Source organism: Pteronotus mesoamericanus, unplaced genomic scaffold (genome assembly GCF_021234165.1).
Source record: "Pteronotus mesoamericanus isolate MK-2021 breed Mesoamerican mustached bat unplaced genomic scaffold, CSHL_Meso_final contig_192, whole genome shotgun sequence".
Taxonomy (NCBI): domain Eukaryota; kingdom Metazoa; phylum Chordata; class Mammalia; order Chiroptera; family Mormoopidae; genus Pteronotus; species Pteronotus mesoamericanus.
This window is the reverse complement of record NW_026555082.1, coordinates 492,597-546,258: the sequence shown is the minus strand read 5'-3', so window position 1 is coordinate 546,258 and position 53,662 is coordinate 492,597. Positions and strand designations below refer to the sequence as shown.

General features: G+C 51.9%; 1 protein-coding gene and 1 non-coding gene across 3 annotated transcripts; one reads left to right on the top strand and one right to left on the bottom strand.

The window, feature by feature from the left end:
• Positions 1-3,696: 3,696 nt before the first annotated feature.
• Positions 3,697-33,345, bottom strand: YY1 (YY1 transcription factor). 2 transcript variants are annotated; one of them, XM_054567716.1, is made up of 5 exons: positions 32,572-33,345; positions 15,112-15,274; positions 7,198-7,258; positions 5,398-5,556; positions 3,697-4,767 (listed from the first exon to the last, which is right to left on the bottom strand). In XM_054567716.1, exons 1-5 carry the CDS (start codon positions 33,236-33,238, stop codon positions 4,585-4,587), a joined length of 1,233 nt encoding a protein of 410 aa, XP_054423691.1. In that variant the 5' UTR covers positions 33,239-33,345; the 3' UTR covers positions 3,697-4,584. The 2 variants fall into 2 exon arrangements, with proteins under 2 accessions (XP_054423691.1, XP_054423692.1); XM_054567717.1 differs by lacking the exon at positions 5,398-5,556.
• A 4,528-nt stretch (positions 33,346-37,873) lies between these two features.
• On the top strand, positions 37,874-38,009 carry LOC129066258 (U11 spliceosomal RNA). The gene has a single exon (XR_008528686.1). It is a non-coding gene; the product is annotated as a U11 spliceosomal RNA (small nuclear RNA).
• Positions 38,010-53,662: the final 15,653 nt, after the last annotated feature.

Below are 53,662 nucleotides of genomic sequence, written 5' to 3'. Positions count from 1 at the left end.
AACATTATGCGTTTATTATATTTTATAGAACCATGTTACACATGCTTGGTGCTTCAACTGAGTTATCATTAAATGTTTTTCTGGATGCAAAGACATCTTGCTTGATGCGGATGCCTTAAATGCGATAATACTTCTGCATCTATGACCTATGAGCTAAGGAAAAACCAAGGACAATTCCAGAAATGGCAAAGAACATGTAAGAAAAAGATGTACATGAGACGCAATGCTGAGTCCTTGAGCCAGGGCCTACAGAGGTTACCAGAGTGTAAAAACATAATTGTTCTATGAAAACCATCTGACCAACCACCACCTGTAGATAATAAGAGCCTCATGCGTCACGGATGCGGTAGGACAAGGTTTGGTATCGTCGCCGGTTCCCCTCCAGTGTATGCAGACACCCTGCAGCACCCCCCCCACCCCCCGCGGAGGTGGAGCAGCCAACAGAACACAGCACAGCAGCGGGTCCCTCCCCGCGGCACCCCAGTGTTGTTTCTTATGGCGTCTGAGTGTCTTTAATGAAAAGCAGTCAATTTTATAAAACCTGCCACTTTGTGGAAAATCAATCATTGTGCCTGAAGATGAATGTGATAGTGCCACCCACCCTCTGCTGCCTCCCACACTGCTGGCCGGCAATGTGGGGCTGGGACACCAGCCCGCGGGGAGTTCGATTCGCCCGCTGACCTAATGCCAGTGTTCCACGTTCCCTTCCGGTTTTTAAAAGGGGAGTGGAGTAAGTGTGCACTCCGTCCTGCCCAGCAAGCCTCGACCCCGCCCCAGCTTCAGCCTCCTCTCTGCGCTCTGCAGACTCAGGCCTGCAGGGGACCTGCACGCGCGCGGGGCCCTGCCTCTCCTGTCTGAGGCCGCTGCTCTGAAGGGCCTGCACGGCACCCTGTTCAAGCAGCCAGGACCCGAACACAGCCTAAGCAGGAACAGTCCAATCAATCAAGGGCCTGTTCGGGTGCAGGAGACTAACCAGCCACTCAAGCAAAGCCTCCGCACAAGCAAGCAGTGCGTCCTGCAATGCTGGGGGGCAGGCTGCGGGTACCCTGTTGAGCTGCGAGGGGCAGGGCCGGGAGTGCTGGCTCCCTCTGCCCCTACGTTAGATAGTTCAGATGCAGCGAATGCACCTGCTAGGACCTGCTGGGCCTCACCCCCGACAGGGTGCCCGCATGAGTGCAGTGCGGGTCCAGGGCCATCCAGCAACAGGCGGTGGGGCAGCTCCAGCGGCCAGCGGGGTGGGGGTAGGGGGGATGGGGCCTTGCAGCCAGATCACGGCATTAAGTGTGTGCCTGTCGGCAGCTGCTGCTCTCACTGCCGTTCTGCCCTCTGGGATCCTTGTTCTTGCTGGCGGTCAGATGCAGAGAAAAAAGGAGCTCAGCGAGTTCAAGGTTAACACCATGGCCTTCCAAACCATGCTGATCCCAGGCGAGAGTCAGACACAAGTGACCAATTCTCTCTACCTGTAATGGGCGTCGGATGATCAGATTTCCAACTGAAAAACTTTTAGAGGGCCAGGTTTCCCTGTGCCACAGATTCTGAGATAAGTTACAACAGGTGAGTTCACTGAGCCGGCTGGGCGGGGGCAGCAGCAAAGCCCTCCGTCCGCCCTCCCCAGCGCCCTCCCCAGCGGCCGATCTGAGTGTCTCTGTGGGCTGCACGCTGGGGGGACTGGGCCCATCTGTTTGTGAAGAAACAAACTAGGCCTCTTGGAAACACTGGCAGGCATGGGGCTTCCTATTCTGCCAAACGGTTTTACTTGACTCAAATTTAGCAAATTAAGTGACATTTAAAAGAACTGCACGTGAAAACCAGATAGAAAAAAAATCTTTTGATTTTCCCCAAATCCTCAGGCCTTGAATATGGGCACAGCACACAAACACCATATGAAACCAACAGCGTGAGTTCAATGTCACCTTGGAAAATAAATGTCACTCTGTGGTGACAGTTCTTTATACAAATATTATGCTTCCCCCCCCAACCCCACTACCAAAAGGGGAAAATAATAAATTCAAAAATAGAAAACAACATCTTATTAAATGTAAACTTATCCTCTGGGCTTTTATATTACATATCCTAGAAACATGCATGTATTTCAGCTCCGATATAAGAAAATAAGTCTATCAGTATTATTTATAAATCAGATTAACCCTCAAGACCACTGACTCACTGTTAGAACACCATTTTAAAGTTTTGTAAATTACACCTTTAGCAAAATTATGAGCTTCAGCCACAAGCACACTGGGTCTAGGCCACGCCCAGCGAGGACCACCTCTGCTCTCTGAACTGCCGCTCACGTTCCCGTTCCCTCACTGTTGTAAATCGAGAGTGCTGTCAACAAGGAACGTGGACGTTCCATTTTCTTCAAACCCCCCAATTCAACTCCTTTCAGAAATTAACTCTGCAGACTGAGAGAAGACACAAGAACAGAGACAGACTCTCGGGAAACGATGACTGTTCCATTCAGACAGAAAAAGGGAGAGAAGAAATGACCCAAGCCATCCCCCTAAGGGGTGAAGGCACGGCAAGGGGGACCTCCCTCCGCACAGGGGCCTGGCTCCTGCAGGCCGCGGACCACAGCGTGGCTCCCGGGTGGCCACAGCATGAGGCTGCCCTGCCGGATGCCGTGGGCAGGAGCCCCGAGGACAGTGCGTGGCCGGCTCTGGGCCGCTCACGCGACGCGGGGAGGGGAGGGCAAGTACAGGCGCCCGGGGGGCTCGGCCCCAGGTCCAGCCAGGGAAGCGCCCCCTCACGCGGGGCGCTGGGCTCCGAAGGGGACCTCGGCCAGGGCTTACCTCGCTCCTCACTGCCGGACACAGCAAAGCCTGGCTTACCCGGGGCAGCGGGCTCTTCTGATTAACTCAGTCCCACCAGACTACTCAATGGAAAACAGACTCTGAACGAATAAAAAAGTGTCTCAAGTTAAATGTTTCATCTATGATTCAGAAGGCACTTCAAAATTCCAGAGAGCCGCAGGGTCACTGTGACTGGGCCACCAGCCCTGCACAGGACCGATGGAGAAGCCGTAGAGACAGGGCTACGTTTTTGACCTGGTGGTGTCCTGGGCATCTTGTAAGGAGTTCTCTGGTATTAGCTAGTTTTTCAATTACCTGGCAGAGTCGAGCAAACAGCACAAAGACACACAGTAGGTTTGACTTCTGAACAAATGAGACTTTGCTTATTGGGGCAGTTTATAAAATACTCTCATGGGCCTGATCTCTGACTCAAAGTAAAATTCAAAAATTATAATCGTACATTTAAGAGGTCACCATGTGAGAGGTAAAGTACTCACTGAGTACAATTCTCTTACTCTAATCGCCCTGCCCGTGGGCACTCGGTATCCGTTTAGAAGCATGAAACTAAGCCGCGGGCGCCCAAGGGCCGCGGGCGCCGGCATTCCAGGGCCCCTGCCAGCTGACACCTTACCTTGAGAGCGCAGGCCAGGGCACGCCTGCCAGTCACACCTCTGCCGGGGTACTCTGAGGTAGTTCCTAACTTGGGACGCCTGTTACCTACTCTTTCAGAACTCAGTCCACGCGGGAAGTATTAGAATACCCATGAATCGCTTTATTCACAAGTCACTGGAATTGAGTGCAAAATAAAGGAGACTTGAGTTGCTTTATTTAGCTTCCAATTTCTGGGAGGCTCAAGAATTATTATTCTGGACAACAAAAAGAAATAAGACTGTGCTTACAGATCTTTTTCTGCCGTACTCTTTCCGTAGGATTGCTATTTTATTGTCGCCCTTCTGTTACACGGATGTACACACCGGGTGTTCAAAGGTACAATACATTCTACAACTGAGCACCACTTTCTGTAACTGAACAGGCAAAGAAATTACACTGAACATCGGCATCTGGCAGTATTTTTCGGGAAAAAAAAAAAGGTGACTAAAATGGGTTTAAATTGATTAACACTATTAAATCACATCTAATATTTGATACTACATGATTCAATACAGCTATACGATACAATTATACAAAATGTGTTAACATCAAAGAATACAACCAAAATTAAGATAGCAAACAAAACCTATATAACTTTTTTTTTTACAGGAAAATACTTTTGAAGTATGCATGTAACTGCCCATTCTTTTAAAGAAAATCTACTGCAAGCAAAGTTATCAACCTCCAGAAAAATCACACATAGCATTACTAAGCATATCCCCAAAAAGTGTACAATATGCACACTTGGAAAATACAAAATTAAAAAAATTGTAAGCAACAGGTGAGCTTCGTATTTATAAGAATGTGAAAAGAAGTCCCATTTTTAGCACTGTTGTATAAAGAATCGTCTTTTGATGCGAAGTTCATGAGTTGTCCTCCTGGCGGGACCACACTTTACAAAAACACCGTGTTTTCGAAACGAGATTACAGAGCAAGATAGAGCGTATCTTAGCAATGTCATCTTATTAAAGTTTTTTTTTTAAATTTTTACTACTTTATCAAAACATGTCCCTTAGTTGTGTAGGATTCATTTTTAAAATTCTTTCCTAGAAACAATATACAAAGGAGAGGTGTATTTATTTCCAATCATACTCCTGGAAGATGCTTCCCGAGGCCGAGAAGGTTCTTCTCTCTCGTCTTCTCACTGGTTGTTTTTGGCCTTAGCATGTGTTAAGATGTGAGATTTCAGGTTAGTCGACTGAGCAAACTTCTTATTACAACCATCGAAGGGGCACACATAGGGCCTGTCTCCGGTATGGATTCGCACGTGTGTGCGCAAATTGAAGTCCAGTGAAAAGCGTTTCCCGCAGCCTTCGAACGTGCACTGTCGGGAAAAGACCAGAGAGAACCCGCTCAGCGCCGAAGGCCAGGAGGACAAACTGCGTCTCTGACCCAGCGTCCTCCCTGCCCCGGGGAAACTTCCGAGCTGGGACCTAGAATTAGTGGGCACGGGCTCTAACTCCGTGTGAACGACTCCTAAGCCCCATGGCTCAGCTACCCCAAACTGTTTAAATACAATGAAAGAGAAACACCTCGCAAAATAGCAAGGCTCTCCCCAAGTACCATGTTAAGGTCATAGTACTTGTGCTCAAATGAACGGGAAGGTTCCCAGTGCCAAGTGTCAAGAGAACCAGGTCATAGGTACTGATTGCACTGAGAGTTTGTCCCCCTGCTCATGGGCTTCTAAAACGAGAGAAAATGTCAACTCTACTTACTCTGACAGGATAAAGCTCTAGAAGTTATCTGCCAATTGGCGAGTCAATGCTCTACTAACTGCTGAACTAAATTGAAATTAGTTTTAGGCTGGCTCTTGAGCAACGCTGTTTCTCCCGGGTGATGGGTATTACATCCGGTCTCTCCAGCACGTCACAGGCCACCCCGGGCAGGGCCAGAGCCTGGGCGCCAGGCACTGCCCGCCTGCGCTTGTGGGGGGTGGGGGAGGGGCCGGCTCTACCTGAAAGGGCTTCTCTCCAGTATGAACCAGCTGGTGCCGTTTGAGCTTTGAGCTCTCAACGAAAGCTTTGCCACACTCTGCACAGACGTGGACGCGGGGGCCGTGGGTGTGCAGGTGCTTTCTCATGGCGGAGTTATCCCTGAACATCTTTGTGCAGCCCTTCAAACAGAGAGAGAAGCTTAGTGGTTCTCACTGCAAATGGGACAAAGGAGTCAACCACTGAACAGCCTCCACTGACTTATTACAACAAAACCACCCCCGGCCCCCCATTTTATTTTTACTTAGTATTACAGTACAATTATTACATTACTTAAGACAAAAAAAACAGCTGAAAAAGGCCCTGTCATTTAATGTAACCCCCGTTTTACAGATGAGGAAACTGAGGCTTAGAGATGTCTTTAAGTAGACTTGCCCAAGGTCACACGACTAAGAGTGGGAAGCGGGGAGTAGACCCCAGCACCCTGGCTTCCAGCTGCGCCACAGCGGCCTCGCCGGGCTCCGGCCCCCCACGAAGTAACAGAAGCCCCGAGGAGGGAGCGGAGTTAAAACGACGGCAGCCCACCACTACCTTTGGTGGGCCCCACATTCTGTGCTGCGAGAATGGGCTCTCATTCTCCATCGCCTACTGTTCCCTCTTCTCTCTCTGCCTCTTTCCCCTTCTTGACAGAGAAAGAAGCAAGAGGGCCTCCAAGGATTGGCAACTACAGAAGAAATTGATCGTGTGAGACACTAGAAAAGCAGCAGGCCGTCGGTCCAGGGGCGGGGCGGGGCGGGGCGGGGCGCTCAGAGAAGCGTGTCCTGCAGTGTCTTCTGCAGCGGTTGCCCAGGGATGGCGTGGATGGGGGAACGACAGACAGCGCGACAGAGGACAGCACAAGCCAACCGGCGGACAGCGTCACAGGCAGAAGGGCGGGCAGGAAAAGCCACAGTCTGTCACCTTGACCCCTAAGGCTGAGTTTCCACTCAGAAAATGGAATTTTTAAGAAGTAGACAGAAAAGCCAGAGAGATGGCAGGCAGCTGAAGGCAGAACTGTTTTCAAACGCTTATCTATTTTTTGGCCCCAATGAATATCACTTTACGGTTCAAACTCTCCACATGAAGAGCATTAAAAAGAACAAAGAACTTGTGAGTGCACAGTCATTAGAGGTGACAAGACGAAGCTACATTTGTCCTTTTCCAATCCTTTAAAAAAAAATCTTTATTCCATTCAAGAACCCTCCCCTTTGTTTCTTCGCACCTGTGTGTAATAGTTTTATAGTCATACATCCAGCTAAGTTTGAAACTGACCCAACCCGATACCTCCAAGTATCTTTTAGGCTATCCTTTTATTTCAAAGGCTAAATCACATTTGAAAACAATTAAGGATCCCTCTAGCAACACACAATTAACAGAGTAAATTAAGAAAATTGTGAAGGAAATAATGAAGTCTTATTAGGCTTACTTTAGCAACATCCAAAATAATCTCCAAATTCCCATAATGAGTCTACGTTCCCACAAAGGTCCATGGGTGAGACACAGCCCAATGTCTTAAGATAGACTTGTTAATGATCCAAAAAGAAGAAATAAATCCCGGGCACAGTACATTCAATACATAGTAAATAACGGAAACACTGGCGCCCCGCAGCGGCCCCACTTAACAGCGTGTGAGTTTAAGTGGCCTTTACTGAGCGGCATTCACATCACAAGAGGGCGGTTCCTCACTTAATCTCAGCTGTGCAGGCAGAAATAAAAGTGCAAATTTCTCATGCTCTCTCTAGCACCTCACCAACAATCCAACACCTTCCCCTAGCGTTACTTACTTTATGAGGGCAAGCTATTGTTCTTGGAGCATCATCTTCTTTAATTTTTCTTGGCTTCATTCTTACCAAAAGAAAAAAGAGAGAGAGAGAGAGAGATTTGTAGGAGCGGGTAGACTCAACTGGCATCAATCATACAGTCCCTACAACGTTTTCCTTATGGCACAACAGCTAATACCATAAGCTTCCACGGAGGGGGAGGGGTGAGACGGCTCCCAAGCCTGAGCACCGGGGTGTGCGAAGCTCTCCTCCCACTCTCCCGGTACGAGTGCCGAGCTCCCGGCTGCCTCGGGTCAGGCAGCTAAGAGCTAGTTGGTGGGGCAGCGTAAGACAGCACTGTGATCAGTCTGTGTGACCGGAGCATCCGCTCTTTCCTGACAGCCCCCAAACCACTGAGGACCCTCCTAGTGGGGACCCTCCTAGTGGGGGTGAAGCAATGTATCCAAGAGCAGCTGCTGTGATAAAAGAGATGCAGTACAAAGAGGAGCAATGAATAGGGGAGGGTCTGAAAAACACACAACCCGATACAACCGCTAGAGTGGGGGACGCCCTGGGGCAGAACACGGGGGGGGGCTATGATACATACTGACAGAGATGATTTTTTAGGCACCGAACAGTCATTTTAAACAGAGAACCACTTATACACATGGAGGTGTAACAGCTCTGGAAGGGAACCGCTGGCGTTGGCTGCTTTGTGGAGGAGCCCCTAGGGACCAGTGGGCAGCTGGGGACACCCCATGCTCTGCACCCTGTTGAATTTTTAGCACACAACTGGTTTTTCAAATAGTAAGAGCCTTTCTTATAAAGAACACAGGTGCCTGGCTCTGCCCCAGGAGGGGGGCAGCGGGAGCCCTGGCCCACGAGCAGCCCAGCAAGCCCTGCGCGGAGCCCTGCCCGGGCCGCCTGGCGAGGGGGTTGCTTACCTACCTGCCATTGCCACTGAGCCAACATTTGGGCTTTCCGAAAACTTTCCCTACAAGTGCTCCCTACAGGTCTGTGTGTAGTGGAGGGCTGAGAAATGAAAAGTTGCTAGAAAAACTGGAAAAAAAGACTTAAATCTCTGCACAGATGTTCTCTTCGTTACTAGTTTTGCCATTTCATGCTCCCACAGGAGGGTGCGTATTTAATAAACAACCAAGCCCATGATTCCTCACAAGAGCTACTTTACCACCACTCCTTTATTACAGGTTTCTATGGGCATCTTTGTTACTAGGCCCCAACATCCTTCTTCCCCCTGAGCTGGGGACAAGGACTGCCTGGCGTTTCTTACCTTAAAAACCTGAACTCATGAAGTCACCTAGCCAAACGTCCGTGCCCTGGAGGAGCACGGGCAAGACGATGTATCTGGCAACTGTAACGTATCTCTAAGGAACGGGTTCAAAACTGTACAAACGCCCCATCTCACAGGACAGCATTTGCAGTGCGCCGTCCTGCCTCACGCCCACCCTGCGGGCCCTGCACTTCCGAGGGTCACCACGTGAGGTAGCAAATACGAGGTGCCTGCTGTGTGCAGGGCTCTGAAGGGGCAGCCTCTGTTACCTTAACCACCACTCAATCCTGGGGTTTGGGTTTGAGTTCACAAAACTGGGTAGGACAAAAATTTGGTGCCACTGTGCCGCCTGGACATTGCATCACAGATTGAAAAGCTACACTAATTCCTACGAAAGGGTTCTACTCCAAATGTTAATTAGAAAGAGTGTATTAACAACTAAGCTCCAGTCTTCCCAGTTGAGAGTGTTTGCTCTTTGCCGACCCCACTGACACGCCCTTTGTCTCTGCTGTGGAGGCGGCCACAGGCCTGCGCTGCGCACCTGAGCTCAAGAATGGTACTCACCTAAAAGAGTCCATCGCAGGGCATGCAAATCCTCTCGATGGGCCCATGTCTAAGAACGCCCACTGGCCTGGCACAGAAGTCGTACAGACCGCCGCTGCCCCGCCCACCCAGCTCGGTGCGGTGCCGAGGCGGGGACGGGGGCCCTGTGCGGCGGGGCCACGGCAGCCCAGCTGCGTTCCCACGCCCATCTGCTTTCTCACAGCATTCCCAGGGATTTCATTTTTAAAAAACGTGTTTTTTATCATGGAAAACTTCAAATATACACAAAAGAGAATAGTGCCTTACCACATATCAGTTACCCAACTCCCCAACTCTTAATTTTTTTAAAATGTTGTTATTGAGCGCTATTTTTCTTAAACGTCGTTTTCCAAACATGTGCTAGCATTTAGCTATGTAACTAATTTTAGAACGGCGTTTAGAATGCATTTGGACAGCGAGGGAGCGGAAGGGACTGCGGCCGCACTGAAGCCCCTTGGCAGATGGGCCCGGCTCCCTGCGGGGCGGCACCTTTTACACTGTATCCCAGGGCAAACCCTGGGCAAGGATCACTTCCCAAAGAAGAATACTTCTGTTTTGTGAATAAAGACTAAAATCTTCGTGGCACCAACTGACACGTAACTTGCAAAAAAAAAAAAAGTATACGTCTGAAATCCAGAAATTGTGACACAGATCGCGACCGCATGCTGCTACTCTGAATGTCCCCCTGACCTGCCCGAACCGGCTGGGAGCGCCCAAGGCAGGAACGCCCAGGGACTGCGAAGCTTCACAAAGATCTTCTCACCCGGAGACGACAAGGACGACAGCAGAGCCACTACGAATGAGACAGAATGGGATGTGGGACGTGATGCTGACCGACTGACCAGCTGCAGGACCTTGAGCAAATTACTTAACGTCTCAGCCTCAGTTTCTTACTCTGTAAAAAGGTATAACACTACCTGCTTTGGAGCCTGAACATTAAAAGGGGCGGCACACATTCAACTCCGGAAACGAGAGCCATCATTACCCCCAGCTGTGCGTTAAATGGGCCAAGCTAAAAATGAGTTCATTCCTTTAAAAAAAAAAAAAAAAAAAAGCCAGTTACACTTAACACCCAGGAGGTCCTGGTGCTCCGAACCACCCTGTTCAACTACAGGTGGTGAGGCTGGAGACAGACACAGGCAAAGCAAAAGGCCTCCCTGACGCGTCAGGGATTACAGAGGAGCCAGGCCCCAACACGAGAAGTTCCCCGACCACCTAAAAATGGAAAGCCTGCTGCCTGGGGCATGGCTGGTGTCGCACCGCCTCGGCCTGTGTCTGTGCAGGAAGGCGGGGCCTCAGCTGGACCCCAGGCTGAACGCTGCAGGAAGCTCCTAGCACAACCCCCTGCAGGCACTGTGGAAACCAGAAGTTCCAGCCAAGTGAGATCTGCAACCTTCCAGAACCTGAGGCGAAACATTTCTGAAGCAAGTGATTGTTGAATGAAAACAAGACTCTTCCCAGCAAAAGCTTAGTGGCACTCAGACTGAAACCACCAAGGGGGACCTGTGCTGATGGGACAGAAGCCCCTGTGTCACACAGCTGGCATTTGCAATCGGGGCAGAGAACTGTGCAAAGAATAAGGCTGCCTTAGGCCAGCAAACGAGGCCACGCTGGGTAGGGGAGCTGTCTCCCCAGCAGCAGTGCAAGGTCACAGGAAGGGGCTTCCGACGCCAGGTCACCTCCCATCTTTGTGTTAACCCTGTGGTTAAGGCCTCCGGGTGGGCGGTGAACAATTGGGAGTCACCTTCGGACTGACTCAAACACTTGTCATACTTTAGTTAATGAAAAATGCTCAAAAGCTGTCAACTTAGTCAGGAAGTGGCATTTACCAGCTCCGCTCACCCTTTTTGAAATCTTTACTAAAAAGGCATTTCAGGAAAAAACACCCCCCCCCCCCCCCCCCGCCCCGTCCCACCTCCTAAACACCACGACTTTCAAATCTAAGTCATTATCTCTCCTACTTGCCCGCTCACTAACGGGTTTCCTGGGCAGTCAGAGCCAGAGTGCAGGGGCCTGGAACACCCTGGAGGCCGCTGCAGTCCAGCCCGGAACCCCAAAAACCCGGCACGAGGAGAGGGAAGAGCAGCTCCCACACCCGCTGAGGCAGACTGCCGACTTCCTAGAGGGGCCGCGGGAGGGCGGAGGCCAGCAGAGAAGTTCTGCGGGCCTTTGCAAGCAGAGCGGTGGGCTCTGGCCCCCGGCAGTGTGAGAGTCGGTGCCTTCAGCTCTCAGAGCCTCAGCCACCCACCCACTCTGAGGCCTCTGGGAAATCCTGGTCAGCTGTTGCTCCACACATTCTCAAAGCGTGAGGACCTAGCAAAGCAGGGTGCTCCAGGCTCTACCACTCACCGCCACTCCGTCCAGTTAAGAGCTTTTTGGTTAGTTTTTACATGATCTTTTCAGGGTGCCTTGGGAAACAGGACGAGAATGGGCTCACCCTCTACCTTTCCTTTGTGCACTGTCAGGATGAGTTAAGAGCTCACTCCATTCTCTGCACAAATGCGTTCTCCACCAGGTTGATCGTAATTAACGGAAAACAAGCACACACCAGATTCCGGTGATATAGGAACATTCCTTACGGTAAAATGTACTGCGTAACTGCGTGCCAGGGTTGCAGCTCTTGCTCCCCAAGTCCAGCAGGGCAGCTGCAATGCCCGCAGTGCCCTCCCTACAGCCAGTCAAGGGGGCTCGCTCACCAGGCACTGTCAACACTGTGTCCCTTGTCCTGCCCCTAGGGGACGTTCTGACGATCTGTGTTTGTGGAAGACTCTTTCCCGTCCCACCAAGGTCTTCCTCCCCCATTCTGTCCACCACTGAATGGAGGGGATGTTCCTGGCAGACACTCTCACAACCCACTGAGACTTCCTTTACTAACCGGAACAAGTTTTCCAGACTCTTGCACAGCTGTCGTCTTGGTTTTCTTTTCACTGTATTTTTTTTTTAATTTATTGATTTTACACTGGATCTTAACCAAAAGGCCAAGAAGCGAGTTTAATTTATTGATTTTAGAGAGAGAGGAAAGGAGAGAGGGGGGAGGGAAAGAAACACTGACTTGCTGTTTTACGCATTCATGCATTCACTGGTCGATTCTTGTGTGCACCCTCACCAGGGACCAAACCTGCAGCCCTGGCGTACTGGAGCAAAGCTCCAACGAACTGAGCTAAAGTCCAGGGCTTCACTGTGTTCTTTAAAAAGCCTTCCTTTGAGATTCACTCTCATTTTACTGAAATATATCCTCAAGGAATCTCCTCAGAAAGCATGCATTCAACGTTAAGACAAATCTTGTATTTGATTGATAGCTTTGCTGGATTAAGAATTCAATGTTTGGCCCTGACTGGTGTGGCTCAGTAGGCTGGGCATCGTCCCACAAACCTAAAGGTCGCTGGTTCAATTCTCAGCCAGGGAACATGCCCAGGTTGGGGGCCAGGTCCCCAAACGGGGCAGGTGGGAGGCAACGGTTCTCACACATTGATATTTCTGCCCCTCCTTTCCCTCTCTCTAAAAATAAATAAATAAAAATCTTTAAAAAAAATAAAGAAAGACAGAAAGACAGAAAAAGAGAAAGAATTCCATGACTGGCCCTGACCTATGTGACTCAGTTGGCTGGGCGTCATCCTGCAGAGTGAAAGGTCGTCAGCTGCATTCCCGGTCAGGGCACATTCCTGGGCTGTGGGTTCTGTCCCTGGTCAGTGTATGTGCAAGAAGCAACAAATCAATGTTCTCTCTTTCTCCCCTCTCCCTTCCCTTCTCTCTTTAAAGAAAAAATTATTTATAATTTTTACTCAGAAACCTTAAAACACTGCTCCACTGTCTGATTATCATTGCTGTTGAAAAAGTCTCTTTTCAGGTCTACAAACCTTCTTTTGCGGGTGACCTATTCTTTCTCCCTTGTACCTGAATGACCCCCCTGGCTCTGTCGCTGGTCCCTCTTACCCTCTGAATACAAGGGCTTCCCCAGAACTTTCAGCAGGTCTCCCCTCCAAAACCGCCCCCGGGAGCAGATCCCCCTAACGCGGCTGAGCTCTCAGCCTGTCACCAGATGACTCTAGCCCTGACTTCCCGAAACCCCCGTGAGACCGGAGCGGTGCTTCATTAGCATCTGAAGCCACCTGCTGCCTCCCCGAAGCCCAGGCCAGCACCCTCTCCCCACTTCCATCACCCGAGGAGCACGGCTCTGAACCACCCTTCCGCCACCTGCGGTGCCACCGACTGCTCTGCGTGTGGTGGATGGGGCTGTGCGCGGCGCGCTCCGGCCCTTCCAGCGTGCGGCCCGCCATGGACACCACCTCCCGTCAGAGCCCAGAGCACGGCGCTCAGCGCTGCACGGCCCAACAGCTTCCCCTGGCCCCTGTGTCCCATCACGTTTACCCCTGGGGTCCAGCCCCGGTCACATCCTCACTACAGTCTGGAGACACAGGAGGAGGTGGCTGACTTGAAGAATACATGACAACAGTGAGCTCTAGGCAGGATATACGGCCCGTTTTGCCCCCAATCCCCAATCTCCTTGATGGCTAAGGAGCCTACAGATCCCACCTGCATTTGTACTGGGGGAGGCAGTGGTGCTAATATTTGATACCTAGGCCTGTATTTAAATTATGAACAGCAGTAACACTGAAACGCACTGTATTCAACAAAAGGGTCGTGAGTATTTTCGAACTAGCTTCACCTGAAAGGAGGACAGGGCTGGAGCCCCGCCTTTGATAAAACACAGTGGATTCATAAACTCATCTGACATGTGGGAAACGGAGGCTCCAGACGGCAAGGGTTTGCCCACCTGGTTCTCAGCAGGGCTGGGAGGGCACACCAGGACGCCCCAGGACCCCCGGCTCTTTCTTACTCCACTCTGCTCTCAGGAGCAAGGAAAAGGTGCCCCGCTCTGTTCTTGGACGACAGTGTAAGATCACACAGCTTCCTCCCCGCCCGGCCCTCACCTAAACCTCCTGGGCCGTTACAGGCCCCAGCCAACCACGGACTGGGAGGAGGAGGCCTCTCCCCCAGGGCTTGCTAGTTCATTTCATTTTAGTTTACTCATGGGTTTTCTCACACCCTCATAAAACTGCCAAACAGGCCCTGGCGGGGGGCTTGGTTGGTTGGCATGTTGATCCCTACACCCAAAGGTGCAGGTTCGATGTCCAACTCAAGGCACATACGGGGGCGGGGGGGGGGGCGCATATGGGAGGTAACCAATTAATGCTTCTCTCTCACATCGATGGTTCTGTCTGTCCTCCTCTCTCTCTAAAATCGGTAATCCTATCCACGGTGAGGATTAAAGAGAATTTTTTTTTGCCAAACACTACTGGAAAATAAATAACGTAAAAGGGACAGATGCCCTGGATGGTGTGGTTCTCCTGGTGGGAACACCATCCCATAAACAGAAAGGTAGCGGTTCGATCCCTGGTTGGAGTGCGCAGAGTGGGGAAGAGGGAGGGGCAACCGAGCAATGTTTCTCTCCCCTTCTCCCTTCCCCTCCTCTCTAGAATCAACATACCTTCTGATGAGAATCAAAAAGGGGGGGGGGGGGCAGAGGGCAGAGTGGGCTCAGACTGTCCTGATCGCTCCCTTGGGACAGTCACTGGGGTCCTCACCGTGACTCTTTCTTTCCCTGTCACGCGAGCTTAAATTAACAAGGTGCTGGGGTGTCTTCGGTACCACACCACCGTGTGAGCGGGCGACCCCCCCCCGCCCGTGGCCGGCCCCACAAACAGCACACAGCGCCAGGCCCCCTGCGGCGCGGCCCAGGCCGGCTCTTCGCGTCACGCCTGCACCAGCAGGCCAGGGGCGGTGCCAAGATAGCCACTTCCAAACAAGTCACATGCGATTTATTTATTCCCAAGCAATGTCATTTATGGAATTAAAGAGTATTTACAAATTTACTTCATCTTACTGTCTTCAAGAATCTAAGATGGTGATACAGTAATAGCACAGTTACTACTAAAAAGAAAACCACCTACTTTTCTTTTCAAAAATTTCCCTAGAGCAGGAACACAAACCACCACTGACTCAGGCACACAAATACGCAGCTGGCAACACTCAAGGACGGTTAAGAGAGAGTTCTTGTAACTTACCTAGCAAATTCTGCCAGCTGCTTGGGGTCTGAGAGGTCAATGCCAGGTATCCCTCCAGGAGGAAGTTTCTTCCCTGTCATATACTCTGAATAATCAGGAGGTGAGTTCTCGCCAATGATCTGTTCTTCAACCACCGTCTCATGGTCAATATCTTTCTTTTCATCTGAAGCACATCAAAAGATGATCTTAGCTGAGTAAAATGTCCATGTGGATAAATACATTTTAAAACCTTTAAAAAGTGGTTTCAATTAGCAGCTTCTTAAACGGGCAGTCGAGCTGCACGTCAGTTTCTGAAGCACCCGTCTTTCTCCTCGACCTTTCCGAGTCCTGCTCCTGCGGGAAGGCCAGCGGCCTCTCGGACGCCAAGCCCAGCGGGTCTCTCCCCGAGAGCGCCTCCCCAGGCCACGGGCGGCTCCCCGCTCCTGTCCCCGCCTGGTCCCACCAGCTTCTGCGTCCGGCTTCTCCTCAGCTTCCCGCTCCTCCTCCGACCACCTCCCCGAGTGCTGCTTTTTGTCCGCCGCGCACACTTCCTGTTAACTGCCAACCCCTGAGCCGCTGACTCCAGTCTCGCTCACAGCCTTTGCCTTAGGCAGGCGCCTGCCTCCCCTCCAGCCTCCTCACTCTGCCCTCGCTCTGCTCCAGCCTCGGCTCGTGGCCCTAACCTCCCGGCTCTACTCACGCACCTCGCGCACCTCGCGTCGACGTGTAACTGCAGCTGGGGGATACCTGTTGGCCTCTCCCACCGGACTGCCCGCACCACAAGGAGGGGGTGCCAAGCAGTCCTGATCCCCATGGATCCCCAGGGCCCCGGTCCAAGTCTGCACACAGCTGGCCCTCAGCAGGTCCGTGTGTGAGGAGCGCAGGACAGCTCTTCGATCAAGAGGGCAGCACAGGTAAACACGGACCGCCTCCTCTCACAGCCACATCCAAATCACAGCCGAGATACAGAACCACCATCACTCAGAACAGACAGAAATCGAGTTGAATGAAGTCTGACGACTGCGGAAGTAAAGAATACACATCCACTCACACAGGTAGGAGGGGCTGAGATGAGGAACAGGCTGGTCTCCAACCCATGTGAGGCGGATAAAAATTCAGGAGGGATATTTCAGGAGTGAGGGGTCCCAGCCCCACACCAGGCCCCCCGGCCCAGGGTTCCAGTGCCAGGAAGTTAAGTTCCACAATTCCTGGCTGCAAAAACCAGCGGAGGTTGAGTCAGCGGAAAAAACTGCTGGGACCCCAAGCGGTTTCCTTAAAGAACCCACACATGGACTCACCTACTCAGACTCACTCCCTCTGAGCTCCAGCACTAGAGTAGCAGCTTGAAAGCCACCAGTGGCACACGGGGAGGAACTGAAGTGTCCGGCATCAAGGCGAGAGCTGGGGGACAGTTTCTCCCAGACAGAAAGGCAGGCAGCCACTCTCCCTTTTCCGACCCTCCCCACACAGAGCCACGGGGTCGGGGGTAGGGACAGGGGTGCCATATCTGAGACTCCATCAACCTGGCTAACACTGTTTGGCCCTCCCTGGAGACCCTAAGACTCCAGTCCCACCCAACTTGGACCCACCCAATTTACAGGCCCACCCAAGCTATTAACCATGACTTTTCCACACGAATGGCTGGCCTTGGCTCTTGCTTCAGAACTTCCCACGTCCTATCAAACAATCAACAGCTGGCCTCAGTGAGCCCTGGCACTAATAGCAGGCAGCCTACATTCAGTTTGGCTTCGCTGGGAATCTCTGAGCCCAGCACAAGCAGCAGCCATCCCGACTGCTTATAGCTCAGGTGGGGTGGCCCCAGGCAGAACACAGGTGGCGGATGACCCTGGCTGCACCACCCGAGACGCCCTAGAGCCAGCACACCCAGCGGACAGCTACAGACCACGCCGGAGCACCACCACCCTGCCCCGCACAGCTGGTCCTCCAGGGAGGGCGGAGGTTGGTGCTTGGCGGTCACAGCCAGTCCTTGCAGCTGACTGGCCTGGGTGAGTCCCTCCCATTCACCTGCCAACAGCCACCAAGGCTCAATTACAAGAGGTGGGGGTACTCAGCTCACACAAGGGGTGTACCTCAAGTACCCAGCTTGGGTGACAGAGAGGCTGTGCCACTAGACCCTAAAGGACACCTACTACATTAGGCTACACTACCAAGACATGGAGTCAAAGCAGCTCTACCTAATACATAGAAACAAACACAGAGCCCTGGCCCGTGTTGCTCAGTGGGTTGATCACTGACCTGTGAACTGCAGGGGGCTGTTGGTTCGGTTCCCAGTAGGGGCACATGCCTGGGTTTCAGGCCAGGTCCCCAGATGAGGACATGCAGGAGGCAAGGGATCAAGGTTTTTTTCACACAATGATGTTTCTCTCCTTCTTTCTTCCTTCCTTCCTCTCTAAAAATAGTATTAAAGTCTTCTTAAGAAAGAAAAAAAGAAACAGAGAGGCTGCCAAAATAAGGATATGAAAATTGCCCAAATGAGAGAACAGATCAAAACTCCAGAAAAAGAACTAAACAAAATGGAGATAAGCTAACAGGTGCAGAGTTCAAAACACTGGTTATAAGGATGCTCAAGGAACTTGGTGAGGACCTCAGCACCATAAAAAAGACCCGGTCAGAAAAAGGATGCACGAATTGAAATAAAGAACAATTTACAGTGAAACAACAGTAAAGTGAATGAAGCCAAGAATCAAATCAATGATTTGGAACATAAAAAAGCAATCAGAACAAGAAGAAGAAAAAAGAATCCAAAAAAATCCAAGGATAGTGTAAGGAGGCTCTGGGACAACTTCAAGAGGTCCAACATTCGCATCACAGGGGCGCCAAAAGGAGGAGAGACAGAGCAAGAAACTGGAAATCTAATTGAAAAAATAGTGAAAGCAGGAGCTCCAGTGGCGCAATTGGTTAGCGTGCGGTACTTATACAAAAAAATAGTGAAAGAAAACTTCCCTACTTTGGGGAAGGAAATAGACATGCAAGTCCAGGAAGCACAGAGAATCCCAAACAAGACAGATGCAAAGAGGCCCACTCCAAGTCACATCGTAATTAAAGATTAAAGGTTAAAGATAAAGAGAGAATCTTAAAAGCAAGAGCAAAGAAGTTAGTTACCTACAGAGGAGTTCCCATAAGACTGTCAGGTGATTTCTGAAAAGAAACTGTGCAGGCCAGAAGGGATTGGTAAGGAAAAGTCAAAGTGATGAAAAGCAAGGACCTACTCTACGCAACTCTACTGCTGTACACAACAAAGCTGCCATTTAGAATCTGGGACAGGAAAAAGGTAAAGGAGTTAGTTCATCATCACCAAACCATTATTATATGAAATGTTAAAGGGACTTATTAAAAAAAAGATCATCAAAACTATGAACTATAAAACATATCTATCAACAACTGAATCTAAAAAAAAAACAACTAAAATAAGAACAGAGACAGAATCATGGATACAGAGCGTTTGAAGGAGAGTAGGGTGCAGGGTAAAGGGAAGCAAAGCAGGAAAACCTGGGATAACTAATAGCATAATCAATAAAATATAGTGTAAAAAAAGAGTGTAGGACACCCCTAACTCTTGTTTTACCATCATTTCAAACCCAACAGGTCACTGAAAAGGAACACCGACCCCATAACTAATCTCCAGTAGTGCGGACACCAAGCTCTACTGACCATTCAGGGTCTCTCTGCCCACTGCCATCAGCTGAGTGCTGACTATCATTTCAAGCCTAAAATGGCTGCGGGAAGGGAAAGTTCTTCACTAATCTTTACCATTGCATTCTCTAGTGATGTTATAAAGCAGTCGTCCCCAACCTTTTTGGCACTAGGGACCGGTTTCCTGGAAGACAATTTTTCCAGAGACCAGGGTGGGGTTGGGGGGATGGCTTTATAGCCTGCCGCCCAATGCAGCTTCATTGTCACTTGCCACTTACTGATAAGGTGTTGCTATGAGTATGCAAGCAATTGATGTATTACGGTTTCCGTGCAGTCAAACCTCTCTGCTGATGAGAATCTGCATTTGCAGCCGCCCCCAGGGCCAGCATCACCACCCCAGCTCCACCTCCTATCGCCAGGCGTTGGATTCTCATGAGGAGCAGCAACCCAGCGTCCTATGAGAGCCCAATGCCACCACTGGTCTGACGGGAGGCGGAGCTCAGGAGGTGATGTGAGTGATGCGGAGCTGTAAATACAGATGAAGCTTTACCCACCTGCCCACTGCTCACGTCCTGCTGTGTCACTCAGTACCCATACGTACCCATACCGGTCCGTAGCACAGGCACTGGGGATTGGGGACCCCTGCTATAGAGGATAAACTGACACAGAAAATACAGCTGACAGACTCTCAGCACACGTTCCGCGGTGGCACCCAGCCTTAACAGAGGTGTAAATCACTCCAACTGGGCGCTCTGGGCCCTGTGCTGTTCGGTCCCATCTGAACACATCCAGTCTCCCCCGTGTTTCTCCTGTGCGCGTGCCCTCCGCACCTCAACCAGCCATTTTTCTCTTAGGTGAATCCACAAACGTCTAGCAAGAGACAGTCCACACGCACAAGCTGCCCCCGTACCCAAGTCCAGCCTGCCCCCAGAGCCTTGCTCAGATTCCCCAACAGCTTGGTGGGCCTATCGCTCTCGCCTCCAGTTCTTACCTCTTCTTTCAACTCCTAGGTTGCTTACCGCTAATTGCTAAGTCTAGGAGTTTGGCTTTCTGCCAAACTCTGAATCCTGCTGCTGTGAATTTTTGTTCATCTCGCCTCTTAAACTGGATGGAAGGGCCCAGAGGCCAAAACCAGCCTTTACAACTCTGGTGCCCAAAGAAGAAAACAAACACTCCTAAAGTTCAATGCTAACTGAAATGTTCTCCTTCTCCATCAAATTGTTTCACAAAGCGCAGGAACACTAGGACTTTCAGAAATGAAAGCTGGCTTGCTCAACTCTCACCTTGCATTATTACCTTGTCCAGTGTTAAAGCCCATAGCCAAAAACCAAACCACACCAAACCCTGAAATTAAGTCACTAACAAAAATACTGCACAAAGCTGCCCTGGAGAACGTGGCCCAGTGGATTAAAGATCGACCTGCAAACTGAAGGTCACTGGTTTGACTCCCAGTTGGGACATGTGCCTGGGTTGCAGGCCAGGTCCCCAACTAGGGACATGCGAGAGCCAACTGATCAATGTTTCTTTCCCTCTTTCTCCCTTCCCCATCTGTGAAAGTAAATAAATAAAATCTTAAAAAAAAAAACCCACAAAGCAACCTCCCCCGCCAAAAACTGCACAAAGCTGTATAGTACCCGCTCTATGACACCAGAAGTTTGAGGGCAAGATATAGACAGAACATAGGTTCATTGGATTCAAGTTCAATCCGTCTCAGCAATGAAAAGCACAGAATATAGCGTTTTTAAACTTTAAATGCCTCTCTTCTCCCACAATTCTCCATTCTGGAACTCCTGCAGGTCATCGCAAGGAATCCTAGAATACAGCAGTAGCTGACGTTTCACTGACTGTTTGCATGCAAGCTCTATTTTAATCGCTACATGTATCACCCTCTGAAATGGGAACATTAGCAACTGCATCTCACAGAGGAGGACACAGAGCAGGTAAGAAACTTGCTCGGAGTTAACTAGTTGGAGGCAGATGTGAACTCACGAAGTCTAAGACCTGTGTGCTTAACAGTTAACCTCAGCTGCTGCTTGTTTGGAACTAGAAAGAACTAGATACTATCTCCCAGGTTCCGTTTACTGATAAAGAATATCCACACATGGATGAAAGGGCCTAAGGAAAAAACAGCTGGGTGTATTAATAGGAAAGTCCAGGGAACGTCACTGATAGTACGTCACAAGGCTGGGACTCTGCACTACGACCAGACTCTTCCCTTTCTTTTCTCAGGCCACGGCAACCCTCTCACTTCCTCTCCCCGCAGTGCAGCGCCACTGCTCCTGGGCACCAACTTCCAAGCGGCACAGGAGAACGCCGTGCGCAGGGAAGTTGCTTTCCTCCATGGATGCTTCCTGTTTCTGACAGGGGAATGACACCGAGGCTGAGAAGCACTGCTGCTCCGGCCGAGCCCTATGAGAGCATGTCGCGAGCGTGCCGGGGCAGAGCACTGCTGGCCTCCAGGCATGGAGGGACCGCAGACCTAATCATCCCTCATGTTAGTCCAGCACAGGAGTAATAAGCAAGGGCCCCCTGTGCGGCGGGCAGTGCCCGAGGCCCCAGCAACAGCTGGGAGTGACGTCTCTGCCTCAGTTCTCAAGGTCAGCGCGCCAGCCTATTCCGTTCCATGTGAGGGCCCTCTTCCTGCTTTGTAGACAGATGCCCACTTGCTGTGCCACATACACTGAATCTGCCTCTTACAAAGGTACGAATCCCACTCACCAGGGCCCCCCAGGACCCCCTCTGAAACCACTGCACTGGGGTAAGGGCTTTGCTATATGACTTTTGGGGTGACACAAACAGAAGTCAGGTGAGGAAATACTTTAAGGCTCAGTTCTTAGTTTCAAAATTCAAGATCGAGCACCCAGGGGGACAGTCATTATGATTAAAAAATTAGAATATAAAACAGGAAAGACATAAGCCTAAAGTAGAGGCTGGCAAGATTTATACTCTGCGAGTGCGGCCAGGAGGTCAAACTCAGCCTGTTCCACCGCCCTCCATTCTCATTGTTTCCTTTTCATTCTTTTTTACCTTAATTTTGGTAAATAACATTAACATAATATTTATCATTTTAACCTTCTGTAAATGTGTAATTCAGTGGCATTAAGTACATTCACAACATTGTGTAACTATCACCACTATCTATACCCAAAACTTCATTACCCCAGCAGAAACTTGGTCCCCCTTAAAAATAACCCCTCACCCCCCTACACCCCTCCTCCAGAGACCAGCGAAGGGGCCTGGGCAGCGCCTCAAATGTGAGGACGGGGCAGAAAAAACCACCATGGCCCCCTTAGTGTCAGAAGCAGTAAACAGAGTCCCTTACTGGGGTGGCCCTTATTCAAGAACTTTCAGATAGATCCTGAGAATGAGACCTTTAGAATATTAAAAGTGGTAAACACAATAAATCAATCTAATATGCTGAGGAGCGGGGGGGGACACCTTCCTTCTCCAGTCTCAGGTAAGTTCTGTTCTACTGTTTGTTTCCATTAATTTGCCTACTCTAGGTACCTTTTTATAGGAGGAATCATACGGTATTTGTCTTTTTGTGCCTGGCTTGTTTCACCGAGCATAATGTTTTCAAGGTCTATCCGTGTTGCAGCACATACGAAAATTGCATTCTTTTTCATGCCTACTTAATATTCCCGTACGGGCACACCACAATTCATGTATTCATTCATCTACTGATGGGCATTTGGGTTGTTTCCATTTTTTAGCTGTGAATGATGTTGCTATGAATAATGGTAAGCAGATATGCCAATATTTTTACAAATGAAGTTTTATTGGGCCCTGGTTGGGGTGGCTCAGTGGATTGAGTGTGGCCCACAAACCAAAGAGTCACTCGTTCAAAACCGTGTCTGGGGCACCGGCCTGGGTTGTGGGCCAGGTCCCTGGTAGGGGGTGCTCGAGAGGCAACCACACATTGATGTTTCTCTCCCTGTCTTTCTCCCTCCCTTCCCCTAAAAACTTAAAAAAAAAAAAAGGTTATTGGAACAGAGCCATGCTCATTTGTTTACATACCATCTATGGCTGCTTTCCAGCTACAATGACACACTGAATTGACAGATTGCAGGACTTTCAAAGCCTAAAATGTCACTACCAAGCCCTTTTACAGAAAGTTTTGCTGACCTTTGATCTATATGATGAGATTTCAATTTGAGAAAATGGGATCATAGTGGAAAGTCTTCTATTTGAAACAAGGAACAGTTTTTGACAGTGAGATTACTATACAACAGGGTTTACTACCAAAACAGACATTTATCAGCAAGTCTTCAAAACAGGTGAGACTCAGGCTTTATTCTGCAGGAGGAATAGACACAGCTGGGTAAGAAGTGAGATTTTGCCGGGGGGGGGGGGGGGGGGCCAACGGCGGTGACACAGGGTGTCTGAGTTTCTGGCTTCCAGTGCTTGGAGGCCGGTGCTGTCACTGCTGATGTGGAAGATATTGGGGGAAGAGACGCTGTGCAGGAGCTAGCGTGGAGTTGCAGAGGGATCTGTGTGACATCTAGTGGACAGATCTCAAGGAGGTTCTTGGAGATTACAAGTGTGGGAGACAAAAAGAATTCTAGGTTGGAGCAACATACAGAAATCACTGGCACACAGACTGCCTTTAAAGCCACCAAAATATAGAATAGCACCCTACTGAAAAAAACACAGGAGAGAACTCAGCACCAAAACCTGGGTAATTCCAATACTGAGAGAATGAGGAACACTTTGCAGAAGAGACTGACAAGATATGTTCGGCTGTGGGGAGAAAACTAGCTTTGCCTAGCGAGGCGGTCCCTCGGTGCCATACCAAGTGCAATGGTCCCCAGGGAAGGCAGTCTCTCCTGAGCACAGCCAGCAAGTGCGTGATCTGGACGGAATTGTAAAACCATAATAAAACTGATTAAAAGTCAGCCTTGCTTTTGATGCTCACTGTACATTTCTAAACAATGCCTTAAAAAAAAAAACCTTTTGTGGGTCTAAGTTCTAAATAATTGTTGTGGTTACTGCACACTTTCATAACACACATACATTTCACATTCTCAGGTGTGTTTTACATATTGCTCAATAAACAATGTTACCTGGAATTTGGGACTCCTTAAAAACCAGTGCACAAAAATTGTAAGGAAGGTCGTTAACTATTCAACAATAAAATGCAAGGAAATAAACTATTTACACAGGAAAAAAATCACATTTTGAAGGAGACTGACAGAAAGAAGATAGACGATGCTAGGTTCTTTGGCCAGAAAAAAATCAAAGACAATGTTGGCCTCCTTCTCACCAAGAACTGGACACATATTAAAGCAACAGATCAAATAATGTCAATGTTTATTATTATTTGGCCACTTTTACTGATTCTTTGCAAAAGACAATCTGAACGTGTCTTTGCCAAGTGACATTTGTGATGCTCTACCAACGCACTGCGCCAGCCCAAGCACCGCTTCCCTTGCTCAGCCCTCCTGCCTCATCTTTGCTGGAAGAGGACCCCACATGGCGGCTCCCGCACCTGCTACAGAGGCACCTCCTGCAGGAAGGGCTGCTACTCGTGCTGCCCGGGAGCAGGGCGCGCGCTGTGCCCAGGGCTGTGTCTGCACAGGAGCCAGGACAAATGCAGCTGCTGTGCATGACCCCGGGGAGCCTATTCCCTGATGTAAACAGCACAACAAGGTCAAACCTGCATTTGTTTTTCATTCTACCCTGACCTAAAGTTGCCGACTTAAAAAAAAAAATTATGATGGTCTGAGAGAGAAACTAACATTTTTACTACATTTAGAGACCATATGTACATAAGGTTTCCCTTTTGTTAAAAAAATATACTAATGAAAAGTTATTAATTCATATTTTTACAATTTTAAGTTTTACTGCTATGCATTCAAATACAGCTGACTTTCACTGTCTGCACTTGTCATTATTTTATTCCTTTCATTTCTAGAAATAGATTTGCTATATGGAGGAAAAGGTGCTAACGGACCCACTCTCAATATCAGAATGATATGTACGCTACCGAGCTGGATGGCAATGGTATGACACCAACACACATCTAGATGAAGCGTGGTAATGAAGCAAAGTATCTAAATCCACTTTACAATTGTAGTATACAGTTTACCCTTAAAATGAAAGGTGGAAAAGCAAAAGCTAGCCCATGCCATCTGTATGTGGGGCAGGCATTTTGAATTATTTCATCAGGACAATCAATTCATTCACATTTTAAAGACATTCTCTATTTTTTGCATATGTAACTATTCACAAGGTAAAAAAAGGTATATAATAAAGTTCATTTCTCAGCCATTCCATTTCCTTGCATGTTACCAAAGCTATAATCACTGGAAGTCTAGTTTGAGAGGCAAAGCAGAGACTCAAAATAATTCACTGTCAAAAAGACATGACTGCCCTGGCTGGTGTGGCTCAGTGGATTGAGCGCTGGCCTGCAAACCAAAAAGTCGCAGGTTCGATTCTCAGTCAAGGCACACGCCTGGTTGTGGGCCAGGTCCTGGGGTGCGGGTGTGTGAGAGGCAACTGATCAGGTTATCTCTCACACCGCTTGCACATCAGTGTCTCTTTCTCCCTCCCCCCCGCCATAAAAATAAATAAATAAAACCTTTTTTATTTTTTTTAAAGGACATGTTTAAGACACTAGATGGAAAGGCTGGGAGCTTTTTACAGACCCAGAGAAGACATTGGAAGTGGAGCCTCACATCCTCTCTGTGCTGCAACCAAACTGGTTTTCTCAAGTGATTAAATGTCTGATAAAAAGGTACATGATCAATGCACCTGTCTCTTCCTGCCCGCCTCTCAACCCCTCACCTAAGCCCAGGCCGCTCTCCAAAGCCCAGCTCTTTCCTTAGAGAGGCCTTTCCTTCCTGTCCCTGGTCCTTGCTTGGTATCCTTGGGTAAGGAGTAGAGAGAGTGGCACCTACCTTGTAAGGCTAAGACAAGACAACCCATGAATGCCACCCACTGCGTCTGGAGGCGAGGAGTGCGCGAAACTCCCGCAGTCCACTTTCTCCACCCTCCTGGGCTTATGGAAAACAGGAGAACATTTGCTTAATGGTTTTTAAAGAATACTGAGCTTTTCAAAAAAACTACAGTAAGCAGGTAAGGAACATGGAAAATCATGAATCATCGTTGGTTAGGTTATACTTTAAGTCTTTGGCAACCCTAAGATGCGAGAGAAATGTGGCACTGGACTGACAGGGTCGGTGGCTCACTGCCAGTCAGGGGCCCCCTTCACATGTAAAGCGGCTTATTGTAGAATTCAGTCCTCAGAAAAGCTTGATTTGCCTCACAAGCCTTTCCCATCTTAGAATCATTTCATGGTGGTACGGTTTCCTTTTTTACCTCAATTGCCAGGAAGCTCATCAGGGCTGAGACCCTAATGCTTCCTTTTTCCCCCATCATTCTGATTTCCTATTTTTACCAATTCACATTTACTTACTTACTTGTTTATTTATGGGCTGGCTAAATTGTTTCTCCACGCCTGCCGTTTTAGGCCAGTAGCTTCGGTCTAACCATCCTGGGTGGCTTTTAGCAAAAATGGCGTTACTTCCTCACCACTGCTGCCCCCCAGCCTCTGCTGAAATGGGAGAGCTAAATATCTGAGATTCACTGTTAAGCAACAGGCAAGAGACATGGGTTGTTCCCATGCTTCCCCCTACTAGAGATCTTAAATAGGGAGATTATCACTTACTAAGTACCTGTTTTATGCCAACAACTAAAACACTCCTCAATTCACACAAAAACCTTTAAGATATCAACGCCGTGTTTTTTTTGGTTGAAGAAATCAAGCCTCAGAAATGCCAATAATGCATCTAAGGAAGCGCAGTAAGTGGCAGATCCAGGATCTGAACCTAGCCCATGCCTTTTCTAAGGGAAGGTGGCTCCACACTCTCCTCACCCTCAACCTGGCCTTTCCAGCTCCGCAGTAACAGATGAGAAAGGTAATACTTTGGTCTACAGGCCACATTCTGTCTTAGGCACAACTTCCATGCCCTCAGTGAATTACTGAGAATCTTCTAAGCGACCAGTGCCATTCTAAAGTTGCAGGGTTATAGCCCAGGGCTTACACTCTGGAGGAAGTAGGCAGACAAGCAGCAAGTTAAAAGAAAAAGAGCAAGACATTCTCAGACAATGCTACAAGGAAAATAAAAGTGATGCAGCAGAGTGGAATGTGCGTGTGCACTAATGTGAGTGGAGAGAGGAGGCCTCTTAGCTGAGATCTGAGTATCAAGGTGGCACTAAGAACGCAAGCACCGGGGGTCACCGCACTGGAAGCAGAGGTGGCAGCCAGTGCTAGGAAACAAGTTGAAGGAACTGAAAGAAGGCAGGGAGATTGGAGTGGAAATGGGAGCGGGGCTGCGGGAAGCAGGGGCCAAGTCATGTGGCCTCGCCGGTTATGACAATGGGTTTGGATTTTAATGAATATAACGAGATGTCTGTGCTTGTGTGGGTGTGTTAAAACATACAAGACATAAAGTTTACCATTTTAACCACTTTTAAGTCTACAGCTTAGTGACATTAAGCATATTCACATTATTGTGTTTGAGGAGTTTTTAAGCCAGGGAGTGAAGTCATCTGATTTCAAAGTCTTAGAAAATTCAGAAAGGAATAGGTGTACGTATGTGAAATCCAGAGGTCTATATTCAGTCCTTGTTAAGAATCTATAAAAACTTATATTTAACATAGAAACCACATGTATTTACACAAGGAAAAAGTCTGTCACAACCATTTAGACTGTTTTAACATTTAATCATATCTGAAACTACTGTACAAGACTAAAATAACTGAATGATTATTAAGAATTTTACTCAAGAGAGTTCCCAATATTCAGCAGATCACATTAAAATTAAAGAGCTTTGTTTTAAGAAATGGAATATATTGTTTTCTATTGTCACGGCAGGATTTTGAAAGGAGAATTGCTTTGCTATAAAGGCACTGAAAATGCTTTTAAGGACCCCCTATTCCAAACAAGTCATTTTATAAAGATCCTAAGGTCAGAAGTTAAGATACACCAAAGTCAGATACTTTAGTCAGTGCCCTCTAAAGAGAAATTTGATGATGCTCCTAATATGATTACCAGAAACCACTGGGCTTGCTGTTATTGATAATTAACCACAAAGTTAAACAGAATGGGACCTACTACCACAAGAAACAGCGCTAGGAAACGGTTCCTCCCTGCACTGTCATTAAAGCCCACCATACACAGAAGGCATGAATTTATACGAGAGTCAACTAACTTCCAGGATCTCCCACATCTTGCTGACAGTTTGCTAACAAAAGTGAAATGTGTGTTATTTTCAACATCCAAGTCACGTTTAAGACACCAAATTTTAGAAATACAAGATTTGAGAGTTTATTCCCTAACAGTATAGAACACAACTCACTGGTAAATAGCTAGATCCTAAAATTGTAACAAATTTTCCCTTTTCCCCACCTGGTGCGGCCCAGTTGGTTGGACTGTCATACCTGGAACGGAAGGGCCCCAGGTTTGATGCCCAGTCAGTGGGCACGCCTAGGTTGTGAGTTTGGTCCCCGGCTGTGGCGCGTACAAGAGGCAACCAAAAGATGTTTCTTGCGCCCTCTCTGAAGTCAACAGGTGCGTCCTCGGGTGAAGATTTAAAGAACGACCTTAATAAGTAGACTTCAGAAACAAAACAAATAGGCCTTCTGTAAATATCTACCCAGGAGTCTGGCATACTTTCAAAATATTATTTTATTTATTCTCTTCCAAAAGCCTAAAATGCTACGAACCCTGACCTTTACCTGATAGGGATTCTTCTTCCCCCATTAGGGAGAGCCACCTGTTGATAGCGGGAGGGAAAAAGAAAAGGTTGACAACCAGGACTGATGGTCCGCGACGGCGGGGGCTCCGTCAGGAAGCCAGGCGGGCAGCACAGCCAGGGCCCGGAATCAGGGGCTGCGGCTGCCCCAAGGGGGGCTGGCGTGGGTGCTCTGGAGAGGGGCCTCCTTGGGTGGGCTCCATGGGGATTTATGGTCACGGGCATTCCTACCTAGCGATAAACCACTCGGTGAAAAAGGAGCCAGCGGAAATCCACAAAGGATGGCACATGGTCACGACTGGTGACTGCTGGCATACCTGAACTTTCTGAATACGTAAAACTGTGAAAAAATGTAATGCCTTTTGCCTTTTTTTCAATTTACTGATTCCAGTATCAAAGGCTTTTTGGTCTTAGATGTTTTACTCAATCTACACTTGGTCTAACAGAAGATAATTAAAATATCAACAGCCTTGAGTGAAGGCCAAAATCCCTAACTACCTGAGACGTCAAGATTTTAAAGCCTTATTAGGTTTCTCTCAAACCTCAATATTTCAAATACTCAGTTTTTATCATTAGCTTCCCCACTCTACCTAGCAGTTTAGTTGAGTAGCTTAGTTTATAATAAACTCTGTAAAATAGTATGTCACTCCTATATAGTAGTGATGAATAATATTGTGCTCTAAATCTGGCAACATTGAAATATTCATTAGTTACATGCCAGGGGAAAAAAATCAAACACAGGCCTTGAGGCAGTAGATTAAGAATATTGAAAACCCAGTTGAACTATGATTAAATGCTGAAATGTGTTGAGCCTTACCTGGGCCTGAACCTTCCCATATGAAAAATACGAAGGTTTCACTGTTATCCATACAATGGAGCACTATTTGGTCATAAACAGAAAGGAAGTGCGTTCCACAACATGGAGGAACCTTGAAAATAGACGAAGCCAGACACAAAAGGCCACACACTGTACATTTAAATGAACTGTCCCGAACGGGCAAATCCAGAGAAACAGAAAGTAGATTCCTGGTCACCAGGGACTGGAGGGAGAAGGGAAGTGGGGAGTAACAGGTATGGCGTTTGTAGATGATGAAAATGTTCTGGAATTAGATAGTGGAGATGGCTGCACAATCTGTGTACATTAGAAAGTAGTGAACTGTGCACATGTGAGTTGTAGCAATTAAAAAAGAAAAAAGCAGCCCTGGCTGGTGTGGTTTGGTGGACTGAGCGCCGGCCTGCGAACCAAAGGGCTGCCGTTTGATTCCCAGTCGGGGCACAGGCCTGGGTTGAGGGCCAGGCCCCCAGTTGGTGCACGAGAGGCAACCACACATTGATGTTTCTCTCCCTCACATCCCCCTCTCTGAAAATAAATAAATAAATAAATAAATAAATAAATAATCTTTACCGAAATGAAAAAAGCCGATCTGTAACTACCCTATACAACTACATTCCCTTGCTGGTGTTCCATTCAGAAGACACTATCATATCACTGTTGCTCTGTGGAAATTAAAGGAAGATGGCACACAAGCAAAAGGGAAAAAACACCCACAAAAAATCCAAATATTTGGTTTCCACAAACATACTGGGCTCCTGCTCAGTTTTTTGTTTTTGTTTTTAAACCAAGAGGCACTAATAAGTAACTAGAGCCCTAAGAATGTAATCGTGTATGTACAATTACTTTTTCTAAGGGCTTCAGGTAACTAAACTTGGGCAAAACTGTCCCCTCACAGCTCATTCCCACCCAAGAAAAACCAGTGTAGTTGAAACTCCCGAGCCCGGGAGCAAATGAGAGCACGCTGCCTGCGGACACGCAGACTCAGCCGCACGAGGAGCCCGCTTTGATTGCCTCACCTGTTACCAATGAGCTCATTTCAGGTCTGAAGACGAAACTACAGCGTACCACACAGAATTTGAACTTAGGACATGCATAGTTAATTACAAACTGTTTAACTTCTCTTTGGTAATAATTCCAAACCACAAGAAGAAGGGGACAGTTTACCACAAAACATGTCTCAAGAAAAAGGCCGTATTACGTTACTGCCATCAAATATTTTTGACCATCTTGTGCACAGAATACTGTTAACACAACTAACTCTTACTTTTAAAGAAAAGAACGCACACATACAATAACCCCCAAACTGTGCAACAGGTAAGCAGCTGCTTGCGCAGGGGAAGTAATGACTTCCAAGTGCAGCCTTAGGAGTAAAGTAACTCCCTGTCGTCCGGGCTGAGACTTTTGCCCCTCACTGACTTGGTATGTATCACTTCGTCAAGTAAAGCCTGATTTACAGAACTTTCAACCAGCAACTTGGTAAGACCAAATGCAGAACATGTAAAATGCCTGGTTTTTAAGTTACTATAAAACCAACATGACACATGAGAAGAAGTAAATTTAATTTTTTGTGGTTAATGTTATCTATCTCTACCCGACTCATTTCGAGTGGTGTCCGCAGTCAGCGAACTCATCACAACCAACACCTCTCCTCCCTTCCCTCATTCATTCCTATCAGGACAAAACCGGGGCTTCTGGTTCCGATATAACCAGGGGGCAATCATTCTGAGCTGCCAGCACGTACAGAAGGCGTCTTTCGAAGACCGTTAAGCCCTCGAGTAGACGGGTTTCATTTCCACACGGAGCTCCTGCGAACCTCGAAGGCCTCTGAAAGGCAGAGCGGCGCACGCTCGCACTTGCGATCGAGCTTTTGGCAGCCGCTCTGACCCCCTCGGCTTCGGCCTGAGTGGCCGGAGTCCCAGGTCCATCGAGCAGCTTCGGTCATCTCAACCTGGGGCTTCCAGTACGCTCGGCCAGACCAGCTTCTCAGTCCAGGCTTTTCACCTTCTACTTCATTCGTTCCTCTGAATTTTAAAAATCCCTTAATACACAAAGGTCCCGTTTGGAGACTCCATACAACTTTGAGAATCATGAAATAGCATTATGGGGGAAGGGCTGTACAACTTAAACAATACTAAATGTAACGATCACAGATACTAGGTAAACTACCTACGTCAGGATTGACCTCAGTCTATTATCCCAACAATTTCACTTAAAAGATTATGAATAAATAAGATACGAACTTGAAAAAAACCCAGCTTTTTGACAGTTATAAACATCCTGTGTAAAAGATTACACGTGCTTTAGATCTTTTTTCTAGCCTTGACTCAAAGCAGAATTAGAGCAAGTAGAAAAGACGCTTTTCAGAATCTTTTTCACGGGGAAAATAAGGAGATAGCTTTCTATCAAGTAGAAAGTACAGGCAGAGACTGTCACTACTCGACTTAACCAACCAACATATTTGCAAAGAGACAAATATTTACGAAAGAAACTTCCGAAAACGCCAAAACTAAGAACTCTCTACACTCGCGGCCCCTCTCCACGACGCGCTGCAGGAGAGCGCAGGCGAGGCCCGGCCGCGGCAAGGAGCCCGCACGCGCCAGTCCTACGTGCCGCTCAAGTCCCGCCCCGCGAAGGCGAGCGCGGCGCGGGCGGAGTCTGGCCTGCGCGGTGCGTGGGAGCAAAGGGCCGGGCGCCCCCGCCCCCTTCGGAAGGCGCCTCCCGGGAGCAGTGGAGGGTCCGAGGAAGGGGGCGGGGGCGCCGCGAGGGTGAGCGACGCCCCCTAGAGGAAGGAGGGGGAAAAACGGCGGCGGGAGGCTCTGCCCGGCCCCAGCGCGAGGTCCGCACGCCCCACCAACGCCCTTTCCGCGCCCCTAGACCCCCGGCCTCGCGGGGAGTCGGCCGAACGGGGGCCGCGGACAACGAGCGGACGGGCCGTCCGTTGGCCCGAGCGCGCCCCGCCCCGCCCGCGCCGTGGGACCGCCCCGCCCGGGGAAACTACGCCATTGCGGCCTAGCGGGCGGCGCCGCTCCTCCGCCGCCATCTTTTCGGGCCGCGGCCGCGGCCGGCCGGCCGCCTGCCCGTCACCCCCGCCGCGGCCCGCCCGCCATCTTTTAGGGCCGCCATACTTGCCTTACGAAGAAGATGGCGGCGCCCATCACACACATAAAACATGGCTTCCCTTCAAAACAAAAACATCCCGGGGGCCGGCGCGGGTCGGCGCGAGACGGGGCTCACCTGAGGACCACATGGTGACTGAGAACTCGCCCTCCAGGGTCTTGATCTGAACCTGCTTCTGCTCCCACTTCTTGTTGCCCGCGTCCGCGCCGCCCGCCGCCCCGGCCCCGCCGCCGAGGTAGCCCTTCTTGCCGCTTTTCTTGCCGCCGCCCTTCTTGACGCGGCCGCCGCCCGACGACGACGAGCTGCCGCCGCCGCTCTTGCCGGCCGCCGCCACGGTGACCAGCGTCTGCTCGATGTAGTCGTCGTCGCCGCCGGCCGGAGCGGGCACAGGGATGAGGATCTGGTCCTCGAAGCCGTCCTCGGCGCGCAGCCCGTCGGAGTCGTCGCCGCCCACCACCTCCTCGCGCGTCTGCACCAGGATAACCTCCTGGTGGTGGTGCACCTGGGTCGGGTCGTCGGTGACGAGCGGCTGCAGCGCGATCATGGGAGGGTGGTGGTGGTGGTGGTGGTGGTGATGACCCGCGTGCCCGTGGCCACCCCCGCCGCCGTGGTCGCCGCCGCCGCCGTCCTCATCGTCGTCGTCCTCCTCCTCCTCCTCGCCCACTACCGTGGTCTCGATGGTCTCCACTGGGATAGTCTCCACCTCGATCTCATGCAGCTCCACGATTTCGGCCGGCATTTCCGAGCCGTCCGTGGCGATGTAGAGGGTGTCGCCCGAGGCCATGACTGAGGGCTCCGCCACCACGGCCGCGGCGGCCTCAGCTCCGGGGCTGCGGGCGAGGAGGCGGCCGGCCGTGGGGAAGGAAGGCACAGGGAGGAAGGCGGCGGGCGGGCGGGGGGAGAGGGGGCGGGGGGAAGGGGCGGGCGCGGCGGCGGCGGCGGCGGGCTTCCCCGCCTCCTCGCCTCGGTGCGCCCCGCGCTCGCTCGGCCGCTGCTCGCCCCGGCGCCCCGCCTCGCCGCGCCTCAGCTTCCCTCTCTAGCCGCGCCTCCTCCCGCCCTCCAGGCCGGCGCTCCGCTTCCCCCTTCCTCCTGCGCCTCCGCCTCCTTCCACACAAATACCAACTCCTCACCCCGAGCCCAGATCTCGCTGCCGCCGCCGCCGCCGCCACACTCCGCTCGGGCTCGGCCTCGCGAGACTTCCGCGCTGGACCGCCCCGCCCCGCCCCGCCTCGCGCCCACTCGTCCGCTTACCCTCTCGCTCCTCCTCCTCTGCCAATCGGTTTGCTGGTTCGCCGCCTGGGCACCGCCCCCCCTGGACTCCTCCTAGATTGGGGCAGGCGGGACGGCCCCCGCGCGCGCTGGCTGGCCCGCTGCGCGTGACGTCAGCGCGCCGCCGCCGCCGCTAGTCGTGCTACTCCCGCCCTCCGCGGTGCAACTGCACCAAAACCCGTCGCCCCGGGCCGCACTCAGGATCCGGGCGTCGCCGCTGCAGTCACCGCTTCTGGAGCTGGTGAGCGGTGCGCGCGGCCCCGGGCACCGCGGGGGAGGACGGGCCGACCGAGCGCGAGATCGTGGTTGGGGGACGCGTGGGGGAGCGGGCGGCACGCGCGGGGCGCCGCGAGCGCCCCAATAAAGTCTGTTTTGACGACAAACGCTTGAGCCTCCTTTTTCGCGTGGGATGGCGTTTGCTCTTGGCCCCTGGCTCGAGTGGACGATGGCGGCGGGCTGAGTGAGGAGGCCCGGCGAACAAAGGCGGGCGGGCAGCAGAGGAAGATGTCCGCCGGCGGCCGCGCTCCCGCCTCTCCCCGCTGGGCCCAGGGCCGAGCGCAGGGTGGCCGCGCGGGTCGAGCGGATGGCAGGGGCGCGCGGAGCCCCCGGGCCCACCGTTGGGAGAGTGTCCGTTATCCTTTTGTGACCGCGGAAACCTGAGACGGAGCCGTTAGTACCTACTTCCCGCTAGATCTTAGAACTCGGGGTCTCGGCCGCTCGCCGTGCAGCTCCTTTTGGTTTTCTACAGTTTCCTTCTGAGCTTTCCTTTCTTGGCTCTACAGCCAATCATGGTTTCTCTTGACCACCGTCTTCACCTGTTTCTCACTTTCCTAGAGGCCCCTCATACCCACCAAGGCTTTGCCGCCTTTTCTTAAAAAAATTACCCAGTTTTCCCGCCCTCTTGTTCTTTATACCAGCAATAGCCTAGATCTTTTACCCTGACGAGTAAGCGGCAAGTTAAACCTTCCTGAATAGCTAGTTATATTGCAGCGAAGTGGTTTTGGCTCTATTCTTTTGGCAGACCTGACAGTGGTTTAAAGCAATAGAAATCTTTTTAAAAAGATTACCTGGTTTTTTTAAGGAAGTGATGAAAAAACTGAACTTGGGAAAGTGCTGTGTCTGTTGTACGCGTTTGGCCAATTTAAAGCCCTTGTGAATGTGTTGAACTTCATGCAAGGTCTCCATGTTTATTCTTGTATTTTGGTTAAGGTTCCTGCAGTTGAAGCCCCTGATTAGTATGAACTGTAATAAATTCATGACAGAGCTAGCTTGTTAAAACAAGTGGATGTCTTTATGAGACCGTATTAGAGAAGTGTTTGCGTTTTGACCAAGAAGTGACTTGATCCGTCTAATTTAGGCCCTACTTATTTCTAAATGGCATTGGACTTGATTTTTGAGAATATTAGATCATATTCTTTTTAAATCTGAGTTTTAAAACCTGAGTAATTCCCCTTGGAGTGCTACACCCACACAGTTTGGCAAAGTCATATCTAGCTTCGTAGTTTATAAAGTCATCTGCGTAAGTATTTCACATATTAAAACCAGTTGTGGGAGAATTTTTATGTGGCTCAATTTCCCCACTCTAGTTAATTGGTGGGAAAATGGCTTTGCGAGTCCTTGAGACTTCCCCATAGATACAAGCAAAAAGGGGGAAGCACCCAGTTAAGCAGCCTCGATTGTGAGTCAGATCCGTAGCCTTCACAATCAAGTGTGGAGAAAGCTGAAAAGGGTTTTTCAAACTGTCAGGAAGGTTGGTAGGTGTGAGAAAGCACGGAGAAGTGCTATCCTAGTACCTGCTGGTGAACAGCTTTTAAAACTTGCCCTGAAGCAGCTAACTAGCTGTGGAGTATTGGGTTGTCCAGAAAGTCTGTTATATTCTTCCCGCAAAATAAAAAACCCATTATTCATTTGCATCAGTAACTTGATTGGGATGCTCTGAGTCCGTCGGCGCTCTCCCACTGTTGGCTTCCAGTGGGTGGAGGCCGGGGGGGGGGGGTGCTGCGCAAACACCTTTCAATGAGTAAGACAGCCCCACAGCAAAGAGTTACTTGGCCAAACTATTAGTACCAAGAAACTTCGCAAACCACTTTTGACCCATTTGATCAGTCATAGCATATTCTCCATACACTGCACAAATCTTTTTTTGTGTTCCAGTTGCGTTTTAACCTTTTTTGAAATAATAAAGCAAAATATGCCAAAAACATTGTTTTCTTCCATCTTCAATATTAAAATGGCCACACAGAAATTCACCAATTTTGATTTAAAAAAAAAAAATGCACACTAATATGGCAGCTGTCGCAATACAGTCTAAGAAAACTGTTTCAAATGAAATTAAAGACAACCAAGCACTACTAAAGCCATATCATAATATCATAGCGGGGTGGGGGGGGGCAAATGCACTATTTGGCCAACCCAGTACCTTATGACTAGACATGCAAAGACACTGGGTTGTATCAGCTCCAGCCTGCTCGTACTTGCTGCTAAAAGTGAAAATCTGTTTATAAGAACAGGTTAGCCCTGGCTGGTGTGGCTCAGTGGACTGAGCACTGGCCTGCAAACTGAGGGGTTCAGGGTTCGATTCCCGGTCAGAGCGCATGCCTGGCCTGCGGGCCATTGTTCCTCTCCCTCTCTCCCTTCTTCTCCCTCTAAAAAATTGAATAAATAAAATCTTTTTAAAAAATAAAAGAACAGGTTAAATTACAATTTCAGAACCATAGGGCTTTAAAGGTAGGGATAATTCACTATTATTTCTGTTCTGTTCGGGCATAATTCATTTGGCCAGTGAGCGTTCCCTCTGAAATTCTAGAGTCCTTTTGTTGGTTCAACAAGACAAATGATATAACAGCACTTAATCTGGTCTTTCTCTTACGCCAGTGTTTGGGTGATTTTACCCTTCCCTCTTCCAAAGGCCATGGCTGTGTCCGTGTACAGCTCAATCCTTTGCACATGGGACGATTGCTTTTTGGTTCATCACAAGATGAAGCAGGAAGTGCGGACACAGTAGTTCGGTGTGACAGCACTTGACCTTCTCAGCTGACTCAGAAGCTCCAACGTCATACAAAGCTTCCAGTCTACTGTGGAAATGAATGACAGCAACTACAGGCGAAAGAAGAATTCTCCTGAGAGCTGTACAAAGCTTTCTAGAACCTCCAAGAAATCAGACCTCACTGATGACTGGAGAGATGCGGGCTGGTAGCCACAACTCTTGGCGTCTGCCCACCGCGTTTCTGTAGGGTTCCCTTCCTGCGCCCTCCTTTCAGCACTCGGGCTGGGTTGAGAGGGCACATGGTTTAGGAGGGGACACCTGTGGAGTAGGTGAGGGGTAGGAGGGGGTGGGAGAATAAAGGATAAGAGTTTTCAAATACCTGGAGGGCCTCCCTGCTCTTTTTCGAACAGCGTCTTATTTAGTGACTATTGGGAGGCTAACAAATGTAATTCTGCCATTTCTATTTCTAGCAGATTGGGCATGATTCACGCGATAAACTCATGTTAAAGAATTTCCCTTACCACAGACTAGTTTAGCAGCCTTGTGAAACTGCCTTTTGGTTAGTTCTAAGGTCTGGGTCTTTTGCAGCGGCTTCAGGGAAACTGTTGGCTTGGCCTCAATCACAGAATGACTCAGGCGGGGCGGGAGAGGGGCTGTGGCGCCCCGGCCGCCCTGCAGGCGGCGCCAGCGGTCCCTGCCTTTGCTTGGCTGCAGAGCCTCCGCTCCGGCTCGCGTCCGTGCTGCGTTTTCCGTAAAATACTTGGAAAAATCAGAATGAAAATTCATGTTGTGAATCTAAATTGGTTGCCCCTGGTTTGGGTCAGTACGAGTTGAATGAAAAACCATAGGTGTGTGCGGTTTTCTTAATCATTTAAGCTACAGTTATTTCTAGTTGTGGAATCTGTGAAATATGAGCTATTAAAGGGATAATCCTCCCCCCCCCCAAAAATCAATACATACATTAGGTATGGAGCTAACTTATGGTGAAGAGGCCTTACTGCATGCGTCCTTTAGCCCACCTTTTATGCAGCATTTTGCCTTTTACACTTAGGAGGTCTTAGTCAAAGTCTTTTTCTGTAGCTAAGTGGTTTATTACAGTAAATGAATCTGGTTATTGCCCATAAATCTAAGGAAAGTTGAAATCTTTAATAATAAATGAGCCTCAAAAAGGGACTTCTGTCGTGAGTGGCAGCGGGTAAGGCAGCCTGACTGCTCTGCATGTGGAATCGACGTCAAGAGATTTCGGAAGCATAATTTTTTGGTATCTGGGCAGCTGGTGATCGTTGGCCCTGACGCCTGGGGGAAGGGAAAAAAAAAAAAGGATGAGCCTCGTTTTTCTCTACTTTGCGGTTAGAACGTCCCTGCAAAGGAGCGCCATCCGCTAAGTGCATGGCAGCCGCTCCTGCCGCTGCGCCCCCAAACGAATGCAGCCCGCGAGCCGGCGGACTGGCAGGAGGGTAGAAACCCCTCTTGCACCCTCCGTCCCGCTCCAACCACACCTCTCCCCGGGGCGCCATCTTGCTCGTGCGCTCGCAAGCCTGGGGCGGGTAGTGCGGCAGCGTGGGCAGGGCTCGCAGGGACTGGGGGCTCACCCGGTCCTCCGAGGGAGGGCGTGGGATCGGGGTTTTCCGGTTATTAAAAAGGCGGGAAGGAGGGCTTTCGGTGAGCCCAGCTGTTCCCCGTTTGCGAGCACTTGCCCTGGCGCTCAGAGTGCAGCCGAGAACAAGACCAGCGCCTGGCTCCCTGAAGCCTGCAGGCCGGAGGGAGACAGGCTGCGGGCGTGCGGCTCGCAGACAGCGGTCTCCCTGCCGGTGCCCGGGAGTCCTGGGACAGCGTGGAGGGGGGCCCAGCCTTGTCGGAGAAGGGCCCTCTGGAGGGGCGACCGGACCACACGGTGCCCGCCCAGGGCTTGGCTTTTTTAATGCTAGTTTCTTTTTGGAAGGGGAGCACATAAAGTAAGCCAGGTGGTAAATTTGTAAATATATGGGACAAGGCCATAGCACTCAGTCCAAAAGGCTATTCTTAGCCTTGGAAATAAATCACATGATCAAATGAATCCACTGAAGCTGCTGTTGAGGGGGGCTGAGATTTCAGTTCTCAGTTTCTAACATCATGTCCCAGTTTTGCCTCCCACTTTTTACGAACTGTTCCCTGTTCAGAGTCCCCGCTGGCTATCGGACTGATCGTAGAGACCCTTTTTCAGTCTCAGGCCTCGGAATGTGGAACCGCTGCGAGGCTGACCAGTGGGAAGAACGGACTGGAGCCCTCGAAACGTAAGTTCCGCGCTGTTAACCCAGGTAACAGCCTCCAAGTCCCGAAACCGCTAACCTCCTCCCAGTCTCAGGGCTCCGACGGGCGGGCGGAGGAACGTGTGTTCGGTGCCACGGGCATCCGTGGAGACTGGCGCTTGGGCAGGGAAAGCGTTTCTGTGCCCAGCCCCTGCTCCAGCCCCTCCTCAGGCTGCTGCACATGGCTGGGTGCGCTGGCCCGGCCTGCTCCCAAACCCCCCTGGGGGCTGTGCCGCGCACCCAGGCACTGCCCGCTGTGGCCCTTGTGCGCAGACAGGGTGGTGCTCACGTGGCGCCTCAGGGCACAGGAACGTTCATTTGCTGGCCAGATTTTTAAAGAGATTTTCCTTGGGGGAAGCGGGTATAAGGTGACTAAAAGATAATACTAATAAACTACAAGAAAGATTAAAAAAGGAGAGATTTGTCATCAGAGACAGATTTTTAATCTCTCTGAGCTAAGTGGATTATTGTCTACTAAAAGTCGAGTAAACAGTCCCTGGCTGGTGTAGCTAAGTGGGGGGTTGGGTATTCTGCAAACCGAAAGGTCATGGGTTCAGTGCCTGGTCGGGACACATCTCCAGGTTACAGACCAGGTCCCCAGATGCGGGCATGTGGGAGGCAACCAATCGATGTTTCTCTGGCACATAGATGTTTCCCTCCCTTTCTTTGTCGCCCCCCCCCGCCCCGACCCCGCTTTCCCCTCTCAAATAAATAAATGAATAAATTCATTAACTTGCTTTTGTGTTTTCTGTGTCAGTCAGAACTCCATTTCTCAATGGGGGAACTCCTTTTGGCCATGTCTGGCTCTGCCATCCAGCTGCTGGTGTCTTCCTGGTCTCGGTTCCCCTTGTGACATGGGCGCTTTGGCTGGAGAGGGTGACCCCAAGACGACATGACAGGGGCGTCATCATGGTAGGGTCAGCGGCTGCCCCGCGAGGACATAGCAGCCTGGAGGTGGAAGACCGGCAGCCCCCTCGGCCCGTTCCAACGCCTGCAGCGCAGCCCAGAGCTGCCCCTGCGGCTCCGGGGCGCCCTTGGGGCCCAGCCCTGCCTTCCCTCGGGCCATGGAGTGTGGGGCTGAAGGGTGGGGTGGGCGCAGCACCTAAGGGCGCTGTCGACTGCCGTCCGCCCTGTGCCTGAGGAGTAGGTGGGTGTGCCCCGGCACCGTTTTGCCCAAATGGCGTCGTCCTTGTGGCAGGAGTGCCGCCTCGCGCTGCCTGAATCTCAGCCCGCGACTCGCTGGCCAGCTCATCCAGAGGCAGCGCCCTCCCGACGCTGCCCTCCCCACCGGTTCAGCTCCCGCTGCGGTCAGGGAAGACGGACAGCGCCTCAGGGGGAACTTGAACGTCCAGGGTCCTGTCCTCTCCCATTGCCCCGTGTTCCAGCCTCAGGCCTGGCCAGTCCCTCTTTCCTTCCTAGACCGGAGCGCTGTGATTGGTCCCGGGGCCGTCAGCCTCCCACACTGCCTGTGTCTGGTGAATTTCACCCTGAGACCCGCCCACTTCTGTCTGTGCTTCTGATGTCCTGGGACCCCCTGCGGGAAGCACCGTTGGGGTGTGCAGGTTTTTCTGGTGCCTTATTTGTGGTCTGCAGCCTCAGCTGCGTATAGGATCTCATTTGACAGCTCCTTTTGCTTGTCCTGATTCCGCCCCCGCCCCCCTGCCCCCGGCACCATTTCGCTCAGCAAACTCTCTGACTTTCCTCAGAGTCCTTGAGAAACCCACTTTTGCCTGTCTCCCGCCCCCCACAGTAGCCTGGTTGCCTGGCCGCCTACTTCACGAAAACCGGGAGGATCAGAACTCAGTTCCTGGCGCACCGGCTGTCCCTCTGAGCCGTCTGCCCTACGCATTACCTGAGGAGCGCCCGCTTCTGCAGTGCCGCTCCGGGCTGGGCCTGAGTCCTCCGCTTGTACTTGTGCCCCACCTCTGGTCCCCACGTCCCTGCACAGTCACCTGTCTTCCCCCGGGCACTGCCACCTTCCCTGGCTCTCTCCCTTTGAATTAAGCCTCCCCGGGTCTTTGGACACAAGGCGCTTGCCACCCTGTCCCCCTCCAGCCACTGCCTCGTCCCCTTTAGCTAAGGCCCCTGAGGCCGCATCTGTCCTAACGGTCACCTCCTGTGGGTTCCGGCCCTGGGCCTGCAGCAGCCCACCCGACACGCGCGCCTGCAGGGGAAGGGTTCATCCTCCCTCATCGCTCGGTGTGGCCTGCCGCTCTGTCCCCAGGACTCGCCTTTTCCTCCACCTTCTCCCTTTTGACTTTTGCTCCTCTTGCTGCTCTGCTGGGTCACGTGACCCACTCTTGTGGTTTAACGGCCAGCGCCGAGCCCCGGTCTGTCGGGGTTTCCCCCAGAGCACCCTCCCCACGCCTCGCTGTCCCTCCCGCCCTGCAGGGGCCCTGCAGGCAGCCCGCTCCCTGGGTCTGCCAGCCGGCCCTCCCCGCCCCCATCCGCCGCCCGCCGCCCACCACAGGCGTCTGTCACCAGTCGTTCCCCGCCCCCCCAGGGCTGACTCCTCTCACTCCCTAGTCCCCCCCAGGTAGCCACAGAATCCTGATGCGTTTACCTCCTAAATAGTTTCCAAACTGACAATGCTGCGTCGCTGCTGCCCCTGTCTGGACGTGGGCCCTGGCTCGCACCTAGCCCTCTGGCAGCCAGCTGCTCCACCTGCCGCAATCCTCCCTCCCCGAGGCCTCTGGAGCTCTGCCGGGCAAGTGAGACCACATCGGTCCCCTATTCGGACTGCAGGGGCGTCCAGGGGCCTCGGGGTGGCCCAGCCCCTCCTCAGCAGGGCGCTCATTGGCGTCCTGGCTTCGCCTTCTGTCCTGCTCCCTCCAGATGTGTGTTCGTGTGCACTGTGACGCTGGTACCTTTGTTCCCAGACCGAGGATCAAACCTGCAACCCTGGCGACCGGGGGCGATGCTCTGACCAACTGAGCTGCGCGGCCAGGGCACGCCCTTCGCGTTTTCTGAGTGAATTTGCAAGCAAATCAACAGATGTCTGGAAATTAGACACAATTCTAGAAAAAGTCATCAACCTTGGAATTAGTGTATAATGTGAAGAAAGTAAGGAATATTTCTTGCCCCAGACTACATGAAAGTGGTATGTGTGTCTGATTAGTTCTCAGGAGCATATTCAGAAAGGAAATCCTTTAAGCAGATTGCACTCTGGAAAGATAATCTTATTTTGACCTGCTCAGGTGTAGCTGACACAGTCTTTCACCCGGGCTCTCAAAGCAAAGGGTATTTACAAGGGAAATCCTGTTTCACAGCCACCCCAACAAAGAGGGTGAGGATAACGTGACCGTCTCCTGTCGAAATGAAGGCCTTATTGATTGATGTGTTAACCCAGCAGGTAGCAGATAATGAGCATACAAATAAACATGTATTTTACTAATAGAAAAAATGGTAGCAATTAAGAAGAGCTTGTGGAGGGCTGGCTGGTGTGGCTCAGTGGATTGACCTCCAGCCGGCGAACCAGGGAGTCGCCGGTTCGGTCCCCAGGTAGGGGTGCACGAGAGGCAACCACACACTGATGTTTCTCTCCCTCTCTCCTTCCATTCCCTTCTCTCTGAAAATAAATGAAAAGTTTTTTAAAAAGCTTGCGGAAACCAAATTGTCCATTTGGATTTTGTGCTTTTTTTTTCCTATTGCTTCTCATTTGTATCAGGTCTTTCAGATGCTTTAGCCAACTGCAACATTTCCCTGCCAGAAGGAAAAGTTGCAGATGAAGGCTTTCTCCTGCTTAAAAACTGTAAGGAAGTGGTTAACCATTTTCGACCGCTCTACCTACTTCCTACGTCCTTCTCTCATCGTTCAGAAGTACGTTCTTTAACTTCTCATCACCTGGATTTTCCCCTCCAGTACACGTAGGCCTTCTCAGTCTCTGAAATGTCCTGGGATTAGTCACTGTCCCCATGACCCTGGGCATTTATTTCCTCATTGTTGAGTTACAGACGGGAAGAGCAGGTCCGCCTCAGGCCAGCCAGTATGTGGGTTCTTGACTTCATGCGGGAAATGTTTCACAACGAGGCCAGGTGATTTCGAGAGTGTTTATTGAGAGACAGGGACCCAGAGGAAGGGTTTAAGGTAGAAGCAGCAACAGGAGAGCCTGGGGGAGCTGCTGGGCTCTCAGAAACAGGCCACAGTAAAAGAAGGGAGCCCCCTGGGAGGTCAGAGAAAGGGGGTCTTGGAGACGCGTTCAGGGAGTAAGCCTGGGATGGGCTGCCGCTGCCCACTGCTCCCCTGGTTGCAAGTCTTGTGGGGACCCTTAAAGTTTACGATGACAAAATAGCAGAGCGGCCAGGAGAGGGCTGCTGTACCATGGAGCCCAAGGGCGGTCTCGGGAGGTTTTCACAGACCAGTCATTGGCTCTTCAGGTGTGTCCTTCAATGTGCTGGTTCATCAAAATGTGTGTACAGGGTGGTCAGGAGTTACTTCCTGGATGGTTTCACTTTTCAAGAACGTCATCGAGCCCTGGCTGGTGTGGCTCAGTGGACATAGCACCGGCCTGCAAACCAAAGGGTCACCAGTTCTATTCCCAGTCAGGGCACCTGCCTGGGTTGTAGGCCAGGTCCTTGGTAGGGGGGCGCGCGAGAGGCAACCACACATTGATGTTTCTTTCTCCCTCCCTTCCCATCTCTAAAAATAAAGAAATACAATCTTTAAAAAGACATCAAATCCCTAACCCGTGTGGCTCAGTTGGGTGTGAATCTGCAAAGTGAAAGGTCGCCAGTTCAAATTCCTGTCAGTTTTTTTAAAAACGCATGCTGGTATGACAGCTGTCACAATATCATCTAACAAAATTGTTTTAGGTGACGTTAAAGACAACTAAGCGCTACCAGAGCTGTCTTACGGGAAAAACCAAATTAACTTTTTGGCTACCCCAATATTTTGTCTGTTTCCTCTTTGCCACTTGTCGAGGAATTTCCCTAGCTTTTGGCTCTCCTGCCTCTGTTGTAGGGGGCTCATCCTGCCTCTGTTGTAGGGGGCTCATCCTGCCTCTGTTGTAGGGGGCTCATCCTGCCTCTGTTGTAGGGGGCTCATCCTGCCTCTGTTGTAGGGGGCTCATCCTGCCTCTGTTGTAGGGGGCTCATCCTGCCTCTGTTGTAGGGGGCTCATCCTGCCTCTGTTGTAGGGGGCTCATCCGTCTGCCCCCCCCCCCCAGTAAACTACTCAAAACACAACAAGCAATGAACGCAACTCACCAAAGAGTAAGTGTCCCCGCTGCCACCCTGCTCGGTCCCCAGAGCGCAGCGAGGAGCGAGCCGACCAGTGTCACTGCAGGAAACCTCTGTCCTGGGGGGCAGGGGGCGGTTACAGCTCTTTCCGTTGGGGGGAGTTGAAGGCTTTGAGTCACAGGAGACCCCAGGACTGACTCAGCCCCATGACGCGAGTCACCCAGCCGAGGCGATCGGGCGGGCCGACCCAAACCCATCTCTCCTGCGCTCGTCCTGGGGGGCTGCCTCGTCTCCGCGCTCCGCCAGTCACCTGGACACCCCAAGTCAGCCCTTCGGCCCTGGTCTCTTCTCAAAAGCTTCATCGGCCCAGCTCCTCCCCTGCAAGGTGTCTCTCTCGCAGTCACACGGGGTTTTCTTCCACGACCCAGATGTGCGTGTCCCTGCCTGCCTCAGAGCTCTGGGTGCTGGGTCCTCCACCTTCTGCCTCAAATGCACCTCCCAGCATTCCCTCCCTCCCCCAGCCGCCGCCCTCCGACCTGTGGATCCCCCTCTGTAACCCAGGCCTCAGGCCCTGAGTGTGCGTACAGTGTCTGTGGACGCCTCCCCTCCTCCCTCCTCCCGCCGGCTCCATCCAGGGTCCGGTGGAAATCATGGCTGCTGCGGTGTGCTTGGTAGGGTAATAATATGGGCCGTAATACTTTATAGTTTTAATTTGAACATTTCACCTAAAATGCCATATGGTGTGCTTAAGTGTGATACTGTTAGGTTACAGAATTACATGCTTATGGTTTTTGTAATAAAAGAGTTCGTAGTAAATACGGGGCATTACGTGTGCCAGACCCTGTATATTTGCGTGAGCTTCAGGAAAGGAATGGAAGATACGTGCTCACTAGTTAACCGTGGTCCCCTCAGGCCTGGAAAGGGTGAGGAGAAAGCCTGAAAGACGAACTTACCTGCTGAACTCCGGGCCAGCGCGTGAAGTTACAGGCCCGGAAGCTGGGGGCGGGGGGTGGGAGGCGCCCATCTGGGTCACGAGCTCAGCCGGAGCCTGCTTCCAGCAGCGCGCCGTCCCTGTCCCTTTCACAGGTACAGGGCCCCGGGTGCAGATCTTGCGGGAGGGGAGCCGCCCCGTGCCCCCTTGAGAGACTGCCCTGCAACTGCGGCCACGGCGTCTGTGTCCCCGCTCTGCGCCCAGCCCTGCCCTGCCCTCGTCCGCTGGTCGCTCCTTTTTGCAGAGGGCTGTGCCGTTTTCCCTCGCCCATCCCCCGCCTCGGCCTCCCCCTCCCCCACCCCCACCCCCGCCGCCGCCTCTGTAGTGTGCAGTTAGTGTCTGCACTCCCACGTGCCCCGTTATCGGCTGTGGCGCTGTGTTACCAGAAGAGGCAGCATGTGAGTTATGGTTTGGAGCCTTTTCCCCCGAGAAAAATTCCAGCCCTAGTTATTTTTCCAGTGCATTGGCCTTCATTGATTTTTCTCCCCATGGATCAATGATCTACAGAAGAGCTCCCACTGCACTCTGGGAGTACAGGTGAGGCGGCGGACTCCCAGAGCCTCGCTCCCTGTGCCAGGCCGAGCCCCGGCCCCCGGCCCACCCTCCAGCGCTACTGTTTTCTGTTCTCCCCCCACTGCCACCCCACTGCACACACCTGGGAAGGGGGTGCCCTCCTCAGCCCCGGGCTGGGGGGCGGGCGCCCTCTTTGCGAGCTGCCCCCCGGGACTGCAGGTCCCAGCCAGGGGAAACTCTCCCAGGCTCCCCAGGGACTGGGCTTCTGGGTGGATATCGGCTGGCTTCGCGAGGCACCCAGTTTTGGAAGGCTGAGGTCAAGCAGGCTGGGGTGTTTGCAGGTTGTGGGTGCAAAGGGGCCTCTGGAATAAATCGAACAAGTCGAGTGACCGCAAGTGATCTCACAGGGTGATCTGGTCATAAACTCCTAACTGGGCCCCAGGCACATAACTTTTTAGTGAAAGTTTACCTTTGCCTCCAGCGAGCCCTGTTGTTTCGGGGCCTGTAGGGTAACACGGCTCGGCAAGGCCGAGGGATTCTGCGCGTCCGCCAGAGCACAGAATCCCGTTAACTGCCCTGCAGCCCCCCGCCCCCCGCCTTTTCCCGCATTCCTGTAGCCGCCCTTCAGTCCCCACCTCAGTTCTAAGCGTGGACTGGAAACGGCAAGGCTCACTCTTGGAAGCGTTTGAGACCCTGCTTCTGGCCTCTCGTCAGCGTAGGTGCAACTCATCGACATTCTTTGCAGGTCTGAGCGTTTCTTACGGCGACAAGGTGTGCACGACGTGTAAAAGTGCGCGGCTGCAGCGCCACTCCCTCGGCTCCGCCGCGCCCGGGCGCTCTCTGTTTCCTGGGTGCTGGGAGGCCGTCGCAGCGCCTCCCGCCGTCCTGGGCCCCGGGCACACCCCTGCACTCGGCCGGCCCGGGGCGGCCCCTGCGTCCCCACGCCTGGATCTCTGGCGCGCTGGTCCCGGCCCACCCAGCGGCGCCGTATGCTCACGCCCCCTGTGTGAGTTTCTGCCCCTTTAAAAGACTCTCACTGCAAAGAGCCCACTTGCTGAGCGCTGAATGTCTTCCCACCCAAAATTCCTGTGTGGAACCCCCGTCCTCAACAGCGTTCCCACGAGACGGTGGCAGGCATTCGGAGGGGAGGCCTTTGGGCGATTGGGTCCTAAGGGTGGGGCCTTGGTGAATGAGATTAGTGGCCTTTTTTTTTTAATCTTTAATTTTTTTTAAAGAGAGGAAGGGAGAGGGAAACATCTATTTGTTGGTCCAGCCACCCATGCATTCAGTGGTTGCTTCTTGTGTGTACTCTGATCTGGGATCGAACCCGCAACCTTGGAGTGTTGGGATGATACTCTACCCAGCTGAGCTACCCACAGCCAGGGTTTGGGATGAGTGCTCTTATGAAAGAGGCCCCACGGGGCCCCTCTGCTCTTCCTGCCCCGGGAGGACGCAGAAAACAGTCATCTGGGACCAGGGAAGAGAGGCCCCCAGAAGCCAGCCTTTCGGGCACCCTGATCTCAGACATCCAGTCTCCAGAGCCGTAAGAAATAAATATGTGTCTTTATAAGCCCCCTGTCTGTGGGGCTCCCGTGTATGTGGCAGCCTGAGCAAACTCAGACAGCCTCTCCGCCTCGGTCACCCCTGCCCCTTCCCTGCAAGCCGCAGCGCGTGGTTCAGCGTTGGGTGGCTTGTCTCTGCCATTCGACTGTAAGGCATTGCGGGGGCCAAAAAGCACGTTAGGTTTTGCCCGTAGGATGGCTCCAGTAGCGCTTAGTTGTTTTTAAGTTCATTCGAAACAATTTTTGTTAGATTGTATCGTGATAGCTGTCATATCCCTGTGCATTTAAAAAAAGTATCAAAATTGGAGAATTTTTGTGTAACCATTTTAATATTGAAGATGGAAGAAAACAAGTAACATTTTCAGCCTATTATGCTTTATTATTTCAAGAAAGGTAAAAATGAAATTGAAAAGCAAAAAAAAAAAAAAAAAAGATGTGTGCTGTGTGTGAAGAAGGTGCTGTGGCTGATGGAATGTGTCCAAAGTGGTTTGCAAAGTTTTGTGCTGGACATTTCTCACCGGACGATGCTCCACGGTCGGGCAGACCAGCTGAAGGTGATAGCGATCACATCAAGACATTAATTGAGGGCAATCAACATAATACCATGCAAGAGGTAGCCGACATACTCAAAATATCCCAATCAATAAAGTTACTGGTAAAAACGAAAAATGTGACTTTTGTTTTATAGAAAAAACCAGATGGACTTTTTGGCCAACCCAATAACTGAGCGCCTGCTGAGTCCACAGGGGACACTCCCAGTGGGGGACATGCCTGCCCACCAGCAGCGCCTCTGGCTGCACTTGGCAGCTGGCAGCCACCCCCCAGGCCTTGTGGGGGCGGGAGGACCAACCCCATCACTGGCCCCACCACTTGCCCCTGCAGCTTCAGCCTGTACCTTCCACGCTGCAGATGCCTGGCGTCGGCTGGAAGCAGGCCCGGCCCTGCCTTAATCCAGCCAAGCTGCTGGGCCGTGGTCCCCACCGGCTCTGATCCCCCGAAACACCCATGCCCACCCCGGAGCCCAGGGGCTCTGTCGGGCCCTGGGCCCTGCCCGTGGCTCTCCTCAGGGCGGCCGGCCGCTAGGCCTGCCTCGTGGACAAGGATCAGACCAGCGGGAAAGCTGTGACTCAGGTCCCTGCTCTTCCCGGAGGGGACGCTGCCTGGGGTAGTGGGGAAGGGAGGGAGCCGCCCAGTCCCGCAGGACAAACAAACAGGAGGGGGGTGATTTCCTGGGTCTCCAACTAGGCAGGTACTTTCCGAAGGAATCAGCCCTGCGTCTGGCTCCCTAATGACCTTGAGGTTTGCGGAGGACACAGGTACCTGGGACAGAGGGTGTAGAAGGGATTGATCTGCGAGCAAGAGGAGGCAGCTGGGCAGCCTGTGCCCGTGTTCACTGGCGGGCCTGTGGGGCCAGGCTCTGCTTGGCCTGGGAGTGGCAGGAAGTCCTGTTCCCCGGTGGCGCTTGGGCCCCAAGCTGGCCTTCTCCAGCACCGGCCCTTCCAGCTCTCAAATGCTTTGCTTCTGTTGCTGTGTCTTGCATACTGTCCAAGCTGGAAACTGAACAGGAGGAACGTGGGCAGTCCTTGCTCCTTCCTCGCTGGGTGACCTGCAACAAGCACCTAAGCTCTGGGAGCCCCAGTGGGGAAAGGGCCCTTGCTTCCAGCGCAGCTGTGAGAACGCAAGGCAGTGTGAAAAGCGCCTCAGCTTGCCGCCCGCCCTGGCCCGCCCTCACGTGTCCCCTGCTGAGCGCCTGGTGTGGGGGCCCAGAGCAAAGGGCGAGGGCAGTGGGGGAGCCATAGCCACAGTGAGAAACCTGAATCCTTATCTCCGCCACTAAACCCGTGTGACCTCGGACAAGCACCCTCTGGGTTGAAAGGGACTTATATCTGTAAAGGTGCCCCCAGGACACCACAGCGTGGCTCATTTCTGCTGGTTCCTATGTGGGCTCTTAACCCGTCACTTGTAGCAGCGTCAGGGGCCCGGCCCCCACGTGGGGAGACTGCGGCCCAAGGAGCAGAGGCTCCTTCCCACCTGCCTCTGCGGTGGGGCCCGCCGGCTGTGGAGGCCGCCCTCAGAGACAGCGTGAGTCCAGAGGTGGTCGCTAACTTGCACTGGTAAGCAGCAGGGGACAGAGACCACGTCTCCCCCCACCCCCCAGCCCGCCCCTGAGCCAGCCAGAGACAGCCAGTGCACGCATGGGAAATGCAAGGGAAGGCGCTTGGTCCGCACAGACCAGAGCGAGGCCAGGCAGGCGGCAGGTGCAGCGACGCCAGGCCCAGCCCAGGCCCAGCAGGCCAGGCGTGCGGACAGGTGCTTCTGTCTGCTCTGGGGGGCTGTGGCAGCGGGGACAGGGGCCTTTGCTGGGCCATGACAGCTGGACCTGGCTGGGCCCACTCAGGACAGGGCCTGCAGGCAGGTGCTGAGCAAGCCGAAGGGGCGGGTGCAGCCGCGGGCACGAGAGGCAGGACACCGGAGTCAGTGCGGAGAAGAGCCGAGTGGTGGCGGTTTGGAGCCATGGGGAGGGACATTGTTTCCCAGGTATCTGGCATGGTGGCCAGAGCCCAGCTGGCTGCATCAAACTCAGGAGCGTTGTCTCCTGGAAGCGTGGGCACGGAAAAGGGGGTGAGCCTCCCTTCTTACTCCAGAAAGGCTCCGAGGGGCGTCTGGGTACCATTGCCTCCATCCTGGGCAGCTAGGGGGTGGCGGCAACATCAGCCCCATTGCAGGACGTGGGGTTTTTTCCTCTTCTGGTTTTCAGTGTTATGAAGAATGTTGGCAAGGGATAAACTGTGTTTTTTCTTCAGGGTCAGAGCATAGGAGCATCTTCATAGACCTTGAAATATAATGATCAAATTTTGCCCAAAATGGGTGCATCAACTTATAAGGGCAGCCGCAGTGGACCAGTCTCCCCGGAAACAATCCTTCTTCCCCAGAAACACCGATGCACCGCAGAGGCTGGGTCCCGTCCTGACCATGAGCCTTGACCCTCCCTCCTCCTCTGGGCTTCTCCTGGGATTGCGATGGATTTAGGTATCACGTGGGGGTGGGGGACCGCTTCATAGTAAGTCTTCCAGTCCATGGATGCAGTGTATCTCACTACTTGCTGAGGCCACTTTATCTCACAATAAGTTTTTCTCCAAAGAGCTCTTGTACGTGCTTTATCAAGAGGCCTATGTTTGGTGTTACTGTAAGTGGTTGTTCTTCATTTTCTAATTGTTATAACTAGAATATTTTAAATGAATTTTAAAGAGAGAGGGGAAGAGAGGGAGACAGAGAAACATCAACTTGTCCCACTTATTTATACACTCCTTGGTTGCTTCTTGTGTGTGCCCTGACCAGGGATTGAACCTGCAACCTTGCTGTTATCAGGACAGTGCTCTAACCAACTGAGCTACCCAGCCAGGGCCTAGAATTTTTTTAATGTAGGGGTTTTTTTCACGTTGGTTTTTATACCCAGCAGCCCTGCTAAACTCATTTGAGTAACTTGCTTGTTGATTCTTTGACTTTTCTATCATCTCTAAATAATGACCTTTGATCCTTCCTTTCAAATCTTTATTCCCTGGCCAGGGCCTCCAGTGCAGTTGGAACGACACTGGACCTGGTGACAGTGGGCATCTTTGTCACGTCCCGCTGTCGCAGGGAGAGCTTCCAGCGTGCCACCGAGACAAGTGATGTCTGTCAGGGGTCCTTCCGCTCCCGCTTCGCGGGTTCCCTTGTGAACGCACCTTGAGTTTCCTGCCTGCAACTGCAGAGAGGACGTGTGGCCTCCCTCTTGCCCAGCTATGTGGCTGAGTGGCCGTTCTCCAGTGCCGAACCCGTCTTGTACATCGGCCTTTGCGGGGTCCGGTTTGTTGCCCGTGTAAGGCTCTGCATCTCTTTCATGAACAAGAGGGCCCTGCTCTTCTTCACATGCAGGTTTCCGGGCCGAGGTTGGGACCGTGCCCACAGGCCGAGTGCGGCAGCTCCCTCTTTGTCCGTGTTGAGTTTGTGTGAGTGGAACCGTCTGCTCCTTAAATGTGCGTGAGGATCCCAGGTGAAGCCCTCGGACCTGGAGCTTGCTCTGCGGGAGGGCCGACCCCTGGCCAACTTTCACCTTCACAGACACATCCCTTCCCTGCCGTCCTCCCGGAACCACCACCGCCCGGCTGGACCGCCGGGCACCCTATAAGGTCGCTGCACCAGGCCTTCCCAGCCGGCCTTCCTGACCGCAACCGCCCGCCTGGACCCCTGCCACCTCCTACCCTAGGGCATCTGCGGGTCCCGCTGCTCCCAGGTGAAGTCCAGATCCACAACCAGAGCCTCAGCTGGAGCCGGGCCACCTGTCCACCCTCCCCTCCTGCTGCGCCCTGCTGAGCGCGTGCCGCCCTTGGGCATCCTGTGTCACAGCTTCTGCCTGGGCAAATCACTACAAAAGTCTGCCCCATCCCAGCCTCGCATGCCACTGACGCCATCTCTATCAGGAAGCCTGCCCCTCCCCTGTAGCCGGCGGTCACCTCCCTCCGTAGATCATGCTGTCCTCAAGGGAGTGTTCTAAGAAGGCAGGCATATGTTTATGGTCATTTGCTTATTCAGTCAACAGACACGTCCAGTGCCCCAGGCACCACGCTGGGTGCACAAGACGTCAGTGACTAAGGCAGACAGGTTCCAGCCTCTTCAGAGCCTTCCAGTGAGCAGGAAATAAAGCAGCTTGCTGTGTGCAGATGAGCAAAATAATAATAATAGTAATAATAATAATAATAATAATAGTAATAATCACTGAGAACCCCACTAACATATTGGAGAATTTCTTTCCAGCTTTAAAAATGCAAATAATAACCCGCCTGAACCACCTGGATAGGTACATGCTGCTGTACAGATGAGGGAACAGACACGGAGAGCGCCCAGGTGTCCAGCCTATGGCCCAGGATGGCTATGAATGCGGCCCAACAAAAAATTGTAAATTTACTTAACATGACGAGATTTTTTTTGGTGATTACCTGTCACAGTGTCTTTAATATGTGGCTCAAGACAACTCTCCTCCTTCCAGTGTTGTTGCGAGATGGTGAAAGGCCGGACTTGCCTGGAAGCCAAAGGTCAAAGGACTGGCAGGGTCTGGATTTTAACGCAGGCAGCCTGGCTCTGAGCCCCTACTCCAACCCCCCTACCCCTTTTAAAAAATAGGATCCCAGCTCTGTGTCCCTGTTGGGACCCTAATGATTCAGTTCTTTCACTACCTGTGCCTTTCCTCGGGCACCGTCCTTCAGAGGGGCCTGTTCATCGGTGGCCTGCCGGTCCAGGCTGCCTGGCATGGAGGTGTCTCCAGCCCCCGAGACCTGCCCTACCGCTGGGGTGAGCTGAGTCACTCCGCCTCTTGGAGCCCATGCGTCCCCCCAGAGCTATGGAGGACCCGAGTGTCAGTTGGCCCTGTCTACAAAGCGCCTGCCACAGGGACTGGTACCCCAGTGATGCCCAGGGATGCTATTTCCTTAGCCACCATCCCCCTCCCTAGTTCAGAGAATATGGGTAGTCAAGTGCCTACTGTACGCCAGGCTCTGTGTGGTGGGCGGAATACAGCGATGAAAAGTCGGATGAAAGGTTGGCCTGAAAGGTCGGCCGCTGTAGATGGAAAGGCCGTCAGCCCAGAGCAGGGCGCTCGGTGCCAGGAAAAGCAAGGTGCACGGGGTCTGAAGACGTCCCCAAAAGAACTTAACCCGCCAGGCTCAGGGAAGGTCAGTCGGAGCAAGCTAGGAGAAGGGGGAGGGGCAGTGGGGGGGAAAGGGCAGTCTCCGCAGAGGGCACAGGCTGGGTAAGAGCTTGGCGCCGGAAGGAGCAGGCGCGGAAGGCCAGGGTGGCTGGAGCGGGCCTCCGGGCCTGGCAAGAATTTGTGTCCATCCTAAAAAACCACTTCGGGGCTTGAAAACATTGCTCCTGCCGCTGGGCGGGGAATGGAGGCGGGAGCAGCAGGTCTGGGGCGTCGGGGCGGGGAGGGGGCCGGGAGGGGCCCGGGAGGGGCGCACTAGGCCTCCCACCGCTCCGCCCCCAGTCCGCGGCAGGGTGAGGGGCGCTCCGGTGAGACTCCGCCTCCCTCTCTGGTTGGCCGGGGGCGGGGGCACCTGACCCAGGACGGCCAATCCCCGCGCTGGCAGGCCCGGCGGGGCTCATGTTCCAGCTCTGGTTGCGCGCGGAGCAGTTCACAGACGGGCCCGCAGGGGGCGGCCACGGGCGGTTCGGCCTAGAGACGCGGGACACGCACTTATGAGGGAGGGGGACAGCTATGGCAGGGTCAGCGACTAACAATTACGGGAGGTCCACTGGGCTAAACGACCAATCTCTTTAAACCTCCTAGAAAGTGTTCGCCGAGGCCGCTGAGCCTCCAGCGTCCACTGGGCAGTGATCATTCCTTGTGTGGCCTGGCTGTGGTCACCGTATCCTCCTGCTCAGCA

What these genes read in the sequence shown, in the direction of transcription:
- YY1 (XM_054567716.1), bottom strand. Translation starts at nt 33,238, where the DNA reads ATGGCCTCGGGCGACACCCTCTACATCGCCACGGACGGCTCGGAAATG. An exon ending in CAGCTGGCAGAATTTGCTAG is followed by an intron (nt 7,259 to 15,111) that starts GTAAGTTACAAG and finishes TCTTTTGGTAAG; the next exon opens with AATGAAGCCAAGAAAAATTA. An exon ending in CTGGAGAGAAGCCCTTTCAG is followed by an intron (nt 4,768 to 5,397) that starts GTAGAGCCGGCC and finishes TTTTCCCGACAG; the next exon opens with TGCACGTTCGAAGGCTGCGG.